General features: G+C 35.9%; 1 protein-coding gene across 1 annotated transcript; it reads right to left on the reverse strand.

Annotated features, from left to right (window-relative positions):
* Nucleotides 1-12,516: 12,516 nt before the first annotated feature.
* Nucleotides 12,517-44,939, reverse strand: LOC131037885 (U-box domain-containing protein 33-like). The gene is made up of 11 exons (XM_059219467.1): nucleotides 44,789-44,939; nucleotides 44,591-44,709; nucleotides 44,374-44,498; nucleotides 39,982-40,106; nucleotides 39,660-39,877; nucleotides 39,286-39,516; nucleotides 38,680-39,195; nucleotides 37,852-38,595; nucleotides 37,559-37,746; nucleotides 17,513-17,809; nucleotides 12,517-12,937 (listed from the first exon to the last, which is right to left on the reverse strand). Exons 1-11 carry the CDS (start codon nucleotides 44,937-44,939, stop codon nucleotides 12,517-12,519), a joined length of 3,135 nt encoding a protein of 1,044 aa, XP_059075450.1.
* Nucleotides 44,940-72,089: the final 27,150 nt, after the last annotated feature.

The raw sequence follows: 72,089 nt of genomic DNA on the forward strand, positions 1-72,089 counted from the left end.
TCCTATCACTCTTAAACACTTGCCAGGATTCAGAATTATCAAGAATGTTTAGGTGATAAACTATTTCAATTTTGTATGTTTCCTCCTTAAAATCAAGATGAGGGAGCATAAGAGAAGCCGATACAGAAAGTGAACCAACGTGAGTATTCTAATCTCTAGGAATAGCCTCAATTAAGAATGCATCAAAGATTTCAATCTAATCCCAGACTCTATTTTTGTAATTCTTGAACCTTTCATTCTTCACAGTAAAGATACTTCTCATGTGCTTAATAATTAACTCAGTATTTCCTTTAGCTTGTAGCATATTTATTCCTTTCTTTTTAGCCTCTTCTAACCCCAATAATAAAGCCTCATATTTTGTTGTATTATTAGTGTTCTTGAACTCTAATTTAAAGGAAAAAGGTAATTTCCCATCATTAGGAGAGATCAAAACAACTCCTCATCTCGAGCCAGTTGTTGAAACAATTCCATCAAATTCCATGGTGTCGTCAAAACATTTAGGTTCAAGCACAGAGTTTTTATCTTGACTGTTAGACAAAATCATATAATTACCAAAATGACATTCCTAATACAATATCTAGGACTTAGGATCATTAGAAGAAAAAATAGTAAATTTCACTTTAGTCTCAGGTTGTAACACCACTTTTTATTTCCCTACTGGAATGGTTTCCTATGACCAATCCATTTTAATTTTCCCACCCAAATCTTTACAAAAAGTTCTTCCCAATAGTATGCTATAACTAGAAGGTATATGAGCCACAAGAATAGTCAATTTCACTCTTTTACTAGGATGAGTTGCAAGAGCTACTTGTGTGTCCTTAATTTGCCAAAGCAAAGGAATTTGTTTAGAATCCATGGAATATCATCTACCGAATGTCTTTGTAAGAGATAAGCCTAAAGCTTTACCTACTACAGAGGGCATGATATTGTCTGATGCGCCATAGTCTATAATATAGTTACTAAGCTTGTGACCATTGATTAACAAAGACAAATAAAAAGGATCTAGCTTAGGGTCTGTTGGTAAACAGATTTGTCACTTAAAAATCTCTACTATGTGCCCAATGGAGGAGTGACAAAAAAGTTCCCAATAGTTGGAGAGATTGTTCTGTGGAGCATGATCTTCATTTGCATTTGAGAGGGGCAAATGCCTCGTATGATAGGGGTATTTGTATTTTTTTTAAAGAATAATTAACCTTGCAAATGAAAACAAAGAATAACTACGAATGGATTTAGAGGGAATCTTCAAAACAAACATAAGATTTCCTCTTGGATTCCATTGACTTTTAAACTTGTCACTATCAACTCTAGACTAAGAATGAGGAGAGAGTGATACAAAACATTTAATTTGCACAATCTTTATATATTTCCAAGATGCCAAAGAAACTTGTAATGTTATATGACCATTGTCTTCATGAAACTAGGAAAGCAATTTGCAGCCTTGCTATTGCAATATCATACGATAATCACATAACATCAAGAAAATGAACACTTAACAATCATAGGAGCACTCCCAGTTTGCCTTGTATTAAAAAATGATGAAATAATACAATCCAAAATTTTCAGCCGTCCCCTAAAATCATAAAATCCAAAAAAAGTCCTTCTTTCATCTACGTTTCTAGCATTTATAGTCTCTCAAAATAACTACCTCATAACTAACTTGATTCTGAGTTAGTAACTAACTCATTTCTACGCAATTACAATAAGTTAATAACTAGCACATTTATGCGCAAAAATAGTCAACCTATTAGCCTTGACTCTATGCAATGGAGAATCAACAATAAACTAAAGACTAACAAGGTATCACATAACAAAAAACAATATACAAAGATGTGAACATGGTGTTGCTTTTGAATATCCCAAAAAGCATGCTAACTGACTATTTTCTTCTATTGAATTGGTGCTTTGGCCTTGAATGACTTGTATGCTTTGAGCGTGTCCACCGTGAACTTGTACCTTAGAATGATCACATTATCCATTTTTAGTTTGACAGTTGCTTGGTTATCTTGAATATTGACCAAATCCTGAAAATATGAAGACATATCACAAGCCTCTAAGCCAAATAAAACAACACCGAGTCTCTTCATCTTATTTGCATTTGACACTTGTACATCTGTTAACTCGGAATTAATTATGTCATGAAACTTGATTAAGAGCAGTTGCTTGTCCATTTGCTGAAATTATTCTTTTACCAATACATCACCAATGATATTCATTGTATCTTGTTTTATCTTCATCTTTATTTGTTGACAAGCTCTCAAGAGTTTCTGATATTCATCCAAGCATTGCTTGATATTCTCCATTTTCCAACTTATACTTTTGCACCATGTATGGGACTAATTTTCTTCTTTATGAGAGAAGACCTTCTCAGCAATGAGTACATTCATGTCTATTTTCTCCATCTTTTGGAATTCCTATAAAGTATCTTGCCAAGATATCTCTTGCTCTTTAGCATTCTTCAATTCTGCTACAATTTCTTGTTCTTATGCATCCAACTTAATGTGAATATCTTTGGCCTTCTCAATAAAATCCTATACTTTGGACTTCATTTGATTAATCTAGTCTTCTAGCATCCTACTCTATTTCCTACATTTGTGTACATCTTCCATCACCTTTTTCTCAATAATTCTTCCAGCGTGTGCCAATGTAAAAGTTGAGGCTGACTCCAATTGTGTATTTGAAGAATCCACAATTGATTTGATGTAGGATGAAAGAAATTGAATTTTTTGCTTAAGTTGATCCTTAGTTTCCTTATCTTTATTTTCTTTATCGATAAGGATAGCTGCTGAAATCTAAAAATTATGAACAACTCCCTCGTGTGTTGTAGGACTTAGATCCAACTGTGTCATACTAAAATCAGCCTCATTAGCTTCATTTATATCTTTTTCAACAATGGGTTGAGCTATTTCAACACATAAGTTTCCCGAGGATGGATTAATCCCCAATCTAGATGCAACTTTGGTATTCTTGGATTTAGTTGTCCTCTGGAGTACATTTACGAGTGCATCAAAACTAGGAGTTACCAGCTGAACATTTCTCTTTTCATTCTACAAACTCTACTGTAACCAGAATGATGAGGATAATGGTAATGATTCTTGATTGTTCACATATGTAGGGGTTAAAGATGCTAAATAATCTGGGAAGGGCAGAGATTGAATTTTAGCAAAATCATCCTGTTGGAGTGAAGAAATAATGATAGTTAGTGAGACAGAAGGAAATTGCTGATTTTCAACATTGGGAGGATGTTGGAGTGAAGCAATCTCTAATTCATCTTCAAGCTCTTGGACAAGATTCATATTTTTTTCCCTTTGTCTTTGATCTCTTCTTCTTAATGATAGAGCTAACTTCACATGCCCTAGCAAGATCCTTCCCTTTTTCTGGATCTTCTCCATCGTCGCCTCCTTTGGAAATATTTTGATGTGAACCAGTCGCTGGATTAGATCTTTGCAAATTAGTTGGAATGGAAGAACTTCCCTGTGCCCCATTTCTATCCTTTGAGGAATTATCTTAATTTGAAGGTCTAGTTGCCATAGACTCAATCCTCTTGCCTTTAACCCATTTGAGAGTCCTTCGAACCACATAAGGTGATCTTTCTTGAATACTCCTTATTTATGGAATTGACCAATTGGTGAGTGGAAGTGGAAGAAGTTGGATACTTTCAAAGTAAAAACCATCGACCAAATCAGATTCATCATCCTCAATGCCATTTATATTTATTTCAGTTCTATAATCAATTATCTACTTGATAGAAAATCTCATCTAGTGTCTTTTCCGCACTTCAAAATCATCTCCGCAGTCTTGCCAAAAATCTTCCATATCAGGAAAGTGTTCAAATTTGGCACCAACCTCTAACTCTCCTGTAGGATATCCTTTGCTATCAAAGGGAAATCTCATCTCATAAGGATACAAGTGAATCTTTTCTATAGACCTCTCAATAGTTTGAGCATCTGAATGGCTCTCACAACTATTATAACCAATTCCAATGGAAAAAGAAATGATACCCTTTCTTTTATTTTGGTAAATTTTGTTGAATTGTGCAATCTGTCAGCATACTTCGATAAGGATCAACTTATCTTCAACAAACCTTGGCAACATGAGAGGGCAGCCATCATAACCTCCTATCCGAATGTATGTGAACTTCAAAAACTATATAAAATAACTACCATATTTTTGAATCAATGTTGTTGCTTCTAAGGATATTCTGAGTCCAATATTTCCCTCCAGTTCTCTTACTATCAACATAGTGAAAGCATCATTAATTCTCCTAAAATGATGATAAATTTCCTCCAACTGTAATTGTGGATGATAATTATAAACTTGGGTCATATCATCATAAATGCCTTCAACATTTAATACTGACCATTTCTTCATCCCAGCAATAGCATAGTAGAGGTACAATGTCATGTAGAAGTTATGATTGTCCTTTAGTTTGAGTAACTAATTGCAAAGATTATCGTTGATAATCTCGACCCAATTAATGAATTGTATTCCGTCACATATGATATAAATGAATAAGAACATCCATCCTTCTAAGACATTTGAGTCTTCATTTCCTATGACCCGATTCAAGAAAATAACCATATTAGCAATATCTTTCATCAACAGAGACCTATGAATTATTTTAGGAAGTTGTGTTTTTCCTTTCCTTGGTTTTGCTAACCACTTTTTGGCTATGTTATTCAAGCACTGGGTTTCATTATTGATAAAATAACTTTCAACATATTCCCTGTTTACCTCTATGAACTGATCTCTGAAAGGTAACCTAAAAGTTATAACAATGGAAACTGGATAAAGTTTGGCAACCATGTTACCTTCTACCATCCTAATTTCTTTTGTCTCTGGATTAAATCCTTTCATGCATTCTAGAACTAACTCTAAGCATTGCACCGATGTGGGATATCCTGCTGCGTGAGCTAGTCCACTATCTAATAATCTCTGAGTTGTCAAAGTCTTATCCTCCTTTTCCATTGTTTTCTAGAAGTCTTCAAGACTTACATTTCCCAACTTGGTATCTCCAATATCTGAATGTGAACATTTAAGAATGGGAGCATAATTGGGGCTATGGAATTTATATTTCATTATGCCAAAATAAAAAAGATGCCCTCACAGGCCTATTTTAATGAACATCCACACTTTTGCCAAAATGATTTACACTCTATTCTTTGTCCTGAACAACATTAAAATCTTTTGAATTCAAAATTCTCTGCAATCACATATATGAGTATTTGTGACATCCTTCCTCTAAACTCTATGGATTATACACTAACCCAAACTATGCTTTTCATTCTGCATTCATGAGTACCAGAATGGCTGCAATTATAACCATGCTTTCACAAATCACCATTCACCGGTTGGGGAATTCGGGTTTACACTTGCCACTATGTCTTCTTGGAGCATTATGTCGTATAGTTTATTTGTCTTGTGTGAACTTCCACGATTTCCAACATCATCTTCCAGAGCAGCTGCAACTACAACGCCTTACACAATTCTTTTATTCTCTACATTTTGTTGAGTGCTCATAGCTTTACTTAAACCGTGATTTGACTTCCTTGTTGATTTGCGGTAGAATGACCACCAATGATTTGTTAAAAATACGGTTGGTTGCTCCAGTCACCACTGCCACTTAACAGTATTTCATTAAACCTTTTTTTACCTGCGTTCAACAGCTAGCTATGTTGCGTGCATATCTTTCTTCCTGGTTCGAGGCTTCTAATTTATCATTGGCAGGGAGGATGTTGGATAGCTACGAAAGTATCTTCAATGTATGCCAGAGGACCACATTTCTTTGAGGGATTTTGTCAAACATTTTACACACAATGTCTATGCATTCCCTATGTCATGAGATAATGTTTCTTTGAGGGATTATGACAAACAATTTTCATGTGCTATTTATACTCCCACGCTGGCTTCCAAATCTGTCAAAACAGTTCACATGCATTGTCTTGACTTCCACGTTGCCTTCCAAATCTGCCAAATAATTTGGTCAAACAGTCCACATGCATTGTCAATGTTCCATATTTGCAACATTGAAGTGCATTGTTGTGCAATTAAATTCTGCTTGCATGAAGATCAATATACTACTGGTAGTTGTGAAAATGTTCTCAATAACTCCATTGTGTGCATGAACTATAATTTTGACAGCCATAAGATGGCATCTCTATGAGGCACTATGTCAAATGGTTTGTAGCTTGTCTATGCCTTCCATATTTCACACACATATTTACATTTCATGGCATGTGAATACTGCCTTAATCTACAATTATGTCTTCCAGTGTAACAACAACTTTAACATCTGACGAACTCCCTCTCTTATTCAATAAAATCTTGTATTCTCATAACCTTGTTTGTAGTCTTTCTTTACTTTTCTCTTTTTTTTTTTTAATTCTTTCTTTGATAAAATCTATAAGAGGTTAAGAATGCTCAAAGATTGAGCATTTGTAACCTTCTTGATAGAGTGGGGCCCACAAGGTTAAGAAATAAGGTTAGAAATGCTCAAATTTTAAGCATTTCTAACCTTCTTGACAATAGATTAAGAAATGAGGTTAAGAATGCTCACTTTTTGAGCATTTCTAACCTTCTGGTTCAGCAAGCTATCCTTTACACATTGGAAACCATTTTTTAGTGAGAATGAATCAAGGAAGAATGCCAACAATGACTGAAGATGATTTTCTTATCACAAATGACCAAACATAATGAAATAATTTAAAATGTTAAATTATCATTTGAGAAATAATTTAAATATTTTAAATGTAACACTTTGGCTGGAGAAAAATGCATAACTTTCAAATGGTAGATAGTTAGGTCCTAAAATTTGAAACATGCGTTAATAGTAGGGAAGTAAATCCACACAATTATTTATGCCTCATGACAAAGCCTTAAATGAGATATTTTAATCATTTGGGAGCAACAGTCACCAAAAATTGAAAGTTTAAAATATGACAAAGTATGGACTGGGTTCAAGTGAAAGTTGGACATGTGATACAAAATGATATTTAGATCCTTACTATCAACTCGTTTCTCTCAATTTGTGGTAATTCTCAAAATTCTTCCATTTTTTGGATTTTGACTAGTAATGACCTTGGACAACGTGCTCATTACCTATGCGTAAACACTCATTAGACCTCCTTTAAACCTTGGGAACAATTTGAAATTAAAATAATAAGTATGCCAAATATGAGGGCAACAACTGGCTCTGATTGGGGACAAGGACTACAAAGGACGCAGGGTGAACCCAAATCTTTGGTTTCGCAGATTAGTGCACAATTCATTGGGCCAAAGAGTCAAGAGAGACACAAGACAAAACCATGTAGAAGAAGGGAAGGACCAAAAACAAAACATGAAGGTTAGAAAACTCCTTCAGTACAAACCAAAACTGGGACAAGGACTGCAACCTTATTTACCTTATGTACACAGACGAATGACAGTCCACCTACTGATTATAAAGTTTTAAATGTTGCTCTCTATAAGGAATGGGCAACTGTGTTCCATCCATATATGCTAGGTAGAATGAATTCTTACTGCAAATGTGCCTGATGTGAAAAGGTCCTCTCTAGAGTGAATCAAATTTACCATGCATTCCCTTTGGCTCTCTTCTTTTATCCCACAATAAAACCAAGTCACCAACATGGAATAGTCTTTGTGTTTATCTTCTATCAAATAGCTCCTTGACTTGCATTTGATGTTCTTTAATTCTATCAACCACCACCTCTCTTTGTTGTTCCATCTTGGTCAAATACATCACTCGCTTTTCTAAGGCATCTTTGAATTCATAATTCTCCAAAACTTCCTACAATTTGAGAAAATCTAACTCCAAAGGAATAGGAAACTTCACTTTAGTTCCATAAACTATTTCAAAAGGAGATAACTTGATAGCTCTTTTCTTCATGGTGCGATCAGCCCATAATGCCTCATATAAATGTTTGTGCCATGTCCATTGATTTTCATCAACTAGCTTATAGAGAATGGTAATAATATTCTTATTACTAGCCTCAGCTTGACCATTCCCTTGTGGGTAATAGTCAGATGCGTGAGAGAGAATGATTCCATATTTGTAACAAAAAGCTGATATCTCATGGGAAGGGAAATTGGTAGCATTGTCAGTGACAATCTTATGTGGGACTCCATATCTTACTAAGAGGTTTTGCTTGATAAAGTCACAGACTACCTCTGATGTTGTTTGTTTCACTGGAATGACCTCGACCCACTAAGTAAAATAATCCATAGCTAACAGGATATGGGTATGATTTGCACTAGAGTGAGGATGAATATGACCGATGAAATCCAAACCCTATTGTTGAAAAGGCTCCTCTATGATTACTGGCTTTAATGGCAAAGCAGCAAGTTGTACCTTTCCTTTAAACTGCTGACATGTGTCACATTTCTTCACCCACTCATCAGCATCCCTGAACATCCCGAGCCAATAGAAACAATTTCTTAGCATCTTGTATATCATTATTGAGGAACAAAAATTCCCACCACATGCTTCATTGTGAAAGAACTTAACAAGATTCTCTTTTTTCTCTTTATCCACACATCCGAGGAAAGTACCATCAATTCCCTTTTTGTACAAGACATCACCCTAGATAATATACTTAGTTTCTTTCAACTTGATGGTCCATTTCTCTTTGGAGGTGAGGTAAGCCAAGAATTCTCCATATATGAGAAAGTAGGCTATATTAGTGAACCAATCATCGGTGGTGCTAATGAACAAAACCAAAGACAATTTGGACATTGAAATAATTTCTCCTTCAACTTCCCCTTTAGATATATTTTCAGCCAACAACTTGCATAATCCTCGTCCTCAGACAAGCTTGGTAGGTTTGATATCAATATCATATTCCTGAACCTTTGCAATCCAAGAAGCTCTCTTGGTTAATCCAATCTCCTTTTGAGTGAGAATTGTCTTCACAGTAGTATCTGGAACATATATATTAGAGTGTGAATTCAAGATGTAGAAACAAAATTGTTTCACAACCTTCACCACCACAAAAGCTTGTTTTTCGGCAACAAAATACTTCAATTCATTTTTCTTCAAGGGAATGCTCATAAAATATATTGGTGCCTCGACGTTATCATTATGATTTTGATTTAAAATTGTAAACAATGTGGAATCTAAAGCATAACAGTAAACATTGAAATCCTTGTTGAAGTCTGGATACATCAATGTGGGAGCATCTACTATGGCTGACTTGATTTGACTGAATGTTCGTTTTCCTTCCTCTGACCATTTGAAAACCTCATTACCCTTCATCATCTCAACAATTGATTTTGTGATCTTAGAAAAATCTGGGATGAATTTCCTTATAAAATTGATTTGGCTAAAGAATGAGCGAACTCCTAGCTTACTAGAAGGTAATTGCAACTGCTGAATAGCTTTAACTTGCTCAAGATCAATGTGAATTCCTTCCTTTGGAACAATGTGACCCAACAGCTTCCCTTCGGTTACCCCGAAAATAAATTTCTTTGGGTTCAAGGAGATCCCTTGTTGCCTACATCACTACAACATGCATTCAAGATGGTAAGCATGCTCTTCTCATTTCTTGGAAAAGATAGTTAGGTCATCCAAATAAACAACCACAATCTTGTTTCTTAGATCACCAAAGGAAAGATCCATTGCATGCTGAAAATTAGCACTAGCATTAATTAAACTGAAAGGCATTCGATTGTAATAAAAAGTTCCCCATGGAGTAGTAAAAGTAGTTTTGTGCTGATCTTCTTGATCCACACTAATCTAATTATAACTTGAAAAACCATCAAGCATGGACATCATTTCAGATCCAGAAACGGTTTGAAGAAGGTGATCCATAACTAGAAGAGGATAGTTATCTTTGAGGGATGCTTTATTTAAATTGTGAAAATCAACACAAATTCTGATCTCCCCATTTTTCTTTCTAAAAGGAACTATATTTGCTACCCACTTAGAATGATGAATTGGATAAATTATTTTGGCTTTCAACATTTTATCCACTTCTGTGAAGATTGCATCTGCTATCTTTGGGTTGAATTGCCTCTGCTTTTGCCTAAAGGGAATTGAATTACGTTTGAGGGAAATTTGATGCTTGAACTCACCATTCATAAATTCTTTGAGGTCATCATAGCACCGTGCAAAATCATCAATGTATCTTGTGAGTGGATCAATGAATACCTTTCTCTCCTTTTGTGTAAGGCATTTCCCAAGCAAAACCACTTTGGGATCATTTTCAAAACCTATGTCTATCTTCTCCACTTCTGAAGATCCCGAGGACTTGTGTTCACTTTTCTTCTTCACAAATTGATCATGTTTATTAAACAAACTCTCGAGAGAAACCAAGCCTTTGGGAATGGTATTACCTTTAAGATACAAAATTTTAGGTTCCTTCTCCTCTTCTATAGTAGTTTGTTGACTAGTCGAAGGTGAGTTCCCATCAAAAGACAAATTGGAAAAATTTTCCCTCCCAAGAATGAAATGATATGTTTATCATCATCAAAGACTTGCCAATTTTGATTATTTTCTGACACACTAGGTCGATAGATCATCTCTACAACATAGACACTCCTATTAAATTCAGGATGAGGAATTAACAATGAAGCTGAGACAGCAAGAGAATCTACCTTTGTATTTTGCTCTCTTGGAATGGCTTGTATGGAAAAAGCATCAAAACCTTCAATCTCATCCCATACTTTATTTTGATATGACCTTAGCCTCTTGCTCTTGCTCAATTATTTATTCTTTACTTGATTCACTATCAAATCAGCATCTCCTGTGACCTGCAACTTCTTGATACCTTTCTCCTTAGCAAACTCCAACCCTAAAAGGAGAGCCTCGTACTCTAAAGTATTATTTGTGGTGTCAAATGTGAGTTTATAAGCTTTAGGAAATTTTTCATTTGATGGGGAAATCAGCACCACCCCTACACCTGAGCCAGAAGATGAGGAACTTCCATCAAATTCCATCTTCCAAAGTTTGGAAGATATATCAGGAGCTAGGATTTTAGGGACATTCTCTCCTTTTGATGACATCATATAAGTACCTGGACTAGTATCAACATATAATATCTCTGCCCTTGGGTCATCAGTTTTACAGACTATATATTTTGCTTTAGGCTCTAGATCTAACTTGACTTTCTTGCTATCTAGAGGTATCAAAGCATGGGACCAATCTAGCAGATTTTCACCACCTAAATCTTTGCAAAATTTATGACTTAAGAGCATTCCATAACTAGCTGGGATATCAGCAACCAAGATGATAAGTTTCAACTTCTTTTGGGGGTGAGTGGCTAAGGCAACTTGGGCATCTTTGATTTGTCCGACAAGAGGGACTTGTTTAGACTCCATTGAAACTACTTTACCGGTTGGTATGTTCAAGGATAAACCTAACACATGAGCAACTTTGGAAGGCATTACATTATCAGATGCACCAGAATCAATGATACAATTGCTTAACTTACAACCGGCTATATGCAAAGATATATAGAAAGGATCAGGCTTATCAAAAAAGGAAGTAGCAGCAAGTGATGATTCCTTTACAATAGATTCCTCTTGATCATTATCATCAAAGTGCTTACTTGATTCTTGGTGTATATCAGAATGAGACTACTTAAGATCCTTTTTAATACAATGCACCAGTTTATCCAACTGTTGTGGATTCTTCTTGAGATACTCAATCTGAGAAATTTGCACCTTGGTCTTTTTACAATGTTCTAGAAAATCAAAAGAATCTTCAAGGGAAGGTTCCCTATGTTCAAAGGCTTTGTCAACTTTGCTTGATGATCCTGGCTCTTCTTTGTTTTGCTTCTTGGATAAGATCTGCTTAGGAATATCTTCTGATTCTTTATCTTTAGTAGTAGTTTTATCTTTTTCCTCCAGTTTTTGGTGCCAATTCTTTGTAAAGACATTACAAGAATGATTGTTGATGTCACTCTCTTTCTCATCTTCCTCACCAGACTCATATTCTAAAAATTTAGCTATAGATGAACCAAACTGCTGATCAGTTTCATCTTCAATATATTCTTCAATCTTCTCACTAGTTAGATTCATCTGCATAAACCGAGTCATTTCAGGGCATGAACTTCCATCATGATTTGTTGTGAGGTGAAAGTCACACATCGTAGTAGTTTGACGATTACTTGTGGATGGATGTTCAATGACCAACCTTGGTGTAGGGGCAGGAAGTTTTGGTTGCCAATTTTGTTGATAAGGAAGATAATTTCTCCTAGGAATATCCTGATATAAAGGTGGTGGATTCTGTGGCAACTGTTTCCTCAACTAGAGAAAATCATTGGCCAACTTTTGAACCATTAGATCAGTGGTTACAAGGTTGGCTTGCGTCTTTCCTTTCTGCAATTCCTTGTACCATTTTCCTATACTTAATAGGTCATCTTCAACTTGAATAGCTAGCCTTTGTGCTGCTGCAAGATCAGCAACTCATCCTCACCTTATTTGGAAACTTATATCAGGAGGTTGTGCATTAATAAAGAAACAGTTTTCATTTTCCTTTGTGGGTCTCTTATCAACTGCAAGTCTATTGACAAGTTTGTTGAATCATGCCACAAATTCTCTCATAGGTTCGTGCGCTTGTTTCTTCATCTGAGTCAACTGTGCAAGAAGCAAGTGTCCATCATTGATAGTTTTGAATCCATCTTCAATTTTTTGTATCAGAGTCACCCAATTATGGATAGAACCCGTTGACAGCTGATTAAACCATTCAGTTGTGGCATCGATAAGAGTTTCAAAAAAGAGTCGAATAGAGACATTTTCATATTGAACTCCAAGGATTACACATGCGGTAAAGAAAGCACCAATGTGATCTTCTGCAGAAACTTTTCCATCTCTTGAAAATTTTGGAAGATGCTTTCTTGAGCCAGTTGGCAAGTCATGTAACTGATTTCCCAAAGCCAAAGGACCTATTGAAGGGCCCCAAGGAATGGGTGGAGGATTTTGTAGCATGATTGATGGTATAACACTGATAACAAGAGGAGGAAGTAAGGTTAAAGCTTGAAAAGATGGTGAATATATACTTGCTTTCTTTGGAGAAGAAGGTCTACTAGTAAACTTAACTTTCTTTTTATGAGATATGAAAGGTGTTGAAAAATTTATCTCATCTAGTTCAGCAAAATCAGGATCAAAAATACCCTTACTCCTATCACCTTTGATATATCTTTTGCTTGCCAATGTGCTTATTGGTTATTTTTCTCCAACTGATCTTGTATGTGCTAAAAAATTTTCCTATTGTGCCTTGGAATTACAATGATTCTTTCAATGACGATCACCTCTTGTCCAATAGGTGTTCTCCTGAGAAGGTCACCAAACTTTCCTTCTTCAACCAACACTTGATGTACTTGTTGATATTCTTGATCACTTTTACGACTCTTCCACGCAAGCCTATTGAACTGTAATATCATGTCTTCTTGTTCAGCTTGCACCTGATTAAGATTTGGTTGTAGGACAGGTGGGTTATGATGAGTCAAAACCATAACTAGTCACAAAACACAATGTCTTATCTCCTGAGTTGTCTTTGAACTTGAGGCTAATTCAACTCAACAACTAGGTTTATTCCTAAGAACACAGGAGGAAATCTTTCCACTATTCTTTTGAACACCACCACTGGATTTCTAGCTTGTCTTTTTTCTTCTTCAAGAATTAAACTCACTCTCTCGTAATCAGGTTGATTTCTTCTATTTCGCCAGGCTAAAGTATCTAGCTGTGACACTATATTTTCTTTCTCAGCTTGAGCCCAATTAAGATTTGGTTGCAATACAGGAAACACATTTTGATGTGGAAGAACCCTCTTTCTTCATGGCAAAAAGAAAGAAAATATCAAGGTGACCATCTTCTTCTTTTGATCCCCAATAGAGTCACCATAAATCTATTGGTAAACAGATTCGTCACTTAAAAATCTCTACTATGTGCCCAATGGAGGAGTAACAAAAAAGTTCCCAACAGTTGGAGAGATCGTTCTGCGGAGCACGATCTTCCTCTACGTTTGAGAGGGGCAGCTCGCTCATATGATAGGGGTATTTGTATTTTTTTCAAAGAATAATTAACCTTGCAAATGAAAATAGAGAATAACTACGAATGGATCTAGAGGGAATCTTCACAACAAACATACAATTTCCACTTGGATTCCATTGAATTTTAAACTTGTCACTATCACCTCTAGACTACAAATGAGGAGAGAGTGATACAAAACATTTAATTTGCATAAAATTTATTTATTTCCAAGATGCCTAAGAAACTTGTAACGTTATATGACCATTGTCTTCATGAAACTGGGAAAGTAATTTGCAACCTTGCTATTGTAACATCATATGATAATCACATAATATCAAGCAAATGAACACTTAACAATCATAGGAGCACTCTAATTTGCCTTGTATTAAAAAATGATGAAATAATACAATCCAAAATTTTCAGCTATGCCCTAAAATCATAAAATCCAAAAAAGTCCTTATTTCATCTACGTTTCTAGCATTTGTAGTCGCTCAAAATAACTACCTCATAACTAACTTGATTCTGAGTTAGTAACTAGCTCATTTCTGTGCAAATTACAATAAGTTAATAACTAGCACATTTATGCGTAGAAATAGTCAACCTATTAACCTTGACTCTATGCAATGGAGAATCAACAATAAACTAAAGACTAACCAGGTATCACATAACAAAAAAAAAAATACAAATATGTGAACATGGTGTTGCTTTTCGATATCCCAAAAAGCATGCTAACTGATTATTTTCTTATGTTGAATTGGTGCTTTGGCCTTGAATGACTTGTATGCTTTGAGCGTGTCCACCATGAACTTGTACCTGGGAATGATCACATTATCCATTTTTAGTTTGGCAGTTGCTTGGTTATCTTGAATTTTGACCAAATCCCGAAAATATAAACACATATCACAAGCCTCTAAGCACTGAGTCTCTTCATCTTATTTTCATCTGACACTTGTACATCTATTAACTCAGAATTAATTCTGTAATGAAACTTGATTAAGAGCAGTTGTTCTTGCATTTGCTGAAATTGTTCTTTTACCGATACATCACCAATGATATTCATTGTATCTTATTTTATCTTCATCTTTATTTGGTGACAAACTATTAAGATTTTTTGATATTCATCCAAGCATTGCTTGATATTCTCCATTTTCCAACTTATACTTTTGCACCATGTATGGGACTGATTTTCTTCTTTATGAGAGAAGACCTTCTCAACAATGAGTACATTCATGTCTATTTTTTCCATCATTTGGAATTCCTATAAAGTATCTTGCCAAGATATCTCGTGCTCGTTTGCATTCTTCAATTCTACTACAATTTCTTGTTCCTGTGCATCCAACTTAATTTGAATATATTTGGCCTTCTCAATAAAATCCTGTGCTTCAGAATTCATTTGATTAATCTAGTCTTCTAGCATCCTACTCTGTTTCCAGCATTTGTGTATATATTCCATCACCTTTTTCTCAATAACTCCTCCAGTGTGTGCCAATTTAGAAGTTGAGGCCAACTCCAATTGTGTATCTGAAGAATCCATAATTGATTTGATGTAGGATGAAAGAACCTGAATTTGTTGCTTAAGTTGATACTTAGTTTCCTTATCTTTATTTTCTTTATCGATAAGGGTAGCTACTGAAATCTAAAAATTATGAACAACTCCCTCATGTGTTGTAGGACCTAGATCCAACTGTGTCATACTAAAATTAGCCTCATTAGCTTCATTTATATCTTTTTCAACAATGGGCTGAGCTATTTCAACACATAAGTTTCCTGAGGATGGATTAATCCCCAATCTGGATGCAACTTTGGTTTTCTTGGATTTAGTTGTCCTTTGGAGTACATTTGCGACTGCATCAAAACTAGGAGTTACCAGCTAAACATTTCTCTTTTTATTCTACAAACTCCACTGTAACCAGAATGATGAGGATGATGGTAATGATTCTTGGTTGTTCACATATGCAAAGGTTAAAGATGCTAAATTATTTGGGAAGGGCAGAGATTGAATTTCAGCTTGAGCATCATTTATTTCAACTTCCTCATGAATAGCAAAATCATCTTGTTGGGGTGAAGAAATAATGATAGTTGGTGAGATGGAAGCAAATTGCTGATTTTCAACATTGGGAGGATGTTGGGGTGAAGTAATTTCTAATTCATCTTCAAACTCTTGGACAAGATTCATATTTTTTTCCCTTTGTCTTTGATCTCTTCTTCTTAATGATAGAGTTGGCTTTACATGCCCAAGCAAGATCCTTCCCTTTTTCTGGATCTTCTCCATTATGCCCTCCTTTGGAAATATTTTGGTGTGAACCCATCCCTGGATTAGATCTTTGCAAATTAGTTAGAATGGAAGAACTTCCCTTTGCCCCATTTCTATCCTTTGAGGAGTTAGCTTTATTTGAAGGTCTAGTTGCCGTAGACTCAATCCTCTTGCCTTTCATCCATTCGAGAGTCCTTCGAACCACATAAGTTAATCTTTTTTGAATACTCCTTATTTCTAGAATTGACCAAGTGATGGGTGGAAGTGGAAGAAGTTGGATCCTTTCAAAGTAAAAACCATCGAACAAATCAGATTCATCATCCTCAATGCCATTTACATTTATTTTAATTCTATAATCAATTATCTGCTTGATAGAAAATCTCATCCAATCTCTTTTCCGCACTTCAAAATCATCTTCGTAGTCTTACCAAAAATCTTCCACATCAGGAAAGTGTTTAAATCCGGCATCAAGCTCTAACTCTCCTGTAGCATATCCTTTGCTATCAAAGGGAAATCTCATCTCATAAGGATACAAGTGAATCTTTTCTATAGACCTCTTGATACTTTGAGCATCTGAATGGCTCTCACAACTATAATAACTTATCTTCAACAAACCTTGGCAACGTGAGAGGGCGGCCATCATAACCTCCTATCCGAATCCATGTGAACTTTAGAAACTATATAAAATAACTACCATATTTCTGAATCAATTCTACTGCTTCTAAGGATATTTTGTGTCCAATATTTCCTAGCAGTTCTCTTACTGTCAACATAGTGAAAGCATCGTTAATTCTCCTTAAATGATGATAACTTTCCTCCAACTGTAATTGTGGATGATAATTGTAAACTTGGGTCATATCATCATAAATGCCTTCAAAATTTAATCCTGGCCATTTCTTCATCCTAGCAATACCATAGAAGAGGTATGATGTCATGTAGAAGTTATGATTGTCCTTTAGCTTGAGTAACTGATCACAAAGATTATCGCTGATAATCTCGGCCCAATTAATGAATTGTATGCCCTCACATATGATATTAATGAATAAGAACATCCATCCTTCCAAGTCATTTGAGTCTTCATTTCCTGTGACCCAATTCAAGAAAATAACCATATTAGCGATATCTTCCATCTACAGAGACCTATGAATTATTTAAGGAAGCTGTGTTTTTCCTTTCCTTGGTTTTGCTAACCACTTTCTAGCTATGTTATTCAAGAACTGGGTTTCATTATTGATAAAATAACTTTTGACATATTCCCTGTTTACTTCGGTGAACTGATCTCTAAAAGGTAACCTGAAAGTTATAGCAATGGAAACTGGATCAAGTTTGGCGAGCACGTTACCTTCTGTCATCCTAATTTCTTTTGTCTCTGGATTAAATCCTTTCATGCATTCTAGAACTAACTCTAGACATTGCACCAATGTGAGATATCCTACTGCGTGAGCTAGTCCACTGTCTAATAATCTTTGAGCTATCAAAGTCTTATCCTCCTTTTCCATTGTTTTCCAGAAGTTTACAAGACTTACATTTCCCAACTTGGTATCTCCAATATCTAAATGTGAACATTTAAGAATGGGAGCATAATCAGGGCTGTGGAATTTATATTTAATTATGCCAAAATAAAAATGATGCCCTCACAGTCCTATTTTAACAAACATCCACAACTTTGCCAAAACGATTTACACTCTATTCTTTGTCCTGAACAACATTCAAATCTTCCGAATTCAAAATTCTCTGCAATCACATATATGAGTATTTGCGACATCCTTCCTCTGAACTCTGTGGATTATACACTAACCCAAATAATGCTTTTCATTCTGCATTCATGAGTACCAGAATGGCTGCAATTATAACCATGTTTTAACAAATCGCCATTCGCCAGTCGGGGAATTTGGGTTTACACTTGCCACTATGTCTTGTTGGAGCATTATGTCATATAGTTTATTTGTCTTGTGTGAACTTCCATGATTTGCAACATCATCTTCCAGAGTAGCTGCAACTACAATGTGTTACACATTTCTTGAACTATGATTTGACTTCCTTGTTGATTTGCGGCAAAATGACCACCAATGATTTGTTAAAATTGTGGTTGGTTGCTCTAGTCACCACAACCACTTAACAGTATTTCATTAAACCTTTTTTTACCTATGTGCAATAGTGAGCCATGCTGCATGCATATCTTCCCTCTTGGTTCGAAGCTTCTAATTTATCATTGGCAGGGAGGATGCTCAATAGCTACGAAATTATCTTCAATGTATGCCATGGGACCACGTTTCTTTGAGGGATTTTGTCAAACAGTTTACATGCATTGTCTATGCATTCCCCATGTCATGAGATCATGTTTCTTTGAGGGATTATGGAAAACATTTTTCATGTGCTATTTATACTCCCACGCTGCCTTCCAAATCTACCAAATAATTTGGTCAAACAGTCCACATGCGTTGTCAATGTTCCATATTTACAATGTTGAAGTGCATTGTTGTGCAATTAAATTTTGCTTGCCTAAAGATCAATATACTGCTGGTAGTTGTGAAAATGTTTTCAAAAGCTCCATTATGTGCATGAACTACAATTTTGACAACCATAAGATGGCATCTCTATGAGGCACTATATCAAATGGTTTGTAGCTTGTCTATGCCTTCCATATTTTGCACACATATTAAGATTTCATGGCATGTGAATACTGCCTTAATCTACAATTATGTCTTCAAGTGTAACAACAACTTTAACATATGACGAACTCCCTATCTTCTTCAATAAAATCTTGAATGCTCAATCTTCCTTTACTTTTCTCTTTTTTTTTAATTCCTTCTTTGATAAAATCTATAAGAGGTTAAGAATGCTCAAAAACTAAGCATTTCTAACCTTCTTGATAAAGTGGCGCCCGTAAGGTTAAGAAATGAGGTTAGAAATGCTCAATTTTTGAGCATTCCTACCCTTTTTTTTGTGATAGGTTAGAAATGCTCAAAAAGTGAGCATTTCTAACCTTCTTGACAAAAGATTAAGAAATGAGGTTAAGAATGCTCACTTTTTGAACATTTCTAACCTTCTGGTTCACCAACCTATCCTTTACACATTGGAAACCATTTTTCACTGAGAATGAATCAAGGAAGAATGCCACAAATGACTGAAGATGATTTTCTTATCGCAAATGACCAAACATAATGAATTAATTTAAAATATTAAATTCTCATTTGAGAAATAATTTAAATATTTTAAATGTAACACTTTGGCTAGAGAAAAATGGCATAACTTTCAAATGGTAGGGAGTTAGGTCCTAAAATTTGAAACACATGTCAATGGTAGGGAAATAGATCCACACAATTATTTACACCTCATGAAAAAGCCTTAAATGAGATATTTGAATCATTTGGGAGCAATAGACACCAAAAATTGAAAGTTTAAAATATGACAAAGTATGAACTGGGTTCAAGTGAAAGTTGGACATGTGATACAAAATGATATTTAGATCCTAACTATCAATTGGTTTCTCTCAATTTGTGGTAATTCTCAAAATTCTTCCATTTTATGGATTTTGACTAGTAATGACCTTGGACAACGCGCTCATTACCTACATGTAAGCACTCATTAGACCTCCTTTCAACGTTGAGAATAATTTGAAATTCAAATAATAAGTATGCCAAATATGAGGGCAACAAGGTGAAATGTAGGGGAAGAGTTATTGGTTTCATTTACAATCAAATTAGGTGTAGGCTTAGCCAAATCAAACAAAGAAACATGAATTTCAACATCAAAAGACTCTGCATTAATAGAACATTGACTATCAGGCTCATATTGGGGATCTTCACCTTTGATAAATTTTATTAATTTTTCTAATTCCTTGGGATTCAATCTAAGATATACAACATGAGAAATTTGAATTTTTGAAGATTTACACAATTCCATAATATCAAATGAAGCTTCAGGATTTGGTCTTTTCAAAAATTGAACTTCTTGAACCTTTGAACTACTAGTTGGTGTATGAGTTTGAAGTTATTTACCTTTCACTAATATTGCTGGAGAGGCAACATCATTTGTGTATCAGAAATTGCATTAATTTCTAGTTAGCACAACACATGAAGGATCTTCTAGAGTAACTAATATATCACCTCTTGTTTCTGAATTTGACTCATACTCAAGGAAGTGAATTTCATAGTTGCCAGGTTGCTCAGAATTTCCTCCATCATCCACTCTCTCTTCCATAGTTTCTCTCATATTAGCCATTTGCATATAACATACCATCTCTAGACAAGAAAATCCATCATGATCATCGGTCAAATGAAAGATACACACATTGCTTTTATGAGGAGGAACTTCAATAGCAAGCCTCTGTTGCACATGTGGAAGTTGTAATGTCTTATTACCAGCATTTGCTAGTTGATTATAAGTTCTTCTAGGAATATCTTGGTAATGTTGTTGAAAAGAGGTACCAGCTTTTGGCAATTATCTCTTTGTTGGCATTTTTTATGTTTATGTTGTGATTGTCATTGATGGACACACACTTGTATTGAGATCCCCTTTATATGTATGAGCTCATGCTCAACCAGTATTTGTTCCAACTGGTATGTTGTATTCTAGTCTTTAGACTAGTGGTGATTTTGTAGAATGTGTTTCCCAATCTGAAGTGGCATGTTGACCCCAAGCGGTTCGCAGATCACAAGTGGTACGAGGAAGCAAAGTGGCACAACACATTCTTACCAGTCTTCATTTTTGTCAAACCGGCAATCCGCATTTTGTATGAACTGGTAACACTCTGTGATGAGTTACCAACCAGCATTTTGTGATGAGTTACCAATCCACCGATTGTTTGATGGTGTCGACACATTGACGGTGATTCTTGTGTCCTGTTATTGAGTATGTCTAGATTCACTGAACCTAGGAAATTGTAATGTAATCCTATTGGACCGACATGAAATCAGATTCCTTTAAAAGGACATCATGTCTAGGCTTTTAAGTTGTTGAAGAAGTTGTGAATATGGTTTATGTTGAGCTAGGGTTTAATGTGGAAGTGGAGAGTGATCTTATCAGAGAAGATCGAGTTGTAACTGAGAGAAAGATAGAGGAGACTGAAGTAATGCTGGAATGCATTAGCTGTGAGCAATACTGGATCTAACCAAGCAGTTTGTGCTATTAGATAGATCAAACACTTGTTGATTACTCACATCTTTGACAAGTCTGTAGCCCTTAACCGGGTAGGCCTCAAAGCCTTTGTAAAATCCTCTAACAAGGTGGTTCACACATGTGAATCTAAAATCCTCTAACAAGGTAGTTTTAATCGGACTTATCTCCTAACAGAGATTGAGATTCCTAATAGGATCTATTCTAGTGAAGAACATTGTAAGACCTTAACTAGTCTGACCTTAATCGGTCTGGTTTCTATTCTGCAGATACTGACTTGTGAGTTCCATCTCACCGTGGTTTTTCCCAGTTGGGTTTCCACATCAAATATCTTGTGTTATGGTTGTATTGCTTTTGCGGGTGAATGTTTTATTCGCATTTTGGTTTGTATGTGTGATAACCGGTTTGATTGTTAGACTGCTTTACCGGTTTATCTTTGGACTATGTAAGTGTTTTAGTGCAAAGATTTTTGGCATACTAATTCACCCCCCCCTCTTAGTATTCATCAATTGGTATCAGAGCCAACCTTTCTATAAATTTAACCACTTGGAAAGAGATATGGGGGAATACACATTGAGGGAACTTACTCAATGACTCACTAAGTCTGAGCAAGCCTATGATGATCTTATGGTCAAATACAAGGCATCTCAAGCAAAAAGAAGAGAACATGCAGAGAGGCTGATGGAACTATCTGAAAGTAGTTCTGAAGATGAAGCTAACATGGAAGCTATGATTGCTGAAGTGAATAAGTTGAATGATTCAAACTCCAATTTGAGAAAGGAGTTGGAAGGACTGACTATTCGGTTTAGCCAAGAGCTTGAGAACCAGAGAAAAGCTAAAGATCTAGTAAAAGACAAAGATCATGAGATCTCCAAGTTGAAACATGAGATTAGTGCACTAACTGCTCCCCTTCATGAGAGTAGAATGGAAAAAGGAGACATGCAAGGAGAACTAAACATTGCCATCTTTGAAAATGCAAGTCTTATGGAGACAAACACTGCTATTTCCAAAGAACTCTTTGAATCAAAGGAAATACTAGCTAAGTTTGGCAAAAGTATAGCTAGGCTAGAGCAAAAGCTTGAGTCATCTAGACCGACAAAGAATACCAATGGTCTTGGTTTTTCTGGACATGAGGAAGGAGAATCCTCAGGAACAAATGTTGAAGCATCAAAGAAGAAACCGGCACTCAAAGGAAATGGTAAGCAAAAATTCAAACCTATTTGCTTTAACTGTCTTAAAGAAGGACACACTGCCAATGTATGTAGGAGAAAAGCCTACAATAATTTTCCTTATTTTATCAACAATGTACCTAGATCAAATAAGCTCAATGGTCATTGTTATGCATGCAACAAGTTTGGGTATAGAGCATTTGAATGCAGGTCTGTAATGGATAACACTGGAAGATATCCTCAAAGGACCAAAGGAATTGGTCCTGAATCTTTTATGAACCAGAACCACAACCAGTTTAATATCTTCAATCATCAGTCAAGAAGTGGTGGTCATCAAGCGGCAACCGGATGGAGAGAAAGTTGTATGATCTATCATGGTCATGGTCACACTGCTGCAACATGTAGAAGGAAGAATGGAAACATGTACAATGGACCTTGGAGAGCACTTGGACTTGTTTGCTATCACTGCAACAAACCGGGTCACATTGCAAGATTCTGCAGAAGCAGAAAAAGTATATCTGATGATATACCTGTCACTCAGGAAGGAGAAATAGATGTTGAAAAAGTTCAAGAAGACATGAAGAAAATATGGAAGAAGAAATTAGTATTATTGGAGGAGGAACTAGTTTCTACACCTAGTGTGGAAATATCGGAACCGACAAACTATGCCTCAAAGGCTTAGGGGGAGGAAACAACAAAATGTTTTCAAACGCTCGGTTAACACCGATAAAAGACCTTAACCGGTATGCTACACCTATTGCTTGGCAGAAGACCGAAAACACTAAAGAGGCAAATTAGGGTTTACGCCCTAATATAGGAGCATTAATGATGGTAGGTGAGAGACATGTATAAATGCATTTTTCAAATCATTTCTCACCATCTGTTTTTGAGCGAAGAAAAGTTTTCAAGTGCAGAGCGAAGAAAAGGCGATTTGAGCTTAGATTTTGAGAAATTGGAGAGCTTTGAAAGAGATTCAAGTATAGTTTGCAAGTGGTAGTGGAGAACTCAAAGCGGTGATTTGGCATTCGATGGAGAGCGAAGTAAAGCAGAATCAGGAAGCCCTAATTTCGCGTTTGAAAGAGGAAGTCCAAGTATAATGCTTTGTCACAAGTTCCAGCTAGAGTCATAGTTGAAGAAGGAATTTCAGACTATATTGATTGCAAGATAGAAGACCTAGGGTCCTTAGCCATTCATACTCAATTAGGTCTATTTTGCGGAAAGGACAAAAGGATCAAACCGGAGTTCAGTATCTTAGAGAAGAAGAAACTCCATAATGTGGTGTATTTTCTGGAATATTTCATAGAGGATCACATCAGAATCATCTTGAGGAGAGTCCATGGTGACAAGATGTACCTGGAGAGAATGCATGATATCACGCCTGAGGCAATTCATGCAGTCACCGATTTCTGCAACACAGGGGAAGTGCCAGCCCTGAGAATGGTAAGCAAAATGGAAATGACCAAGCTCACCGGTTCGACAAGTGATTCATGAGGTATGACAGTTAATCTTATCAAGGATGAACTGGTAAAATATGACTGCATGGTGATAGGCTACAGAACATTCTCAGCCAGCAGGATTAATTTTGTATCTGCTGCAGTGGTAAATGCCGTTTGTTGGATGATTATAGAGGATAAATCATTTGACTTATGCATCGGTATGCAAAGGCAACTCCTGTTAAATCTCAAGGCAATCAAAAAGGACAATTCACTGAGATTTAAGTTTGGACAACTACTGGTAGGGTTGTTTTTCTATTTCCAAGGCTACTTTCCGAGTGTAGTAGATGTCCAATGGTCCCCTGACCAATCGGTAACCAAGAAGATAAAGGAAAGTGTGCAAGCCATTGGAATTGGCTACCCTGAGATACTGAACAAATACTTTGATGAGTTCAGATGAAAGATGAGTCAGAGGATGCGAATCTTAGGTGACATAGTGAAGAAGTATGAAGATGACATCTGCTTCACTATTCAGGTGGACAAATGTCTAATGGAGGTTGTTGAGCCTAGAATGAAGGAAGTGGAGCCTATGGGCTATGAGGTCATGTTTGACATGCTAGAAGGGTATGCTTCAACCCTTATTGCCTCACCTCTTGATCCAAAGGTGAAGCGAACCGAAACCTACTTGGAGAGAATCGCACCGGTTGAAGAACCATCAGTGAAAAAGGGAAAAGAACCGGTAGCCAAGAAAGCTAAGGCAGTGTCTGTGGCATCAGCACCAGCTACCATTGAGACTCCAAGAGTGACCAAGCAGTCACTGACAAAGAAGAAACTGGAGGTAACACCGGCAAAAATCTTTGAAAGAAAGAGGAAGACTAAGGCAAACGAACCAGACTCCAAAGAAACTGAGTCTGATGAACAACCAAAGAAGGCTAGACAGACCAAGAAGATGAAGAAGAATGAACCAGCAACATCCACACCGGTAAATATAGATATCTCCTCTTACAAACCTTTGACACATTGTCAAAGAATAGTAAAGAATATTAGGAGAAAGTTACTCCATGATTTAATTGATTATTATGATGATTTCAATAGTGAAGAAAAAGATGAAGTACTATAGGAAATAATTCTTTATTTATGCAAAAATGACCGGTCACCATTAGAGATTAAATCTCAGACACCGGATTCATTTTTTAAAGCATTGGATAACAAATGGCGCATTGCAATTGAAAATGAACAAGAGATTAGGGAGAAAGTTTTTGCACATTACTTCCTTGAACTCTCAAATTCAGAATTATTTGATGTTTTAAATCAAAATAAAGGTCTCTTCTTCACAAGAATAAGAAGACTTTGGTTGTTGGAAGGGAGAGTTGATGATGTATAAAAGGATACACATCAACACATGGCCCATGCTATCAGCTCACACAAAGCTCGAATGGCCAACCTCCAAGCGAAAAAGGAACCGGTTATTTCCAAACCGGATGAAGTTTTTGATGAGGAAGGAAACCTAGTGGAGGAACCAATCGACACCATAGATGTCGATGCCCTAGATATAGAAGATGTCACTTAGGACATACCTTCTGAGGGAATTGAACAGGGGCAACAGGCCGATTAGGGTGGTGAACAAGCTATGGACACATAGCAAGCGGCAAAAGACAAGGAAGAAGAGAAAAAGAAGAAGGATGAAGATGAGAAACAGAAAAAGGAAGAAGAGAAAAAGAAAGAGGATGAGGAGAAAAGAAAAGATGAAGAGAAGAAGAAGCAAGAAGATTAAAGGAAAAAGAAAGAAGAAGAGGACATGGAAGAAAAGAAGAAGAAGGAAGAAGAAGAAAAGAGGAAGAAGGAAGAAGAAGAAAAGAAGAAGGAAGAGGAAGAAAAGAAGAAAAAGGAAGAGGAAGAGAAGAAGAAGAGGGAAGAAGAAGAAAAGGAAGAGCAGAAGAGGAGAGTAGAGGAGAAGAAAAAGGTAGAAGAAGACAAGGAAGAAGAGAAGAGAAGAGAAGTGGAAAAGAAGAAAGCTGAAGAAGCCAAGGAACGTGAAGTGGCAAAAAGCTCTCAAGTGGAGACTCCGAAGGCAACCGGAAGTCAACCCTCACCGGTTGATCTTTCTAGTCCTATCGATCTCCAATCTGCAAGTGAGTCGAAGCTTATGCAGAGCATCAAGGTTGCTCAAGAGTGCCTTGAGATCATTCGTAGGAAAAAGGAATAAGACATCATTCAGGCAGCTGTAGACACACTTACCAGTTTAATCCTCGGTACTAATCTTCCTGACACTAATTCATCACTAGCACAACTCAAACTTTTGTGTACTGTAGTGGATGATCAGGTGCAGAGCCTAGAAGAAGCAGTTGAGGCCAATGTAAAGAAAGAGCACCAAAAGGCTCTTAACATTGCTCTAGTGAAGAAACTAAATGAGCTTAGGACTGAACTGTCAAAGGATCAAAAGGACATAAGGAGTGCTTTGGATGAGGGAAACCTACTACTCAGCAAAATCTGTCAACCTCATCTATTCTGTGATGATGTGCTAGCCAAGAAGCAACAGTTTCAAACGGACTTACAGTCCTACTTAAGCACATTCAAGACTCCTTATGACTCCTTTGTAGCATATGGGCAAACCGTTCACCGGTTCCAGATCCAGTTAGCCAAGATAGAGCAAGAGATCAGCACAAGGTCTAGGGGTTTGTAGGAACTTCAACTGGTATTACTTCCACGACTGCAAATTCTCCAAAAATTCTATTTGAACCTGGATGCACTGACATTCACCCAAGAACTGAGCACAATAGATGCCATGGAGGAACAGGTATCACAAATGTAGACAGAGAAGGAAGTGGCGACCTCCCTACTTGAGTCCTAGTCTCTCTCCATGAAACAATTTTTGTAGGACTACAAAGCGGTTTTTGACAAGTATTATTCATTATTGTCATAAACTCTTTTATATATATATGGAAACAGGTTTTTGCAGTGGTACCTTGTCATTGTTGGAAAAGGGGGAGAAGTATGCGGTTTTAAAATTTTGATGGTCTTAAATTTTTTGAAATTTTGATATATTAGGGGGAGAAGTATATCAGAGGGAGAAGTATCTGTTTTGAAATTTTGATATATGCTGTGATATATGCTATATGCTCTGATGATTATGCTCTGAATGCAAAATTTCTATACACTTTGTTGAATAAGGGATAGTGTATATTCTTAGGGGGAGAAATTTTGTTAATGGCAAGTTTTTGTTGTAAAACACTTAGATGTCAAAATTTTATTTTCCTAAGTGTTGCCATCAATGCCAAAGGGGGAGATTGTTGGCATTTTTTATGTTTATGTTGTGATTGTCATTGATGGACACACACTTGTATTGAGATCCCCTTTATATGTATGAGCTCATGCTCAACCGATATTTGTTCCAACCGGTATGTTGTATTCTAGTCTTTAGACTAGTGGTGATTTTGCAGAATGTGTTTCTCGGTTTGAAGCGGCATGTCGACCCCAAGCGATTTGCAGATCACAAGCAGTATGAGGAAGCAAAGTGGCACAACACAATCTTACCAGTCTTCATTTTTGTCAAACCAGCAACCGGCATTTTGTATGAACCGGTAACACTCTGTGATGAGTTACCAACAGGTATTTTGTGATGAGTTACAATCCACCAATTGTTTGACAGTGCCGACACATTGACGGTGATTCTTGTGTTGTGTTATTGAGTATGTCTAGATTCACTGAACCTAGGAAATTGTAATGTAATCCTATTGGACCGACATGAAATTAGATTCCTTTAAAAGGACATCATGTCTAGGGTTTTAAGTTGTTGAAGAAGTTGCGAATAGGGTTTATGTTGAGCTAGGGTTTAATGTGGAAGTGGAGAGCGATCTTATCAGAGAAGATCGAGTTGTAACTAAGAGAAAGATAGAGGAGACTGAAGTAATGCTGGAATGCATTAGCTATGAGCAATACTGGATCTAACCAAGCAGTTTGTGCTATTAGATAGATCAAACACTTGTTGATTACTCACATCTTTGACAAGTCTGTAGCCCTTAATCGAGTAGGCCTCGAAGCCTTTGTAAAATCCTCTAACAAGGTGGTTCACACATGTGAATCTAAAATCCTCTAACAAGGTAGTCTTTAATTAGACTTATCTCTTAACAGAGATTGAGATTCCTAACAGGATCTGTTCTAGTGAAGAACATTGTAAGACCTTAACCGGTCTGGTTTCTATTTTGTAGATAGTGACTTGTGAGTTCCATGTCACTGTGGTTTTTCCTAGTTGGTTTTCCACATCAAATATCTTGTGTTATGGTTGTATTGCTTTTGTGGGTGAATGTTTTATTCGCATTTTGGTTTGTATGTGTGATAACCGGTTTGATTGTCAGACTACTTTACCGGTTTATCTTTAGACTGTGTGTTTTAGTGCAAAGATTTTTGGCATACTAATTCACCCCCCCTCTTAGTATTCATCACTCTTTAATGCAATAACATCATTGACCAACCTTTGTATCATTGGGTTAGAAGAAGTTGAAGGCTAGGCATTTTGTGTTTGAACCTCTTTCTTCCATTTACCAGTAGTGATTAAATTATCTTCTAACTCAATGGCTAGTGTTTGGGCTGCTACAAAAACAAATACTCTTTGTCTCCTAAGGTGAAAACCTATATCAAGGGGCATTGCGTTAAGAAAGAAACAGTTTTGATTATCAAGAGAAGGCCTTTTATTTGCTGGAATTTTATTGAATATATTGTTATACTTGGCTACAAATTTTGTCATAGGTTCATGGATCTCTTTTCTTGACTGAGCCAGTTGAGCAAGAAGAGAATGCTCATCTTCTGCACTTTTGAACCTAGATTCAAATATTGTTCTCATATCATCCCAAGTGGAAATTGAACCATTGGGTAAATGATAAAACCATTCTACCACAACATTAGTTAAGGTTTGTACAAAAAGCCTCACTGCCACATCCTCATGTTGAACCCCCAATACACCACATGCTACATTAAAAGAATTCAAATTCTCATCAATTGTAGTCTTCCCATCTCCATTGAACTTAGGTAGATTATCTTTCACCCCTTTAGGCAGGGCATTTAAATTAGCTCCCAAGTTTAGGGAACCTATAACAACTCCCCATGACTGAGCCATTGGAAAAGTAAAAGGTACAAGATTAATGGCAATAGGCAAGGTAGTTCTATGCAAGAATAGGGAAAGGAAAGTAGGGGATATGAAAGGTCTTGGAGAGGGAGAAGGTGGTCTACTTCTAGCTCGTCTTATGTGAGGGGGAGTAGATGAAAAACTCAATTTTTGTAACTCTTGAAAAATTGTATCAACAACTCCTTCTCTCCTTAAGAACTTGGTATATCTTCTAGACTCTAGTGTATTATGATATTTAATTCAACTATTATTTCCTGCTTGATTCAACATTTTATAAAAAAATCACATAATAGGACAATTTATCACAAGAGACAATCATATTTTCTTAATATCTAGGTGATTGTTATTGACTCAATCTTTCCCTAGTAGAGTCGCTAAAAATCTGTTGGTTAACAAATTTGTCCTTTTTGTGATTAAAATAACACCATTCTATTGCCCCTTGAAGAATAAAATATTAACCAAATAGTTAGGTAAATTTGTGAAAGTTTCCCTCTGAACTTTCCTGAGGTACAACTCCCTCTTTGGATTTTCAATGAATGAAAGAAAGAAAATAATTAAACATATACTTTTAACTAGAAAGTACGAAAGGCATTTTCACATCTACACATCACTATGTTGTAAATGCAAATTTGTTTATAAATCAATTTCTAAAAAGACAAAGTTCACAGACTTTGTTTTAATTTGCGCTTTTCATTCAATAAAAATTTCAGACTCAATTTCTTTTCAAGCACATGATATTCCATAAAAAATAATCGACTATCTAAGTAGAAATGAACTCCAACAAAAGTCCAAATCCCTCATCAAACACACAGATTTGAATCTCCCAAAATAATCATTTACATTCATTCACTGATAAATGCCTATTTCTATTTTAAGCATTACATAGTGAAAGACAAAATATATCAAGTTTGAAAGCTAGCAAAAACTTGGACCTTCACAAAGTCTTTTAAAAACATATAAATAGCCATACATCGACTAACTAAAATTTAGGGAAACACAGAGTTTACATAACTCTACCCTTGAGTCAAGCTTTAGTTCTCAAAATGTAACCGGAAAACTAACTTTTTAAAAATAAAATGGTCCTATAGTTCATCATTAAATAATTTCAATGGCCAGCATGGTCGAGATTGTAGCTACGAGGCAAGATTTTCAGGTTGGTTCTGCACTGTGTTGGAGACACATTTCCACTCCAAATGAGCAGTTGAGAAGTTTTATATAATGACAAAGTTTGGGATTTTGGTATGTGCAATCCTCTAGTGTCACATCTCCTTATCTCGCCAAACCTGAGAAATGATATCTGTATGGTTCCCCAAGTATCCTATGTTAGACAGTTAAAATAACTGAAAGGCAACTAAGAGGGGGGGGTGAATCAGTTGTCACAGATTACTGGAACTATTAGCAATTTAAACTTTAATATCGAAACCCAAAATATTAATACCGAAATAGCAGATAAACTAATTAAGCATAAACAACAATCACAGAATAAATACTATCCACATAACACTAAGGTTTGTATATGAAAAACCCAATAAAGGGAAAAACCATGGTGGGAAGCCTACCCTTGGTCAGATAATACTTCTGCAGTAAGTATGTGAATTACAATTGAGGGGCTTACACTTGATGGAAGGCCAATAGCCTAAAGCGCACTGCTCATCACAAAAGGAGCCTCACTGACAACATAGACATCCAGACTACAATATGGAGAAGTGTTGAACTGCAAAAGATAACATCTCCTATGCTTGAGTAAAGTTTTGGTTAAGCTCAATACCAGAGGACTAAATCCTCTTACAAAAACCCAATTTGATCTCCAATGATCAACCAACTCCTCTACCTGAATGATATTACATTATTCGCACATTACATTCCTTGACCATGACTCCTAACAATAACCATGATGATCTACAATGAGATCTTACATCTATTTATACAAACCCTCGACCATAAACAATCAGGTCGACCACTAGATAATAAACCAATTACAAACCATGTCGGCCTTAGACCTAAAAAATAATATCAACACATAAGACATCCCGAAAATACATCAATAGGTCCTATCCACACGTTACATTAAAGTCTGTTCATAACTTAGATCAACCGGGACCTAGTATAGGTCCACACGCCATAGAAATGATGTACATCCACCAAGTCTCGAACATGATCACCATCAACAACCTAAAACTTCACCAGAAGCTGCACCAACACCATTTATGCAATTCATCAAAGATCTCCACTAAAATTTTTGTCGGTGAAATTCTTGCCGGAACTAGAAACCAATCTTCTAAGCAAGCAGGATAGCATATGATCACTAGACAAAAACCAACTTACCAAGTATGAGTATAAGTATCATGAACAAGCCAATTCCATCACTAGATTATACTGGAGCGTACTGGATCATGCTAGATCCAAGTTAATCAGAAAACATTCAACTTACCAGGATCAGAAGGGTGCCAGTAAAGCATCCAAATAGCTAGTATTAGCACCAATGACACAACATGAATGTAACACATAATTAATTCTACCAAATGGCCAACATCCTATGCATGGGAAAAGGAGGGATTAAATCTTTGCCACTATTGAGAATTCATTTGTTGTTAGAGCCTTTGTTTCTCTAACATAGTTAATTTTTACTTCAAATGATTGAGTAATGACTTCTAAGCTTTCTATGGTTTTTCCATCTTATTTTAGGAATTTAATCCCTATACACTTCAAATCATTTTGTATTGATAAAACGAATTGAGATAACTCATCTCACAACTTAGCAGATTCATCGCACCCTTGTTCCACTATAAAATTTTGCCATTCAATATTTCTCCTGCACACATAAAGAATGTTATCACCCAGGCCCTGTACTGCTTTTTTCGATAGAAATTTCATGATGCCATATTTCTGTACATCAACCATTTGAGCTACTACAACTCTCCATTTGGTTTCCTCTTTCTTCCAATTGGTAATTTCTGTCTCAAGTTCTTTCATTACAGCTATGGCATTCTCATATACCATGCTCATATTTTAGAAATATTTTGTGCCAGATTATGCGATCCCATCTAATCATTCTAGGAAAATCTCAGTCACCATATTACTCTTCTAGATTTATCCTAGAAGCTTTCAATTAATATGCAACTTAGGATCGAATGACATAGGCAGCTGGGAAATTGGCTGAGCATTTGGATTATGAATGACGTCTATATATTATGGCATATGCCTTAGAGTTTCTTTGAGATTCTTCTTATCCTTCTCATCTTTCCATGTCTTGTTAATTATTCTTTTAGTGGAGGCCTCCAAATGGTGCACATCTGCCACACTTGATCCAACACCTAAATTAATTTTTTTAACATTAAAATCCTTTGCTGATGGATTATCTATTTTATTATCTAAAATAGGACATGCTATCTTAGCAGTCCAACTTCCTGTATCTTGATCAAATTCAATTTTGGAAACCCTCTTTATCCTTTTGGATTTTGGAGTTTTACCTAGGAACTTGTTAACCATGTCCTCAATTGGAACCAAGACAAGATCTACATTCCTTTTATTGCTGGTAAGAGCGGTGTCCAACCAATGGGAGTACCAAGACCTACATATTTATTTACTTGAGGTTTCTCAACATTAGCTAAAATCAATGCACCTTTGGTGCCTTCTTCTTTCTCAGGTTCTTCAACATCTCCAATCTCCAAAGTGGGTATCTTGGTGTTTAGTTCTACCATTCTATCCTCAGCTTCTAGAGAACCTTCTAGATCGACCACCACTGAACTCTCTGGCAACTTTTTATCCTTACTCTTGGTTCTTGATCTGGTAACATGAGCTGGAAGTTGGCTAACAAGGTATTTCAACCTTTGACAGTATTTTCCTCAAGCTTAATCTTGGTACCACTTGCATCACAAGTTTTAACAAAATTATTAGATGAAACCTTTTGAATAGAACAATCCTTGCTAACAAGATTTCCCAATCTCTATTTTTTTAGTCATTGTTCAACCCTATGGATAAAAAGGAATATCCTTATCTAAATATGGTCTTCTTCTTTCTTATCCCACTTTATCTCAGGGATTGGAGAGCCCTGTACTTTTTCTGCATATTGTGGGTCAATCAAATCTTCTCCCTCATCCATAATTCCTATTATATTCATTTTGAGCTGGAAAGAAATAATTTGTTCTACCATGAACCTAGAGAATGTTCTTCATCTAACTTCAGATTCATCTCCACAATCCTCCCAAAATTCTTCAAGCTTTGAAACATGTGTGAAATTCTCTTTAAGAGATAAATATGCATGAGAATAACCTTTGCTGTCGAAATTTGGTCGAGCAACATAGTGTTGAAGATTCAGCTTCTTGAAATCAACTTCCAGGTTCAAGGCATCTGAGACAGAATGACAAATATGGTAACCCAACTCAACCAGGAAAGAGATGCCTAAATCTTGTCTAGCCAAAGTTTTCTTGTCAATATGAGAAATTTGCTTGCACAATTCAATTAGCACAAAGTGATCAAGAACAAACCTCAACAATTTAAATGCTTCTCCTTCGAGCCCTCTAACCCTGATATAGCTGGACTTAGGATACGAAATGAAATAGCTTCCATAGGTGCTCAATAGCTGTATTGCCTCATTAGATAAGTACTTATTCACATTTCCTCATAGTTCATAAACTATCCTCCTTTCAAATACATCATGAACTCTTCTGAAATCCTTATGAGATTTCTATAGCTAGAAGTGCAGGTGGTAATCATAAATATTCATTTGATTAAACCATTTTACATGATGCAATCCTAGCCAAGGTCTAACACATGACAAATAGTAAAAAATGTATGAGCACATGTAGAGATTCTTGTCTCCGACACAATTACTTAGCCCCTTGTGTAATCTCTTAGCAATTAATTCTGTCCAATCAATATATCTGTTCTCATCCAATATGACTTGGATGTAAAAATACATCCAGTCTACCCAATAAAATGCTTGTTGACTTCCTTTAACTTTATGCAACAAAATGATTATATCCCTCACTTATTTAATCAAATGTTCCCTAGTCAAGGGTTTAGGCAATTTGGAACCACCCTTCTGGAATTTCAGGAGCCAATTCCTAGCTATAACACTTCTGTATTGGGTTTTATTTTAAGAGAAAAACCCATACGAGGTGGTTATTGTCCAATATTCATATGGTTCTTTAACAGGAAGTTTAAAGACTGTCATAATGGTTTCTCTATTTAAATTTAACAAAACACCACCATTTGCATTTTTGATGCATGTATGAATAGGGTCCTACTTGTTCATACAATCAAGTACTAATTCAGGGAACTGTATAAAAAAGGGAAGACTAAAGCTTCTATTAACTCACTGTCTACAATCCTTCCTATCATAGGTGAACTAGAGGGATTTCTAGCTCTTTATAAAAATTCATTTAAATCTACATGAGCTAGGGACATATCCCCAAATTATAGAAGAGAACAACCTAGATGAGATTTTTGCCCTAGTTTTGGTGCGACGGGTCTTATTTTCAAAACCAAAACAAGCAATAATATCACCCACTACAATTACTACAATAAAATCAACAGTTTCTTCCTTGTAGGATGAAAATGATAGAGATGGTGAAAATTTTCAACTCACCTTTCATATAATTGTGTGTCTACTAATTCTGAGAAAATTACCTCCAGCGTTGAACCTCCACCTTTCTTAGTTAATCTTTTCCATGAAGATACAAATCTTTTGTAAAAAATTATATAAATGGCAAAAAATCTTGTTTCATGATTACCCCAGCTTATTCACTCGTGTTGAGTGATGGCGGAGATGACAGTTCTGACACCCACTTTTATTACATAACACTTTGCATGATCTTTTATCAAAAAAATGATTACCACCTTGTGAAAAATCTTTTCAATTAAATCATCGAGATTCCTGGAATATTCCTTACATGATGTCAGTCTTTTCTTTTCTCGGCCTCTGCCTTGCAAAGTGCTCTCTTTAAGTGTAGAACGGTTGAACCATTGAACCATTGAACCAATGAAATCACGAACCAAACTCCGGGTTCAAACGAAAAGGTTCATAGACACGAATACTCTAGACATAAAGATGTTTTGGCTCAGACACATCGACTATGCTAAAATTAGCACACACACTATCAAGGCATGGATATTCCAATGCAAAATCGAACCAATGAATATAAGAATAGGGGCTAACATGTCTCAACTATCAATCAAGTTATTTTAAAAGTTAATCCCTTTACTTAGGAAATATTAAGGTCTTTGTCTTTTAGTTAGGCCATTAACTACTAGGAAAAGGGGTCAATAACCAAATGAGCCGAAAGGATTAAGTAATAACTTAAGAAACTAGTAACTACGAGTACAAGTTGAACATCCAATTAAAAGAAAATTACATGCACCCAATACAAGAAATAAAGGCTTTAAGAATAGGATAAAATGGAAACCCTAATAAAATCAAATAATTAAGAAATCGATTCTTGGACCACTATTATTAGAACATACTAATCTATCCATATCATAATGTTTGTAATAAAATGTGCAATCTCTTAATCCCATTATTCTACAGATATGATGCATGAACATTCTTCTATAGGGAATGAAAAGAATCATGCCAACTTTTGTAGTTTTGCATGACAAGGTTTGGAACATTTAGTAGTTTTGCACCAAGACTCTGAACGACAACCATATGCACTTCAATTTCTCCACAGCTCTCTAGCCTTGACATCAAATGGCAACAATAATTTTTAACATAAGAATGGATACATGAAACTTGTGGGTATGGATTTGGATGTTGATTACATGACATTGTTACAAAGTCTAAAACTCAACTAACTATTTGAAACATAATATTTTGAAGTAAATAGTTATGGAGAAGAAACCTCATAGTTGGTATCATCTATGACACATTGGTTTCTCTATTCCTTGAAGATGTGCTCTTTAAAATTTATGAAATGAAGTTTGAGATCATCTTTTCCTCCATTCTTATATTTCTTGTGTAGTTTGAACTTCATTCTCCAATAAAATGAAAGTGCATTAGGTGTATATAAGTACCATCCATTAACTTAACTATTTTTTTGATAGGAGAAATCATATTGTTAAAATATGGAAAATGATGCCCTATAAGATCATTCAGATTTTATAGAAAGAGAGCAAGAATAAATATTTAGCATTATTAGTTTTTCATGGATGTCCTTCTTGAACATCTTAAGGTTAATTGTAAAGAGATCTTGAAATCCAAAATCATAATGAAAATTCATGAAACATGAGTTGACTAAAAGGACTATGCCTAATGTAAACTAGTCTAAACTCAACTTTGATGGTACTTACAATGGTATTACATGTTCCATAGATGGTAGAGGTGTCATCTAGGACTACATTTAGAACTTCCTTAAGAAATACTATCAATATCCCTAGTGTTGCCTATAATATGGTAGAAATTTGGGCTCTCATTAAGAGAATAAGAATTGATATCAAACTTGATATCAAGTAATTAGAGGCCACTGGGGTCTATTTATAAATTATCATGCAATAAAGGAGTCTAAGCATATCAACCAAAATGTTTAGAACATAGTGAAGGAAATTCATACTCTAAGATGCCACTTCCAAATATTGCTTTCAATAATCACTATAAAGAAATATACCAATACATCGATCTTCTTACTAATTAAGGGGCCAACTCTTTACCTAATGAGAGGAAGTTCTGATATGAGAATCCTCTTTAGTATGATTGCTTGGCTAACCTAATAACTTGTTACTTAGTTTCACACCATCAATAGTTTGTTTGGGATAATGAATTCATTTATTCTTCATTCTATTGCTTAGTATCATTATGTTTTTTTAATGATAATGGGTTTGTTCAACTCATTCATTTCAATGTGTGGTGTTCCTTTTTCACCTTTTTGGTTCTAGCAACACTATCTTCTCCTATTATCTACTAGCAATCTGACTTACATCTTCCTTTTTAGCTTTTGGTATCTTGTTTGACATTTTTATGTTGGTTTTCTATTTTTGAATACTCTTTGCTTCATTCTTCTTATTTATCTTTTTATAGTTGGGTGAGGTTTTTTTTTTCTTCAATTAAAATTAATGTTGAAAAAACACAGCTTTATCATAAAACACAAACTCCTTTATTTAACATGTGAAAAAAAATGCGATGATAGATTTTTTTAAATGTAAGAGTGCCCTCCGTATTGATGTTCAAAATTTGTATTTTTTGATTTTATGGGTGCTGTCAGTTTGACTCCTGAGAGATGATCATGTATCCCCTACTTTTTTTATGAATGGTATACTTTATTTTTTATTAATAAAAATGGCTGCTATTCATTTAAAAAACAAAAAAAATGTTGAAAGGATTATATTTTATATAATCAAAAAGTTAGTAATGACATGGAGAACTGTGAAAAATAGATGAGTAAAAAATAGATGAACAACGATATGAAAATAGTGGAGGAAAGCAACGGAATTAATGAGATACGGCCATTTTAAACAAGCAATTATCAACACAAAAGGTATGATAACTTTTTAAAAGATTTACAGGAGATTTCCTCTTTCTTGCCACTGTCGAATGGCTGATCTCAAAGAATGGTTAGCGATCAGATCCTTATGCTCAAGCTTTTTATTTGTCATGGGCGATGTGCTGTTTCCACGATCGAACCACTCTTTAATTGCCTCCCTTTCGTATGTGAAGCCGTCTGCGGCAACACAAGGATCTCGCATAATAGTCTGCAAATTTCAGAACAAAGGGAAATAGTGTTAGAAAAACTCTTAAAAGTTCAGCCATTTGTAGCATGAAGAAGTCAAAAGAAAAGAGTATAAAGTGATTCTTGCCATTGATATTGGACAGAAGAAGAAGCTCGGAACATGTGTTTCTTCAGCGTTGCCAGTTCTGCTGATCTCAGGGGGAACGACTGTAAAATGTCGAAGTTTATCCAGCATTTGCATCACACTTGGCTGAATGTCCGGTCTATTCTTTCTTACTGCTTCCGTGCAATGTAAAGCAAGATAAGCCAGTTGAGTAGCCAGCGGGAATGGCCATTCACCGGCTGAAGGATCCAAAAACTCGTCCAATTTTGAATTTTCTAGCGCACTTTCAACCTCCTTTACCAGTCCTAACTCCGCTTTCCCCGTGAGAAGCTGAAGTAAAATCATTCCGAAGCTGTAAACCTCGGATTTGGTAGTGTACTCGCCGTTACTCTGGTATTCAGGATCCATATACAAATATGTGCCTTTTAGCTCTGATTCTTTCTGCACATCTCGTGATAGACGACGAGCTTGGCCGAAGTCGCCGATTTTGCCTACATGATTCTTGTCGAGGAGTATATTTTCGGGCTTCAGATCGTGGTGGACTATTGGATCTGGCTTTAAATTGTGTAAGTATTGTAAACCGGAGCAAATATCCGCAGCAATGCGAATTCTGGTGTGCCAGGGCAGCGGCGGAGTGGCGTCTTTGCAGCTCAGACGATCAGCTAGGCTTCCGTTAGTCATATATTCATAAAGTATACAACCATGCTTGAAACACGCTCCTACGACTGTCACCAAATTGGGATGCCGAATGTCTCTTAAAATATCGATCTGCCATGAGAAGATTATAAGGAATCTGATATTAAGAGGAGGAGAAAAACGTTGAAGTGCTTTATAAAACGTTTATGTGCATACCTCACGTTGGAACTCCTGGCGGCCCTGCAAACTGTCCTTACAGACCATTTTCACGGCAACCGTTGCTTGTCCAATTTGGCCTTTGTAAACGGTTCCGTTGCCGCCGCCTCCAAGTTTGGTATGGTTGCAGAAGTTCCCAGTAGCGGCTTTAATGTCTTCCATTGAATATTCACGGAATTCAAGGTTATTTGAGGAGGAAGAGGGGGTTTCGAGGCGAGACGTAGAATGCAACAGCTCTTGAAGCTGTTTAATTTCTTCCTCCTTTTCTTTCAAAATGTGGTAATTTTGCATCTCCACCACCATGAGCTTCTGTTCTGCGGCTTCGAGCTCCTGGACAGCTTGATCATGTTCATGTGAGAATTCCGCAACTTGTGTGGCCAGTGAAATCCCCTTGTCGATCATTGCTTGAAGTTCCTCTTCCACTTCTTTTAGCCGCCTCGTTAACTCTTGGCAATTCTCTTCTTTCATTTTTGAGACCGATTTCGCGTCCTCTAGGCCAGTTTCACTGGCTCTTAACTGATAAAGACAAGAAAATTCAAGCATATTTACCGCGGCCCCTTTAGCAATGTCGTCTTAAATAAAAGAAAAGAAAAAGTAGTGCCGTACCTTGCGAAGTGATTGCATCTCAGCGGCTTCTGCTTTCTTTCGTCTTACCGTCTCTTTTTCCACTTCTCTCTCTGCATTCTTACGTCTTACGATCTCCTTTATGAGTTCTCTCTCTGCATTCTTACGTCTAACGGTCTCTTTTTCTACTTCTCTCTCTGAATTCTGACGCCTTACGGTCTCTCTGTGCATTTCTCTCCTTGCATTCTCCGCCACTTCCAACGCCTCCCTGAGCTGAAATTTCAGGGTTTTTGTATATGTTTACATCTTTCCAAATTCCCAGTTAACTATCGCGAGAAGGATTGGAAAACCTTTAATTAAAATTGTTTAGAAGAAAGAAGTCAAGAACTAAAAAATGTTTAATAGTGAGAAAATACTTGGACATTGTTATGAGTTTCATCTCCATCAATTTGTCGATTTTCTTCCACTTGTATACTAGAAAAGAGTTCACTAATCACAGGCGTTATATCCATCGATGCTTCGAAACGAGACTGGTTCTCTTCTCCCGCAGCTGAAAGATTCCCCGGAGTTTTAACGGAGGCGGCCAAATCTGGTTGGAGCTTTGGCTGCAATGAAAACGATCGAGCAAAATCCTCTGTTCATGTTCCGAAATTCACATTAGCAAACAACGATGGTGCTTATAAAATTCAACTGTAATAAAAGCAAACGATATTTTGCGAATTCCGATAAATCACTGACCATTATCCGTTACAGATCCTTCCCTTGCTGCTACAAGTGTTCCTTTACAAACGATCGATATTTCGCAAGAGTTGATCGCGTGACTTAGGACGTAACCTGCTTTGCCTGTTACTTGCATCTTTTTCCTGTACAAAGTTTAATTAGCAAACAATCACTGTATTGAAAAACTGAAGTTTTAATAACAAATTATAGCAACAGATAAGAAGACTCGTATAATTTTTCATGTTTATTATAGATCCTAACTCGCTGACAATATGAAAAAAATGAATAAATTATGAAGCTCCCTCATATAACTGTGCTCAAACTTTAGCAATCAGCATAAGTCGTGTTGGGTTAATATAAACTAATTTAACAACTAATTTATTAAATGTAAATCTTAATTTCTTAATAAATCTCTTTTAAGATTTACATTAAGAAAAAAGAAAAATGAACATTTAATCATCATCAACCTAAACTTCTATGTCTAGGCAAATGAACTAATTATACAACTCTACATCAACATCAATCCAAACTTCTCTATTTAGGCAAATGTCTTGATTACCCAACTCTGCATTAGCATCAACCCAATATCCTCATGTCTCGACAAATGTTTTAGTTATCCAACTAACATTCAACGATTCATAGTTAATTTGTGCATTCAACTATCCATGGACTAACAATAACTCACCAGGTTTGTAGATTCAATTACCACAAACCAACAACAAATCACTAAGTTTGTGGATTCAACTATCCACAAACATTTGCATGGCCCCTCTTGCTCCTAAAAGGAATAGAGATGAAAAGATGCTTCTCATGCAATGAATATACCGGAACAAGAGGCTAGCTTGAGATGATAGATATCTTCCAACCTCTAATATGAATTCCTTATGATCCAAAATTGTAATGAAATACCACTACATGATACTAGAAAATCCACATTGTTTTAGGCTGACTCAATGAATTGTTACAAACCACTTCTAGACATCCTTAACATTTAAGAGTGCCAAGAAATTATGACTCAGAAATATGGGGACACATTTTGAGATTAAGGAACTCCACTAAGGGGTTTCAAAGAATTACTCTTTTCGTCAAAGGATTTTGATTTTCTACCATAGGCTTCTAGACAAACTTTTACAATTGAGTTATCTTAAACAAACTTTGTCTTGTCAAATAAGGAGGATGAAATTCTATGACATGGAGCCTTATTTAGGAGATACATGGTAAAAATTGGGTATGAGGTACAAATTGCAATCAATTAACAAATCCAAACACTAATGGATTTGTGTTGGGAGCATAATATCGCCCCTAGAGTAGGTGCCTTTACCTGCGATTTAGTACATCAAATATTTCTTATCAAGGATAGACTAGCATAACTTGGCTTGTTAGGGCCATTCGATTGTGCACTCTGCAAAATCAACAAAGAGACTTTCAACCACCTATCACTTTCTTTCCTCTATACAAAAAAGTGTTGGGGGTGACTACACCAAAGCTTAGGATAGGCTAATACTCTCCCGACAATAATGAAGGATCTATTTTTTGGTTGGACAAAATTGTATAAAAGATCCTTTTGGGATAGCCTGTAGAGGGCATCCCCAATCATGACAATATGAGAGCTGTGAGAAGAGATAAATATTATAATCTTTAAAGATTTGACTTCCCTAAGGGAAATAGTAATCAGCAAGATTCAGGATGTAATAAGTAAGATTCAAAATATTAAAACGAGTACAAGGAAAGAATAGGCCCTTTCATCATGAGACAAAGAATAAGAAAATGCTAGACTCTTCTGACAATTCCCACCCACTATTTGAGCTAACTTTTTCACCTCAAATCGATGAGCTAACACAAAATGGACTTTTCCTCCTAGCCAGAGACTCAAGTTAAGCTTTGTCAAGGCACAAATGAAGGAAACAGGGAGAAGAGCAGATGCAAAAATATAAACATTTCTATTTATTTAACATAAAACATTATATCGATTGACTGAACTGCAGCTCAACATTAAACAACATTACATTCAGACTTATATCAGACTCAACTTCTAACAGAGACTCAACTGCTAACATTTAACAGCTCTATGGAGCTGGACTCTGCTCTGAGAGAGTGCATACAAAATGCAGAGCTATGAAATATATAGACCTTCTACATAGCACGGAGGAGAGAGGGCATACATAAAATAATATATTTTGAACTGCCCAAAAAGAATGTGATTTGACAAAAAGACAGGGTACATGATAATCCATCCAAATCCAAGGGAAATCTGCTTCAATCTTTGTTTGTGACAAGTCTGCAGATCTGATGTACATACAGAGGATATTAGGTGGGAGTATTGAGCTTTTCCCCTTGCCAAAGATTCAATTTAAACATTGTCAAGGTCGCGAGAGGGAATCTTGGGACTTTAGGTGCTAGATTCTTCATCCAATATGAAATCGAGGAGCTTTGCAAAGAAGGATCTATTAAATTGCTTGTGGGGACAAAAAATGATGCAAAAAATATTTCAGTCCTAGCGAGACTCAATTTTGAAAGAAATCTGGTACAGAGTAGAAACCCATAAAATGAGCTCAGAGGAATTCAGGCCCATAGCATTGAATTTATAAAGCAATGCATATTAAATGATGGTCAAAGTGTTAGCTATGATATTTAACATGGCTAATTGAGAAGATTAGGCACGGTCAACGAGGATGGCTGTACGCGGGTGGAGTCGGCTCTTTGTCAGCTGTCGAAGCTTCTGATTTCAATGCATTGGTTGACAATTATATCTACCAACAAATTCATACGACAAAGAGAAGATTAACTCGATTGATTTTAAAGGCGACACCATGATAGTCATCCCAACCATAAGTACTCGAAAGGTTATAAATTGGAAATTGATCAAGCAGATATGCCAATACCTTGAACAAATAAATGATTTCCTCCCAAGGCATGTCTATAGTGAAGTTAATAGGGCGGCAGACTTTCTGTCCAGTCATGGTGTGAAACAGAACGAAATTTTCAAGATATCCTTCAACATGCACAACTAGGATGGTTAGTAGACAATCTTGCAACAAGATAAAAATCTTATCGTAGATCTAAGCGACATGCGATATGAAGATTTCTTCCGATCAACTGACTTGCCATTCAGTCAACAAAGACCACAGACTCTACAAATATGGCAAACTATAGCACCAGAGTGCTCATGTTAAGAGCAACGATGACAGAGAGAATGGCATTTATAAGTTGCATCTGTCATTTTGCACAAGTAATCCTGGGCATTGTATATTTAAAATCAATTACAAATTGAATTTAGTACAGATATATTTTGTTTATTCATTTGTAGATTTCAAATAAGACACAAAACACAAATTCAAATTAACATGTATATAAAATTTTATCTATCGAATATCTCTTATATCATGATTGGTCTCTAAATAAAAGTTACATTTTGATCTGCATAAACAATATAAGAAAGTAGTATTTTATAGAGGTTGAAGTCTCTAAAGACACAGTGGTTCACTAGATCACCAATAAGGAAACTTCTAAAACATGGTAATTGTCATCTATGAAAGATTACCAAAATCACTATAAACTGATTTAAAATCTTTATTTAGAAACTCCAATTGCATTCATAAAAATTACCAATTCCATTTCTAGTTACACGCTTGCATCACTATCCAACAGACATACAGCTTCAAAGAGCGTCTAAATACAATATGAGGTGGTAGAGGATGCGATCTGAGCAGTCATAGCGGAAAAACGTTTGAGCCACACCCACATCCATTATGCTTCACTATTGGAATTATGCCTATACAACACAGTTTTATTTTCTTATGACTTTGGCTGGGTGCGAAGGAGACGAATAGATTTAATGTTCCTAAGTTTCAATCTGAAGGTATTAAGGCCATGTCTACACTGAGCAGAGATCCAAAGAAAGGGGTGGTTGGTGATGCAATCTACATTGCTATAGCAAGAAAAAATGAAGACATGAACCAAGCCATCACATTGATGGGAGAGGGACTCAGTAGAAACAACATGGAAACCTACGCTTTCTTCATGACTCACCATGAAAACCTAGATCCACTCCGACACAGATTGAGAGACTACAAGAAGTAATAGAAGGCCTGTGTACCTCCTTCTACTATCAAGCCTGACAAAACGAAATATGTATGAAAATCGATATAATCTATGTTTTTGGTAGCTATCCCTTGGTAACAATTTGCAAACAAAAAAAACACAACATGCAACTAAAAGGAGTGGGTCGTGTCCTGTAAAAATAAAATAGACCATGCACGGATAAAATTAAAATTATGCCCTTCATGCAGAGAGAAAATAGAACTGTTAAATATATATTTCTAAAAAGAGCTGATAATGACCTGTAGTTCATAGCATCAGTTATCTACAAAAACCTGATGATTATGAAAACTAGAATATTGTTCCACGTACTTGGATTTTGCACTGCCTGGTAACGATGTGCCCATGATAAGCTTCCTGATGCCCAGCTCTAAAACCATTTCGACAATTCCCCTGGAAACATCAGCCCTCTCAACTATCAAAGGCCTTGCTTCCACCTGTTATATATCAAGTTATTTGAGATACTTTGTTTCAGGAAGCCCTCATTTTTCAAAGTGATAAGTACCCCCGTCGGCTGTCAGATAAATACCTTGGATCGGGAGCAAAATTGCTTGTAAAGTTCCATACAATCCTTTAACTTTTTCTCTTCACCCTCCTTGTGCTCGTTCACCATACTCATAGATACTTGTTTAACAGGGATATTCCCAACTGCAAAATTAAAAGACATCCAGTTTTTAAGCGAATTAAACAGACACAAACTTCAATTCAAGTTTAGTGAAACACTTACCTAGCGATGGAATGGTTGTAATCGGAAGCTGAACATGGAGTAAAATTAGAGAGTCAGCTGGTTTGTTGTGGAGAGTCCATTGGAGAGTATAGGCGCCTTCTAATATGTCTATTCCTACGGCTACATAAACTTCCTGGCACCGGCTTCCCATTATAGAATCCTCACGCTGAATACCTCTATCTGGGTACGTACCTTCATCCCTTTGCCCTTACAAATAGTGTGGACATTTAAAAGCCTATCATACAATCTAGCCATATAGCTTTTTTTGCTTACTTGAAAACAATGGCAACGATAACACCCATGACGATCTACGTAGTTGCCAACATAGGCAACGATAACACCCATGACGATCTACGTAGTTGCAAACATAGGCAACGATAACACCCATGAGCATATGTAGGAGCATTTTTACACAGTCAGAATATCTATTCTCATGATCAGAAAAAAACAAATAACATACGGGTTGATCAAATAATATTCAAATTCTTGCGTGGTATATTCATACGGTCACCAAGGTCAGCTTCGGTGCTACCTAGGCTTCTATCTGGCTTAAATTTACGCCACTTATTTGGAGATATGAACGAGTGTAAGCCGTTCGATTCGTTCTGAAAATTATTGCAAATTGGATAATTTGATTTGTATGGTCGGATATGTGTGTTATTATTTTATCATTTAACTTGAATTATTTTATGGTTTATGTGACGTTATTTTATTGGAGTTTTGAATTTGTGATGTAATTATCCATTTTGTATTATCTTAATGGTGTGATCATTTTTTTTGGATGTCTTAGATTGTGTTATCTTTATTCATATTTTGTAAGTATGTTTGACATGTTAAATGAGTGTGTAAATTGATTATCAACATTAGTTAATTGTTATTTTCATAACTTATTGTGTGTATGGGAATATCTATGACCAATTTATGACTACTATATCTTTAATTAAGTTATATGATCATTCATATGATTTCATATAGGTAGTTAGGTTGACCTACATGGAATCTATGGCATAAGTGTGGTATACACTAGTGGTTAGTTTAATATCATCATCTTGATTATTTTATTTTCATAAAAGATCATTGGAGGTAGCCCCTTTGAAACTATTTATTATTATTAGTTATTTGTACCATATTTACTATTATATACTTATCTTGTGTAAATTTTTTAATTATGAGTCCTTTACACCTAAAAGACAAGAAATATAATTTTTTTTTAATTAAGGAAGCTAGATTGTGAACCACATATTTCTTTCAATTTGACAAATTCATTTCTACGATTTGAATTGTTCATCAATGATATATTGAGTCACCTACAATCGAAATTTGAGATTATTTGAAGTAGTTATGGTTGAGTTAGTATGAAATTCGGATTTCCGCCAATTCACTCTTAGAAATACGAAATACAAAGTAGTAGTGGACATAGAACCAATAACCATCATCTTTTTGTCAACTTGACCTCCCGTTAGCAGACATAGTAGGAGCCAAAAAAAATTGATAATGGAAGATCCATTAATTAATGTCACATATACAAATAGTGGATAATTCTTTAGCTTTTTTACCATAATTAGCCCATTACTAGGACATTTGTGATTAACTACTAGGGCATTTGTCCATTACTACTGGCTATTTTGAGTTATCTACTAATGGCACAAAGGTGATTATGTATTGGACCACACTTTGAAATATGTACTTTTTGACCTTTGTGCATATAACAAATTCCACAGTGTGCATCGTTACTACCCACAAACCAAAACAATAGTTTTAAGTAGTTAAGTCGCATACGAAAAATAAAAATAAAAAAATCGTCGAAATCGTATGATCTATTTAGGAGCTTAAGATGTGTAAAGTTAGCTATGTCCACTACTAGCTCCTTTCCCCTAATCACTATACTTATATTAAATTGAAAAAATAATCATCACAAATAATTTATTTTTTTTCCCAAAAAAGTCAGCACCTTCATGTACAAAAACTCCTACAAGAGTGAGGAACAGAACTAAAAGAGCCAGTTTACATATGTCCAAAGAGGCCGGTTCTATATAAACATTCAAAAATCAAGCCTCCCCACTAGTTGAGGGAGAAAAAATATGATCAGGACCCAAAAAGGTTCCATGCACTGACATGAGTTAAAGAAGCTCACGAGCAATAGCTTGAGCTAGGAAAATTTGACGCAGTTGCAATCTGGAGAGGGAAATCTGCATATGGACTGTGTGACTAAGGAGAAGGTGAAGAACTATAAAGTGATCGACAGCACCAAACAGGGTGCTGGAATGAACGACGACGATCTAGAGAGAGGAGAGTGTCATAAAATTTGTCACAGAGAAGTCCCGCACGAATGGTTAAAAGGAGCTCCACACAATGTGCATTGGAGATTAAATCTTTCTTCCGCAAAAAACCACCAATAGGATAGGTCCCCAAGTTAAAAAAAAAAAACTATTTAAGGGCAGCTTAGAAATCAATCAGGGAGAACACGAAGGGATGAACATATGTATGAGCAAGAGCTGAAACTATTGCAAAATCTAACAGCAAATCAATACAATTAGAGAAGAACCAAGGAACAACAAAATAATAAAGGGCGTGCAGATTTAAAAAGAGCCAATCTTGCCCAACAATAGTTCTTAATGCAATCTTGACGTGCGCACAAGGGACGAGGAAGGCCTTACTCAGCTTCTCATTGTTGTAGTTTGATGGATCGCTCTGTTGGGATGTGAATCCCAATGGTCACGACCTTTCATCTTCTCCAAACTCTTCATTCCAAATCTGAATGTGAATGTATATATAGACGTGTACAATTATGTATTGTAGAGAGTTGTATTTGTATTATTGATTAATAGAAAAACTCCCTGCGTTTCTGGTGCAAGTAGCCACTTAGTGGTGAACCACGTTAAAATTGTGTTTTGCATTTGTGTTATTGGCTTTCTGTTGTTTTGTATTAATTTCTTTGCTCATTTATAACTAACAATTGGTATCAGAGATACAGTGAAATGTTGAGTAGAGATGGGATCTGATTGGATAGTTGATCCCGGATCTGGGTGCCCTTACTTTGTATTTGATCCCAGAGCTGGGTGCTTTTATGTTATCGACAAAAAAACTGAAGATTCACATCATGAAGCCGATTTAGATGATGAAGTGGAATCACTCATCAAAAAATTTCTTGTCAGTCTAGACTCAGAAGAGAGTGATGTCCAAGTGGAGGTTGAAACCAAACGACATTGGTGAGATGGCTTGGAAAAAGAGGAGACTTCGTTTGAAGAAGAAGAGGGTTTCTTGTATTCGTTGTTTGAAGAAGAAGAGACTGGTTTGTTTGCCTTCCAAGATGAGGAAGATGCCTCCCGAGGTGAGGAGGATGCAGTCTCGAAACTGGTGAATGAAGATGACCCTGAAAAAGGTGAGGCCTATAGCTCAAAAAATTACCTATATGAACAAATTGAGAAACGGCGAGAGGAAAATTTGATTCTCACAGAGCGAATATGCCATATGGAAGATTAAATCGCAGAATTGAAAGAGAAATTTACAAAAGAGTGGGAGTTTTCTGTAGAAAAAAGAAATAAAGAGCTGAAGAAAGAATTGGTTGAAGTCCATTCTATTTTTACGAAGTTGGGCATAGACTGTGAGGAAGAAAATAAGGAGTGCGGGACTTGAAATGAGGGGCTAAGGAATTTGTTTTGTTACTTGAGGCCCATATGTGAATCGACACGTTACCCGCCTTCGCAATCAGAGAGGTTTGGAATTGTGGAGACAGAGGACCTAGAGGGGTCTGATCATAGTAGATCATTTCGGTTCTCGCAGGTGGGAAATAATAATGTTAATGCCAATTATTTGTTTGAACAGGCCAATATCAAGGCACCGTGTTTTGATTATAATGAAGCTATAGAAGCTTCTCATGTGGAGCAAATGACTCAGGACAATCCACTGGTGTCACGGTAGTGCTGGTTGGAGCCCGTGAAGGTGACGTGGGAGGATGAGGATAGTTTAGATGAAATTGTAACTGAGTTTGGAATTCCCATGCATGGTCAAAGTGATGGACGGAGCATTAGTCTAGAAAGTGTTGGGCGCTCACCATCAGTCGAACGACAAGCAGGTCTGCGTGTGAAGCGATCGACGGGGTTGTGGCTGACCTCTACTCTAAACAGTGAGTCGCCCACTTTGTCTGACCACCTGGGCATAAAAAGGAAACTCTAGAATCTGTTAGAATTTAATCCCAATTGCAGGGAACTTTAATGCATTCGTATACTCCTCCTGCAAGCTCAACTACTCCTCTCTCTTCTCGCCTCCGTTTTAGGACAGTTTTTGAATTTGGTTTGATGGCATATCCTGATCATATCTTTCTCTGCACGGTAGCTGCTAAGTCAGCATTAAATATAATTAATTAGTTTTTGTTTTCCCCCCATATGATGGAATTTATTTTTGGCTTATGACAAAAAGGCTAAGTTCATAATTTTTTTTAAGACAGAGATATATGTGAAAAAGGGCATCGCACGGGTAAGAAAAACAGGGCAGAACAGGGAGAACAGAGAGCAGAATCAGAACAGGGGTTTCCATTTTTCATGTCTAAGAAACTATTTGAAGAGCTCAAGCTCTGTCTTATTTGTATGGTCTGATATTTGAATGAATGAAGAGAAGGACTGGTTATTTGAATGTTTTTGTCTCTTGTTTTCAGAGCAGATTAACTTTAGATTTCTTCCAGTATTTTTTGTCTCTATTTTGCCCTTTTCTGTTTGTTCATCTCTGCCTCCAGAACCAGCACGTGGTATCAGAGCAGGTTGATCAGAGCCAAAGGTTGCTCAAGGAAAGCTTTAAGGAAGAACTGAAGGTTATTAGTGCAGGAGCTTCATCAACAAAGGCTTCAACAAAGTTTATTTTCTAATCAAGGGTATTCACAGCCAACAATGGCAAGCACAAGCTTGACAAACCCACAAATTCCTCAATTTAATGGCAAGAACTATGACTACTGGGCAATCACAATGAAGGCATTGTTTAGTGCTCAAGATTTATGGGAGCTTGTTGAGAATGGCTACCCAGAACCAATAGACACAGCAGCATATAATGCATTGTCTCAAGCAGATAAAGATTTATTGAAGGAAAATAGAAAGAAGGATTCAAAAGCTCTCTTCTTCATCTTTCAAGGAGTTCATGAAAGCATTTTTCCAAGGATTCAAGGTGCATCAAAATCAAAACAAGCATGGGATATTCTCCAAACAGCCTACCAAGGAATGACAAAGGTGAAGACAACCAAACTACAAATGTTGAGAAGGGACTTTGAAACAATATATATGAAGGACACTGAATCAGTAGAATCATTCTTCACTCAAATCATTGGATTAGTAAATCAAATCAGTTCTCATGGAGAGACACTTGAAGATCAAAGAGTGGTTGAAAATATTTTAAGGAGTTTGCCCACAAAATTTGATTCAATTGCTGTAACCATAGAGGAGACAAAAGATCTCTCACAGTTTTTAGTTGATGAGCTTCATGCATCTCTTATTTCTCACGAACATAGGCTGAGTAGGACAGCAAACACTTCGTTGGAGCATGCATTCAAGTCTCAAGTTTTAATCAGCCATGGTAGAGGCAGAGGTAGATCAAATTTCAGAGGTAGAGGAAGAAATTTTCATAGAGGAAGAGGAGGCAGCCCATCAAGCTCAAGTGGAAGAGGTAGCAGCCAATAGTCATCTCAAAATCCATCTCAAAATCACCCTCAAATCCAAAGGTATGACAAATCTCAAGTCCAATGTCACTATTGCAAGAAATTTGGGCATTATATGAATGAATGTAGAAAGAAACAATATGACTCTAGGCAGCAAAATGCAAATTTCATAAAAGAAAATCAAAATCAAAAATCAGAACAGCGCACTATGTTTTTGGCATGCAATGTTGCTCAAGCAAATGAAAAAGATGTATGGTTCTTAGATTCGGGTTGTAGCAATCATATGACAGGGAATTTAGAAATGTTTTCTAGTTTGGATAACAACATAAAGTCTGATGTAACTTTGGGCAATGATAATAAAGTTGAAGTCAAAGGAAAAGGGAACATCAACATTCTAACCAAGAAGGGGGAGAAGAAACATATAACCGATGTCTATTTTGTTCCCAGTTTAAAACATAATCTAATAAGCATTGGGCAGCTTGTCCAAAAGGGTTATAGAGTCTCTTTCAAAAACAAAGAGTGCATAATTTTAGACAAATATCCAAGCAATCAACTCATAGCAAAGGTTCAAATGACAAACAATAGGATGTTTCCATTAAGGATAAAACCTGATTTAAAAATTGAATTTGCTCAAGGACCCCCCTCAACAAACTCACAAGAGGATGAAGAAAAAACTACAGTAGTCACTCAAGTAATCTTTCAAGCAGAAATTAAAGATGAAAATTGGCTTTGGCATCTAAGATTTGGGCATTTAAATTTTGTAGCTTTAAATCTACTTCATAGGAAAAGCATGGTCAATGGATTACCTTTAATTGAGAAACCAGAAAGAGTATGTGAAGGGTGCATCTTTGGAAAGCAGCATAGAGAATTATTTCCAGCAGGTATGTCAATGAGAGCTAAGGCACCTTTGGAGATAATCCATTCAGATTTGTGTGGCCCAATGCAAACACCCTCAATAGGTGGTAGATTCTACTTTTTAACATTTATTGATGATTACTCAAGGAAAACATGGGTTTACTTTCTAAAGCATAAAAGTGAAGTGTTTGAATATTTTTGTCAATTCAAAGCTCTAGTTGAAAAACAAAGTGGTCACTACATCAAAGCATTGAGAACGGATAGAGGTGGTGAATACATCTCAAATGATCTTCTAAGATTTTGCAAGAAACATGGAATCCACAAGCAATTCACCACTAGCTACACACCTCAACAAAATGGGGTAGCTGAAAGGAAAAATAGGACAATCATGGAAATGGCTAGAAGCATGTTGAAGGCCAAACATTTGCCAAATGAGTATTGGGCTGAAGCTATATCATGTGCAGCCTATATAATGAATAGATGTCCAACAAAAAGTGTGAAGAATATGATTCCGGAAGAAGCTTGGAGTGGAAGAAAACATAATGTTGCTCACATGAGAGTTTTTGGATGTGTTGCATATGCACATGTACCTAATCAATTGAGAAGAAAATTAGACAACAAAGGAGAAAAATGCATATTTGTGGGATATAGTAATGAATCCAAGGCATACAAGCTATATAATCCAATCAGCAAGAAGGTAATAATCAGCAGGGATGTTCAATTTGTAGAAGATGAAGCATGGGATGGAACCATGGATAAAACCATTAATATTGTAGCCACTTTACCACAAGAAGAAAATGAAGATGATATAGCAGCAGGCAGTCTTCCAAATGTCAGTCCTCCTACACCCATTCAAGGACAACAAGGTAGTCAAGCAACACCACCATCAAGTGTAAGAACAACGTCACGTATGCAAACAAACACTCAAGCAAATAGGCAGCAAACACCATCAACAACAGGGATTTTTAGTGCAGGGACAGCAAGTCCACATTCCATAGGGTCTACATCAAGTGACATGTCAAATCCTACATTGGCAAGCTTAAGAAGACAAAAAATCAGAAGTTTAAGAGAGATTTATGAGCAAAATGAAAGTGGAAACAATGAAGGACAGACTTCTCTTTTTGCTTTATATTCACATGTAGATGATCCAATTCATTTTGAAGAAGCAATTAAAGAAGAAAAATGGATGCTTGCAATGGATGAAGAAATAGATTCTATTGAAAAGAATCAAACATGGGAGTTGGTGAATCTTCCACAAGGAAAAGAGGTGATTGGAGTGAAATGGGTTTACAAAACCAAATTGAATGCAAATGGTGATGTCCAAAAACATAAGGCAAGGTTAGTAGCAAAGGGTTACTCTCAACAACCCGGAATAGACTACAGTGAGACATTTGAACCGGTTGCTCGTATGGACACTGTAAGAACAATATTGGCCATAGCAGCTCAAAACAAATGGGCAGTATATCAAATGGATGTGAAATCAGCTTTCTTGAATGGCATTTTAGAAGAAGAAGTCTATGTGGAACAGCCACCTAGTTATGAGACTTTGGGTCATGAAAACAAGGTTTACAAGCTCAAGAAGGCTCTTTATGGACTCAAACAAGCCCCAAGGGCATGGTATAGCAGAATTGACTCTTATCTTTTACAAAATGGATTCAATAGGTGCAGCAAAGAGCCTACTTTATACACCAAAATGAATGAGCAAGGTGAGATCATAATTGTTTGCTTATATGTTGATGACTTAGTATTCACGGGTGATCTATCAATTGACAAGTTCAAATCAGATATGAAGAAAGAATTTGAGATGACTGATTTGGGTTTAATGAAGTATTTTCTTGGCATTGAGGTGAATCAAAATGAAAATGGTATATTCATCTCTCAAACAAAATATGCAAATGACATTTTGAAGAGGTTTAATATGATGAATTGCAAATCAGCCCCAACACCAATTGTGACAGGTTTGAAATTGAGTAAAGATGACAAAGGAACTGAGGTAAATCCAACTTTGTATAAAAAACTTGTTGGAAGCCTCATGTATTTAACAGCAACAAGGCCAGACATTATGTATGGTGTAAGCTTGATTTCAAGGTTCATGGAGTCTCCAAAAGTTTCACATTGGCAAGCTGGTAAAAGAATTTTGAGATATGTGAGTGGAACCAAGAATTATGGGATCCAATATTCAAGTTCAAAAGAGTTCAAACTCATAGGATATACGGATAGTGATAGTGCTGGAAGCATTGATGATAGGAAGAGCACTTCCGGCTATGTCTTTCATTTTGGAATAGGTGTAGTTTCATGGTCTTCAAAGAAACAACCAATTGTCACTCTTTCATCAGCTGAAGCAGAGTATGTAGCAGCCACAAGTGCATCATGTCAAGCAGTTTGGATGAGAAGAGTTTTGAAAGATCTCAAACAAGAACAAGAGGAGGCAACAAAGATCTACTGTGACAACAATTCAGCCATAGCATTGTCAAAGAATCCAGTATTCCACAAGAGAAGCAAACATATTGACACTAGATATCATTTCATTAGAGAATTAATCAGCAATGGAGAAATATTTTTGGAATTTTGTAGGTCTCAAGATCAATGTGCAGATATCTTCACCAAGGCATTGGGAAAAGAAAGTTTTGTCTATCAAAGAGATCGATTGGGCATCATAGATGGTAGTAATTGTGATTAAGGGGGAGTGTTAGAATTTAATCCCAATTGCAGGGAACTTTAATGCATCTGTATACTCCTCCTGCAAGCTCAACTACTCCTCTCTCTTCTCGCCTCCATTTTAGGACAGTTTTTGAATTTGGTTTGATGGCATATCCTGATCATATCTTTCTCTGCACGGTAGCTGCTAAGTCAGCATTAAATATAATTAATTAGTTTTTGTTTTCCCCCCATACGATGGAATTTATTTTTGGCTTATGACAAAAAGGCTAAGTTCATAATTTTTTTTAAGACAGAGATATATGTGAAAAAGGGCATCGCACGGGTAAGAAAAATAGGGCAGAACAGGGAGAACAGAGAGCAGAATCAGAACAGGGGTTTCCATTTTTCATGTCTAAGAAACTATTTGAAGAGCTCAAGCTCTGTCTTATTTGCATGGTCTGATATTTGAATGAATGAAGAGAAGGACTGGTTATTTGAATGTTTTTGTCTCTTGTTTTCAGAGCAGATTAACTTTAGATTTCTTCCAGTATTTTCTGTCTCTATTTTGCCCTTTTCTGTTTGTTCATCTCTACCTCCAGAACCAGCACGTGGTATCAGAGCAGGTTGATCAGAGCCAAAGGTTGCCCAAGCATAATCCAAGCATCGGGTTCTTAGTGCAAAATAAGTAATTTCCAATGTTTTGCACAGCGATAGCAGTAACAGAGTAAGAAGAATCCGAGATATCAAATTGGCCGGTTTGGTTGTAGATGAATCCGAGACCAGAAATCCAGTTGATGCGATTGTTGTTTTGCAAACTTTGTATAAAGGGAAGGACCCTGTTCCAATAGTAGATTGTGCTACTGAAGACACTTTGTATTTTGTTAATTCGAAACACTTCCCGACAGATGCAATATATGTTGGAAGTGGATTGACTCTGAGAGGGGGGGTGAATCAGAGTCAATAATCAATTTAACTCTCTTTAATTTTTTCTTACTTTGGAAAACTCTTTTAACACACATATGACACCCTAACTTGTATCGAAGCATGCATTTCTGATTAAACAATATATATAATTGAGTAATCTTGATATGCTTCTTATTGAACTTGTCAAAGCATCAAATTATGACTGGTAGAATTAATTAAAAAACAAAGTAACCAGCATAAAGAATTAAAATTTTGTAGAACAACAATGAAGCATAAATAAATGTATCAGAGCATTCATCTAATGGAACACATAAAGTGGATTAGCACACAACACAGATTTTCATGAGTGGAAAACCCTCTTGGGGTAGAAAAACCACTCGACAAAAGAATATTTTATTATCTCAAGAAGCACCCACTCCTTACACTGTATTTAGAAGTCTCAAACTTCAAGGAGCACCGACCCCTATGTCACAAATGATATCAAGAAAATATCTCCAATTATGAGCACTGATAAATTCAGAAGCGAATCATATTATGCAACTCTCAACTTGTCAATCATTGAACAAGATTAATACAAGAGATGGTCTATCACCGCCATCTCTGTTTTTTTTTTTTTTTGTTACACCCTGTTATATTCAAGAGATCTATCCTTCATCAAGCAAAACCAACTAACAAAACTTTTTCCTTGACCATGCTCCAAAATCAGGTTCCCAAACTGTAATACGGGTTTTATAGAACTGAATCACAACCGGAATAAAACTGGTTTGATAGAACTGAATCACAGCCGGAATAAAACTGTTTTGTGTGTTCATCCTTGAGTAGGGTTACCAAACCCTAACTTAGGTTGGAGTTAATAAAAATTTATCACCAAAATAAATGTACTGCATAGGATCTCTTTAGAAATACTTCTTTCCTTTTCCCAATTTTTGTTTCAAAAAAAAATTACTTGTGATTATTTCTTTGGAAGAATATAGTAGCAAGAAAGATATTTTTAATCTTTGCATTTTTGATAACTGGAAAAATACTCGGGACCATCTTTTTCATTTTTTTAAAAATAGAAGAGTAAACACTTTTATCTTTCTATTTTTTTTTCTTTCACTTCCATTTTACTTTTTACCCCTCACGGTTTCACAAAACATACTGCAAAAATAACAATTTGACAATTTGATGCTAAAACAATTGCGATAAATCCCCACAAAATTAGCCATAAAATATTACCATCTGAAGCATTCATACCTGTAGATTATTAAATCAAAAAATACCACAATGTGAATTTGAAGAACCACTGGTCACTGAACCTACCTTCTTCTCTTCCACAAAAAGTTTCACTATCAATGAATACCAAAAATTAATCTGCTTACACCTGTCCACTATTCATAGAGATAAAGCTATATAGTCACCAAAACCTTTTTGTCATCAAGGACAATGCAGCATAACAAAGGTAACAAACTCCCCCTTTGTCCCTGATGGCAAAAACTGAACCATCATTAACTGCTAGAAACAACATCATGATACCATAAATACCACCTGAGTAAACTGCCAATTAATTTGTGAAACCTTAGAACAACCTGTAATTCCAACTATCTGTGAAACTCAGAATAACCTGTAATTCCAACTGTGAAACTTTAGAATAACCTATAAGAACAACTGTCTTCTCCCCCTTTTTGTCTCAAGGACAAAGGGAAAAACTTGGGGAGAGTGATGCTCCCCCTCATAGAATGCAAGATATTAAGCTAGAATAGATTGAGAGATAACTCCCAACCTATCTCTGAAATGTTCAAATACTTCTTTAGATAGAGCCTTTGTGAAAATGTCAGCCACTTGTGCCTGGGAAGGCACATATAAAAGTTGAAATTCATTAGCTAACACCTGTTCACGTAGAAAATGTAACTTTATTGCAACATGTTTAGTGCGTGAGTGCATAATAGGACTTTTAGAAAGATTTATGGCACTAGTGTTATCACAAAAAATAGAGATTGGCTTGTTTACTGTAATACCCATATCAGCAAGTTGATAAGACATCCAGATTAATTGGGTACAACAAGTTGTTGTGGCAATATACTCAGATTCTGCAGTTGATAAAGTGACACATTCTTGCTTTTTGCTATGCCAGGCAACAAGACGATCTCCTAGGAAGAAAGCTGCACCACTGGTGCTTTTTCTATCATCTACACAGCCAGCCCAGTCAGCATCCGTAAAACCAACAAGAGTAAAATCATTATTTCATGGATACCATATACCATAGTCTAAAGTACCTTGAATGTACTTTAAAATTCTTTTCACAGCTATCAAATGAGATTGTTTAGGGGCAGATTGAAATCGTGAAACCAAACAGACTGCATGCATTAAATCAGGCCTAGATGCAGTCAAATAAAGTAAGATGCCTATCATTGATCTGTACTCAGATTGATTGACTTCAGGTGAGTCATCTGCCTTGGTTAATTTACAGCTAGTCTCCATTGGAGTACTAACAGGTTTGTAATCTATCATATTAAACTTCTTTAGCATTTCTTTTGCATATTTGGTTTGTGATAAAAAAAATGCCTTGTTCAAGCTGCATTACTTGAAGACCAAGAAAGAAGGTTAATTCACCCAACATGGACATTTCAAATTCAGATTCCATGAGTTTTGAAAAATTTTTGGATAAAGAATCATTATTGCAGCAAAAAATGATATCATCCACATAGACCTCAACAAGTAAAATATCATTACCTTCAACTTTGACATATAAGTTACTGTCAACTCCACCTCTAGAAAATCCATTTGCTGTAAGGTGAGCATCTAACCTGGAGTACCAAGCTCTTGGAGCTTGTTTAAGACCATATAGAGCCTTTTTCAACCTGTATACATAATCAGGTTTATCTGCAGAGACAAACCCTTCTGGCTGTTCCATATATACCTCTTCATCAAGATAACCATTTAGGAATGCTGTTTTAACATCCATTTGATAAATTTTAAAAATTTTATAACAGGAGTATGCCAGAAATTTTCGTATTGACTCTAGCCTAGCAACAGGTGCAAATGTTTCACCAAAATCTACACCTTCTTGCTGTGCATAGCCTTTACACACAAAGCGTGCTTTATTCCTAACAACTTTACCAGATTCATCAAGTTTATTTCTGAAAATCCATTTACCCCATATAACATTTTTATCATCTGGTCTAGGCACTAGTTCCTAGGTTTTATTCTTTTCTATTTGATTGATTTCATCTTGCATTGCATTCAACCAACAATCATTAATAAGAGCTTCAGAAATAGACTTAGGTTCAAAATCAGTTACCAGATAGTAATGCTCAGCCATTTGAACTTGTTCACCAATTCTTGCTCTTCTCCTAGTCAAGATTCCTGCATCTATTTAACCAATAATTTGAATTTGAGGATGTCTTTTAGTAATGATTCTAGAGGGTGTATGTAAAAGATTTTCTGCTTTAGGACTTGATGGAGGACTCTTCTCATTTGTAATTTCTGCTTCAGTAGATTTAGAAACTTGTTCCAATCTTATTGGTATATCCTCTTCAACATCCTACATACCATCACTTAGAAAGAATTGCTCATCAAATCTTACATTAACAGTTTCAACAGTTTTGTTCAATCTATTATTGAAACACCTATAAGCTTTGCTATGAGTAGAATATCCAAGAAATATATCCTCATCAGTCTTAGCATCAAAGCTTCCTAGATTCTCTTCATCTCTTTTTATATAACACTTGCACCCAAAAATATTGAAATACTTAATTGAAGCAGCTTTACCATACCAGAGTTCATAAGGAGTAAAAGTAGATTTTACCCTAATTTGCACACGATTCAGAATATAAACAGCTGTGTGAATAGCTTTTTTCCAATATCTGTCTGGCAGATTTGCCTCATTAAGCATTGTGCGAGCCATCTCTTTGACTGTTCTGTTTTTCCTCTCAACCACCCCATTTTGTTGAGGTGTTCGAGCAGCAGCATACTGTCTTTTAATGCCATGTTTTTCACAATAATCAACAAATTCCTGTGATGTAAATTCACCACCCTTGTCTGATCTTAAAAATTTAAGTTGTAAATCAGTTTCACGTTCAACCATTTTCCTAAAAATTTTAAATCTGTCAAATGCTTCAGATTTATGTTTGAGAAAAGTGACCCATACTATTCTTGTATAATCATCCACAAAGAGCATGAAGTATTTTTCACCATTGATGGATTGTGTCCTTGTTGGACCACATAAATCTGTATGAACAAGTTGTAAAGGACTAGTAGAAGAGTGTTCTTTAGATTTAAAAGATACTTTTGTCTGTTTACCTTTCAAACACTCTTTGCACACAATATTTAATGGTTTGCTCAAGATGGGTAAACCTCTGACATTCTGGTTCTTGCTGATTCGAACTAGATTATCAAAGTTTATATGTCCCAAGCGCTTGTGCCATAACCAGTTTTCTTCTACTTGACCCATAAGACACATACCTACATTATTTTCATAATCTGTGGAGTCAAGTAAATTGTAAACATTCCCAATAGTCCTCAAACCAGTAGCAACAATTTTACCATATTTATTTTTGATAGCACAACCTTGAGAACTAAATGATACATTATAACCACTGTCACAAATTTGACTGACACTCAACAAATTGTGTTTTAATCCTTCAACAAAATAAACATCATGAATAGGAGTGTCATCATTTAGCAATAATGTGCCTTTACCTCTGACAAAGGCTCCTGAATTATCACCAAATCTTACAAAACCTCCATCAAAGTTTTCAAAATGAAGGAATTTATTTCTGTCTCCTGTCATATGGTGTGAACAGCCACTGTCCAACACCCACAATGATTTTTTACTTGAAAGAAATGCAGTTTGCACTATCATAGACTGTTCAAAACTAGGGACAAACTTTGGTTTCCACACCTTATGGATTTTTTCCTTTGACTTGCATTGAGAAGAAGTATGTCCAAAGAAGTTACACTTAATGCACTTCACAGTATTTGGAAAACCAGAGGCTTGATTATGTCCAAACATAGAAGTTCTATGTTGCAAAAATCTGCAAGTGTTAACCTTATGGCCAAACTTGTTGCAGTAAAAACAGTAACCATGAAAGAACCCAAACCTAAAAGGAGTCATTCTGTTGTAGACCTGAAATTGTTTTTTGTTTGCAAGTTTAGTAATTTGTTTTGATGATTCAGCACTATCAAAACCTATACCTGTCAAATTCTTGCATTGTTTTTGTTTGCTTAAGATTTCATTCAAATGCAAGGTACTTTCATACTGCTCAATCTGCTTATGTAAAGAACTACTTTGCTGTTCCAAAATGTTAACTTTCAATTCACTATCAGCAAGTAAGACTTTCAGATCCTCAACTGTTTGCTTTGAATCTTTTAATTCAATTTGTAAAATCTATTTTTCACTTTCATGAGAAGCTACAAGTTTCTTAAACCTTTTGATTTCTTTGAGAGCACACAGTAACTCTCCTTCAAGATCAATTTCACCTTGATCTAAATCATCAGATTGATCTACTGATATGTTATTTAAATCTTTCTTTGAGGAAGTTTCTATTGCAGCCATAAACAAGGTTTCATCACCTTCACAAGGTGAGTCATCTGAACCATTTTCAGAATCTTCTTTAATAAAAAGACTCTTCTTTTTTTGAAAAGGATTGAATTTCTTTTTAGAGTTCCATTTTTTCATTTTGAATACTTTTTCTGGTTTTTCTTCTTCATTATTTTGATCACTCAGGGGACATTGAGCAGCAAAGTGCCCAGCTTTGCCGCAATTAAAACATTTGAAGGGTAATTTTCCCTTATACTTCTTTTTTAACTTTCTAACTAGCAAAGCTTCTATAGCATCTGAAAGTTCAGACTCACTATCTAGTTCCTCCTTCTTTTCTACTTTAAATGCAGTTTCTTTAGAACTAGAAGGATTACTACCTATCCTCATTTCATAGGCTGTGAGTATGCTTTGTAGGCTGTCAAGAGACATAGTTGAAAAGCTTTTCTTTTCTTCTAAAGTTGACACCTTAGTTTCAAATTTAGGAAGTAAAGTTCTAATAACCTTTCTGACAACATCTTTTTCATCAACATTTTCACCAAGACCCCTTCTTGAATTCACAACTTCATCAATTCTAAGAAAATAATTTGCAATAGTCTCATCTTCTTTCATTCTCAATGACTCAAACTGATTCTTGAGTGTGAGAATTTTAGATTCTTTGACCTTTGCATCACCTTGATAAATAGTTTCAAGCTTGCTCCATATTTCATGAGCAGATGCACAATGCATAACTTTAACAAACACATCCTTGGTAAGACCACACAAGAGAGCATGTTTTGCTCTAGCATTTAACTCATATTGAGATTTAGCATCAGGATCTGAAGGAATAGCATTAGGAACAACATATTTTGTGATAACAATGTCCCACACATTTACATCAACAGAGATCAAGTACGTTTCCATTCTGATCTTCCAAAACACATAATCTGTGCCATCAAAGAGGGGAGCTCTTGAAAGAGAGGCACCTTCTTGTGAATAAGCCATGACAAGACTTCCAAAAGACCAGGAACAATCCCTAGGATAGACCTAAATGATGGGACCCTACGCTCTGATACCACTTGTTGGAAGTGGATTGACTCTGAGAGGGGGGGGTGAATCAGAGTCAATAATCAATTTAACTCTCTTTAATTTTTTATTACTTTGGAAAACTCTTTTAACACACATATGACACCCTAACTTGTATCGAAGCATGCATTTCTGATTAAACAATATATATAATTGAGTAATCTTGATATGCTTCTTATTGAACTTGTCAAAGCATCAAATTATGACTGGTAAAATTAATTAAAAAACAAAGTAACCAGCATAAAGAATTAAAATTTTGTAGAACAACAATGAAGCATAATAAATGTATCAGAGCATTCATCTAATGGAACACAACATAGATTTTCATGAGTGGAAAACCCTCTTGGGGTAGAAAAACCACTCGATAAAAGAATATTTTATTATCTCAAGAAGCACCCACTCCTTACACTATATTTAGAAGTCTCAAACTTCAAGGAGCACCGACCCCTATGTCACAAATGATATCAAGAAAATATCTCCAATTACGAGCACTGATAAATTCAGAAGTGCATCATATTATGCAACTCTCAACTTGTCAATCACTGAACAAGATTAATACAAGAGATGGTCTATCACCGCCATCTTTGTTTTTTGTTTTTTTTGTTACACCCTGTTATATTCAAGAGATCTATCCTTCATCAAGCAAAACCAACTAACAAAACTTCTTCCTTGACCATGCTCCAAAATCAGGTTCCCAAACTGTAATACGGGTTTTATAGAACTGAATCACAACCGGAATAAAACTGGTTTGATAGAACTGAATCACAGCCGGAATAAAACTGTTTTGTGTGTTCATCCTTGAGTAGGGTTACCAAACCCTAACTTAGGTTGGAGTTAATAAAAATTTATCACCAAAATAAATGTACTGCATAGGATCTCTTTAGAAATACTTCTTTCCTTTTCCCAATTTTTGTTTCAAAAAAAATTACTTGTGATTGTTTCTTTGGAAGAATATAGTAGCAAGAAAGATATTTTTAATCTTTGCATTTTTGATAACTGGAAAAATACTCGGGACCATCTTTTTCATTTTTTTAAAAATAGAAGAGTAAACACTTTTATCTTTCTATTTTTTTTTTCTTTCACTTCCATTTTACTTTTTACCCCTCACGGTTTCACAAAACATACTGCAAAAATAACAATTTGACAATTTGATGCTAAAACAATTGCGAGAAATCCCCACAAAATTAGCCATAAAATATTACCATCTGAAGCATTCATACCTGTAGATTATTAAATCAAAAAATACCACAATGCGAATTTGAAGAACCACTGGTCACTGAACCTACCTTCTTCTCTTCCACAAAAAGTTTCACTATCAATGAATACCAAAAATTAATCTGCTTACACCTGTCCACTATTCATAGAGATAAAGCTATATAGTCACCAAAACCTTTTTGTCATCAAGGACAATGCAGCATAACAAAGGTAACAATATATGGGTGGGATGATCTTTTTGGAGAATCGGCTGAGGCAAGTGGTCTTGCAGTCAATGGGGATGTGACAAATTTTCTGATCCCTTTTAACATAATGAAATAGGTTACAAATGATATTCAAAAGAATCCTATTATGGTTGAATTTTATTCACTTTGGGGCAGATATTGCCAAGCTTTGGCTCCTGCATATGTTGTAGCTATGATGGCTTTGAAAGGAGAAGTTGCTCTAGCAAACGTCATTGCTGATTATATTGCAGAAGGTTGGGTTGCAGAGAAGGAGACAATAGGTGCAGTTGACCATGTTGGAGGAGTTTATTTTGACCCTATAGAACATGGTATCCCTAATTGTGGGTTAATCTACAACTTTATGTTTGGAAAGGTAGATGTTTTTTACAAAAGAATTATTAACCTAAATTTGAGTTGGAAAGTGAAATTGAAGTCTTTGACGCGCCTAATTGCGAGATGAAGAATTGGAAATGCAGGGAATGTTGTGGCATGGCTGTGCCGATTGATCTTCAAGTGGGAGATTGTTGGGATGTGAAGCCCAACGGTCACGACCTTTCGTCTTTTCCAGACTCTTCATTCCAACCCTGAATGTGAATGTATATATAGACGTGTACAATCATGTATTGTAGAGAGTTGTATTTGCATTATTGATTAATAGAAGAACTCCCTACGTTTCTGGTGGATGTAGCCACTTAGTGGTGAACCACGTTAAATTTGTGTTTTGCATTTGTGTTATTGACTTTCTGCTGTTTTGTATTAATTTCTTTGCTCATTTATAACTAACACGCTCCACTCCCAAAAGCAACGACGAAGGTGAATTCTCTAATTTCGCTCCATTAAGCCACCACAAATCCGACACAATGAACACAATTGAGGTGTAAAACAAGTTTATGGATAATATCCATTTCGACAATTTGTCTCATCATCATCATGCAGCACACTAAAGATAAATCCCAAACGAAAACATGAACCAAGCAACCTCCACAGATCTATGAATTTGAAAAAAAAAATCTATGCCAACAAAAGTAAAATCGCCAAGAGCCATTTGTTCCTACACAAGGCAAAGAATATTATATAAAATATAACTGGAAGGCATAAACCGTCCCATCAACTTCTATAATAGATTGGACTAGCCTGTATAATAAAAAACTAACGCGGGGAGGTACTATGGTAATCAATTTCTTGTAAAAGGCCTCGCACAAAAAAATTATGCCATCATTTGAATGTATGCCTGAAAGAAATGTGGTGAAAAGAAAATTTCCAGGAGTAGTCAGAAGATAACATGGAGGAAAACCTTACATATGAATGTACCAGCATATGAATGTACCAGCCAAGGATGCTGACAATGAAGAGGCGAAAACAAAATGCATCAAAGATACGCTCCAAACCAAGCGCACAAATGCCTAAGGCAAAGAGAATTTTTTTGATTTTTGAGAATTTTGAACCACAGAATTCTTTATACACAATAGAATCATCGACGGCTTTGTTGGCAAAAACATCTGCAACAACATTGGCTTCCCTATAGCAAAGCTAGATTTCAAAACAGGAAAATTTGCCCAAAAGGATTGGAAAGATAACTTAGCATCCAATTGGAGGACAATCTAGAAAGAGCACGAATTATCACCATGGAATATCCTTTGATTTTCTTGTGACTAATATTATATCGGAAGGTTAGCTGCAAGCCCATGAGAAGAAAGTTGCATTCAGCTACAATATTCGTACCTATTAGAAGAGATTTGCAAGCAGCAGAGATGAAGTTACCTTTATGATATCTAATGATAGCCCTAGTTCTCAATTTACCAAGATTGCCCATCAAAGTTTAATTTGAACATCCCCATCTATGGGGTGCGAAATCACCTCCTTCATATTAACCTTTATCTTCACCTAAGACCCAGGGAGGGCAAGGTTGAACAAGAGTCCAACATTTAAAAATTTAATTCCCTTAGGAAGAAAAGAATCTGACTTTACTCAAGTTTCTCAAAATATGGCTAATATATACTATCAAAATAGATTGTTCAATTTTATTGCATTTCTCCAATGGTCAAAGACTATTTTTTATATGTAATTTTATTTCTTTCAAGCCAAAGATTCTAAATGATGATGGAGAGGATGAGAATCTATCTATAGGAGAAAGTAGAAGAGAAAAACAAAGGTGGTCATGACTGAGAGTGTTTAAGAAGAGAATAGTGAAGAGGACCACTCCAATCCAACCTAAACTAAAGCCAATTCCAACAAGATTGAGGAAAATCACAAGTTATTAGTATATAGTCAAAATACTCATTTGCTTGAGCACGCATGACACAAGAAGACAAAGGAGTGATGCCTAATTTATCCAATCACATACTTGTAAGAATTTTTTTCCTTCAAAGCAAGCCAAGCAGAAGCCTGCACTTTTGAAAGAGAAAAAAAATGCCAAGAAAAAGTGAAATGCCAATTTGACTATTTTTTACTTCCTAGTAAGGAGAGATAGTCCTGTTTCACATTATATGATCCTAGCTTAGGTCAAGTTCAAATTATTTTTTCATACTTTTCTAAAAACAAAATCTATTGAATTTATATGAGCCTAGCTTAGGCAAAGTTTAAATTTTTTTTCATATTTTGAAATGAATACTTGATATATCGAAGATGAGGTAAAAATGTTGAAGAATTTTGATTGTGTAGTACACGAGTTAGTTGATTTATCAATTATTAAATAATCTTTTACTTTAGAACCCCATAACCACTTCAAAATATCTTTAAGAGGTCTATGATTATGAATATACAATGAAGGGGTTGATGACCATTCCATGCATCTTTCTCAAAATTATCCTTTTTCCCATTATTTATAACCATAGACAAGTGTGGAATGAGAACATCTCAACAATGAAGAGATGAAGTTCAACATAATGAAACCTTTGGGAAAGGATTTCAAAGTGGGAATTCTTTCATTTACTAGAGAGTCATGTTATTTGTGTTTCATTATTTCACACCATTTGACATTTTGGTCAACATATATTCTCTAGATCATTTTTGCACCGCTTTGTTCTAAGGATTGAATTTGCAATATTGGGCCCTCCTTAAGCCTTTTCTTTACAAGCATTTTCCCTAGCCATTAAAGGAATCTTATTTTGTCTTTAAGTTATCAGCCCAAAGAAAATGTCATTAGTTGTTTTGTAAATCCAATAATTTTCCCCTTGGAATTTTAAGGATTGAAATTAAATAAATGGGAAGGGAGAAAGTAATTTATTTCAATAGAATGATTTTACATACCAAAGTTAGCCATTTGGAGTTCCAACGGGGAATTCTTTTTTAAATGGCTAAGGTAGTTTTTCCCTTAGAAGAATTTTTTTGCTTACAATAAAAGAGAGGAATACCAAGGTATTTACATGGCAAGGAACATAAAGAGAAACCCCAAAATAAAAATACTAGTTTGAAAACACAAAGGTACATTGAAGAGAAAAATATTACAATTTTTGTTATTAATATTATTTCCTAAAGCATTTCAGTATTTTGAAAGGGTAAGTTTGACAACTATTTCTTCTTCCAATGAGGTCTTCCTAAGAAGAAGGGTTTCATCTGCAAACATAATTTAATGTGTAAACAAGGGAGGATAGGAGGCAACTTAAATACCCTTTTAAAGGTTTAAATAATTAGCTTCTTTATATATCTTCTTAAACCTTCCACCGTCAAAATAAAGAGGAAAGGGGATAAGGGGGCCCCTTAACGAATATCTTGAGAAGAGGAGATGAAGCCACAATTTGACCCATCAACAATAATTAAGGATTTGACATAAAAAATGAAATATAAGATCCATTTGTACCAACTCTTATGGAATCTAAACTTTGTAAGGACTGGTAACAAAAAATCCTAGTTTACCTTATCACAATATTTCATCAAGTCAAGCTTAAGCACCATAGCCAAAATATTTATTTAGATATGGAGTGAAGGGCCTCATAACCTATTATTTACTTTTCACGAGTTTCTTTTCCTACAACAAAACATCCTTGCTCCTCCGAGATCACTACAAAGATCAATTTAGCCATGCTTGAGGTGATTAGTTTGATAAAAAAATCATAAATTGTGTTAGAAAGAGAAATTATTCTAAAGTTGGAAAAGGTTTGAGGTGTTTCATTATTTAGAATTAAGTACATAAAAGTTATGTTAAGCCCTTTTAGGATGTATATATTATTTCTTCCTTCCTTCAAGACTAAAAGGACATGCTTCCCCACCACATCCCAATTTTTTTTAAAAAGAGAGTATTAAAACCATCTAAACCTGGGAATTTATTTAGAGCCATGTCAAAGCCCACATCCTTGAGCTCCTCAAGAGGAAAGGCTACCATTAAAATCCCATTATGAGCATTTTCACAAGCGTTAGAATGATGTTAATGGATGAAAAGTCTACATTATGCTAATTTGGGACCAAAGAGGAAAGGATATTACAAACAAATGTAAAGTCTAGTTCTATTTGAACATCCTTTTGATTAGAGCAGAGACCCACTTGAATATTTAATGGAGGTAATTTATTCGTTTTGCTTATTATCTTTTTATTAGATTAAGTAGGGAAGGTCCCCAATATGTTATACATCCAAATAAAAAACCGTCATTCAAAAAACATAACAACAAATTGAAGATCAATCCCAACAACCAAATGAACAAAGGGTTTATTAAATATTAATTAAACAACTACTACTATCAAACTTCAAAAACTACAACCTAGAAACAACTAATAGAAAAAGGTAGCACATATAAAGAAAAAAACGGGCATTGGAAAATGTAGATCCATTAATCTAGTATCTCCTCCAATTCCACTTCCCAAGTGGATGAGGCACATGTCTTCTTTCCTCTTACTTGAACATCCTTTGTCCTTGCATGAGTTTCCTTTTTTCTCCTTCTCTCAATCTTTGTTCTTACTATCAGAACCTCCATAACTTGTTTCTGCATTAGGGTTTTATTAATCCTTACAAAATTCTCTATACCATTCTCAAGGTGTTTAATTGATTGTGTATTTATTTTGCATGCAAGGTAGTTTTGGGGGGTCTTTAAGCTATCGACATTGATAGTGAGATCCAAAACACTCCATGACCAACACATGCCAATATTTAGACTTAGTACCACCACTAGTATTTTGTTCCTTAGATTTATCATCACTGTAATCCTTAAGATTGCTTAACCCTTCAAGTGCATCATTTACGTAGGTCTTGACTGAGGAAAAAATGAGGCAAGGAGAATTCAGGAACCAAATTAAGGGGCACATCACGAGTCTCATTAATTCTTTTGATTTCTTCAATATTAAAAATCGAATCTTTTGACCATTCAATAGTTTCATCTTTAGGTGGATTTTTGTCTATACCCTTAGTGTAATGTCCCCACTTCGAAATAGAATTTAATAATAAATGATAATAATAAAATTAAAATTTAATTGTTAAATGTTTGATAGAAATCCCGAATCAAATATGAGCTCATGGAAGGCCAACAATACATAAACTTATGTCAGCCTATGCCGAGATATGAAGCGATGGATAAGCGAAGGGAATGGACTATTTGAGAAAATGTATTGAAGCAAATTATGGTCACATGACACAACGGATGGTTCAAGGCTCACCAGGGAGGACGAGGAAAAACCATGGCAATGGCATAATGCAACCACAGTAACAAAAGAAACCTGACACCAATGACAAAGGATAAAAAAATTTTACCGTGAGAGGAAGTTGAGCATTGAGTAACTCAAAGTGATGTAGTGAAACATGCAACCAGGGTTACTAGGACCTGGACCTGTGTGAGTTAAGCGGGTTACGTGGTAGCTACAGGATGATATATCAAAGAATAGATGCTCTTTTGATGGAGTCTAGCGGTTTCCAGGCTGGCATCAGGATAAGGGGAGAGTAAGAAGATTCCTGTGACATCGGTTTGTATGCCGACTAGATCAAACACCACGGCCCTCATTTGACATTTGTGAGGGGACACCACCATTCTCACATTGTTCTCTATCTGAATTGTAGGCTAATCCTGCTAATCTCCCATCATATGTGACTTGGCCAAACAATACCCAGTTGATAAACACCAAATTCCTTTCAACCCCAAACAATCTCGCAATAAACAACTTGCGTCAAGGAGCACCCTTCAAACCAAAATAGATTACACAGAGCTGGAGAAAGAAAACCCCTTCCACATTACTTCCCAATCCACAATAGCTTAACTCAGATGTAGAAAGTAATGGGAAAAGTCTAAATGAAATAGCTAAAGAGGGTAGTCGGGCTCCAGTCTTGCCAAAGAACAAGATTGCTGCTAACATTGGAAAATCAGGCAAATCTAAAGGTGTGTATAAGATCGTTTTGCCAAACCACCTTATTCAGCCTCAAATAGTTCTGCTACATGCCATAGCCCTCATTGGTAAACTTCATTCTACTATTTCCTTTATGCAACTTTCATTTTGGGCTAAACAAAATTGGTTGGGCTTGAAGGATATTTTTTTGATGGATAAGCAGTCTCTCTTTCTTATTGCCATTTTTTATTCTAAAGAATATAGAAATTGTGTTCATAGATTTAAGGGATGGTTCTGTAAGGGTATTGGTATTATCACTTTGGTGTGGGTTCCAAATTCTAGCATGGAGTCAGTTCCCCCTCTTTTCATGCCTTTTTGGATTACTCTCCCAGGGCTCCCTCTTGAATATCATGAACCAGATATTGTGGAAATTTTGGCTAACCAAATTGGTATTTTTATCAAGCACAATCTTATCCTATATGAACTGGCCCATTTAACTGTCAGAGTATGCTTACTACTAAATCTCACAAAGCCACTTCTCAAGTCCATTATAATGACTTCCTCCATAGGGAAATGGAATCAAGACATTTGCATACAGGGTACTAGAGATATTGATGACCGTATGTTGGGCCCATATACAATTTTCATTCCATATGCATCCCTGTATGAAGTTATGTTTGTCTAGTTCATTGTCTAGTTCATCGGTCAAGATATTGCTTAAATTTTTGCTCTTGTCATTCGATCCTTGTTAGGTTTCACTACGTTGAACTTGAACATTGAACTTGAACTTGAACCTTTTTGGTTCAAGGTTCAAAGTTCAACGAGTGTTTTTTTCAAGCATCTCTTCCCCTGTGCAATTTTAAGCTTTGCTAGTTCTTGTCGGCATTTTGCATTCTTTGAACCTTGAACTTGAACCTTTTTGGTTCAAGGTTCAAGTTCAACATCCATCATGTTAGTATCTTTTTGTGATGATTGTGCAAGGCTCTAAGTTTTATGTATAGGTTCTTTGGGAGGCATGTAACTTGCCACGTGGTGATGGCGAGGACTTTCAGAACACGATAAATGGTTGCCGAGGGAAGGAATATTCCTTTTTCTAATAATTTGAAATCTGCCATTTATGCCAAGTATGTGTGAAGATCTGTTGTGTCAGAAGAGAAGTGACTTAACGATTAAGGCATACCTTAGTGTAAACATATCAAGGTAACTTCACATGAACAAGGAGTAATGAAGGCAGCTTTAGTAATGATGGGTAAGATTTTCTCCGCTTTAAAATTGAGTAGTTGTCTCATTGGAATTATTATTTTTGTGGGAAGATTTTGAGAAGGAGTTCTTGGAGCGGGAAAATTAGGCAGTGATAGACATTTACAAAGAGTAGAGGAAGGTATGTTCAACAATTTTCTAAATTGCTGCAGTTTGTTTTAAAAGATCTGGGTGTTCTTTAGCTACTTGTATTTGTTTTCAATTTCCTTCACCTAGGAATTATTTGGGGAAAACCACAAACCAAAATATGAGGCCTGTTTTACCCAAATTGATGAGCTCGTCTTCCCTTGTAAGCTCTTTACCAGAGTTGGGTGACACAGCCCTGGTGCAACTAGATTTAAAGGTCTTTCTGGAGAGAGTAAAGAATTCAATCGCAGACCCCATGATGAGAGATGTGGCTCAGAGTAGATTATTAGAAGCCGCTATCTTCCCCACAACCACTCCCTGCCCAGAGGTAGTCTTAGAATGCATGAATCATTACAAAAAGGGCAATAGGTGCATAAGGAGAAATGATGGTGAAGTCTTATTTTCTATTGAAAGACATACCGTAATGGAAGTCATGGGTATTCCACACTGAGAACCCTATGAAGACTGGACCATTAGTAAATCTTACGGATCTTCTCTGAGAAGAAGCAATATTATAGAATAGTGATTGCCCAGAATTGGCTCGTAAAATTCCAAAAAGGGGGCTCAAGGCTGCCGAGACCTTTAACTCGTGAACATTTAATTCCAGCAATTTGAGATTTGGTCATACTACTGAGCAGGGTGAAGGGTAATTCTCACTCTTTTTACTGGGAAGACTGGATGTATTTCTTCATCCAAGTCACTTTGGATAGAAACCGGTTCACTGATTGGGGAACTGTTATTGCGGAAAGATTACATGAGGGTCTGAGTAATTATCTTGGAATGCCTAATTTTTATATGTCATCTTATCTGCTATACATGCTTTCCTATGTGAGAGAGTGGTCAGGGTTGTCACATGTAAAATGGGTTCAAGGCTTGAGGATTTATGAGTATCATCCTAGTTTAACTTTGAAAGGGCATGTTGATGATTATCTCCGCTGGAATGATGTTTTTGTTGGAAGGCTGACCTTTGAGTTACAGGGAAATTTGCATAGAATAATGTCTGCAGAAGTAGTTGACCTCGTCAACATATATGGCAGTTTCTTCATATAGTTCAGCCATTTCACTTATTTAAGAGTTGGAGGATTTAAGGGTGAACCCTTTAGACTTCCTAGGTACGTCTCAGACTCCTACATATTGATTGAAGTATCTAGACAACTTGCTTACGTTGCAAAAGATTATGGTGAGGACTCCGACACAAGCAGAATTTTTCCCATTGATTTAGGATATTATAGCTGTAGATGAGTTTATGATGCATTGTGTTGTCTTCAAAATCTGGTTCCCTTTAACATCTTTAGAATAATATGTTTAAACTCGGTGCAGAAGAGACATTAAAGATAAGGAAATCCTCAAGACAACATATGACAAGGTTTGATTGAACCTTCTACACTTCGGACTTACTCAAAGCCCAGGTGGGTATACCTTTGTGAATTAAATTCACACTTTCTAACATAAACCCATAGCAAACCAGTCCAGAAAACCAGTGGATCTATTCACCTTGAAATCAACTGAAAACAAAGAATGAAAATTGTACTTAAATTTAGCATTTCGATCAACAAAGCATGCAATAAACAACTTCAATTAATACCAGTG

This window comes from Cryptomeria japonica, chromosome 4, assembly GCF_030272615.1.
Source record: "Cryptomeria japonica chromosome 4, Sugi_1.0, whole genome shotgun sequence".
NCBI classification, from domain to species: Eukaryota; Viridiplantae; Streptophyta; class Pinopsida; order Cupressales; family Cupressaceae; genus Cryptomeria; species Cryptomeria japonica.

Bases quoted from the DNA above. Each gene is read 5' to 3' on its own strand.
- LOC131037885 (XM_059219467.1), bottom strand. From the start codon at position 44,939: ATGGGAAGCCGGTGCCAGGAAGTTTATGTAGCCGTAGGAATAGACATA. The intron at 39,878-39,981 runs GTCAGTGATTTA...GAACATGAACAG, and splicing joins AGGATCTGTAACGGATAATG to AGGATTTTGCTCGATCGTTT. The intron at 37,747-37,851 runs GCAAGAATCACT...TGAAATTTGCAG, and splicing joins TCTTCTGTCCAATATCAATG to ACTATTATGCGAGATCCTTG.